General features: G+C 32.9%; 1 long non-coding RNA gene and 1 pseudogene across 1 annotated transcript; one reads left to right on the top strand and one right to left on the bottom strand.

Annotated features, from left to right (window-relative positions):
• Nucleotides 1-40,569: 40,569 nt before the first annotated feature.
• LOC146957397 (agamous-like MADS-box protein AGL80 pseudogene) lies at nt 40,570-41,277 on the top strand (annotated as a pseudogene).
• An 8,782-nt stretch (nt 41,278-50,059) lies between these two features.
• Nucleotides 50,060-51,629, bottom strand: LOC146957396 (uncharacterized). The gene is made up of 3 exons (XR_015023133.1): nt 51,305-51,629; nt 50,386-50,813; nt 50,060-50,285 (listed from the first exon to the last, which is right to left on the bottom strand). It is a non-coding gene; the product is annotated as an uncharacterized LOC146957396 (long non-coding RNA).
• Between the last annotated feature and the right edge of the window lie 20,460 nt (nt 51,630-72,089).

Below are 72,089 nucleotides of genomic sequence, written 5' to 3'. Positions count from 1 at the left end.
ACCTTTCAGGTAAAAATGATAGAAGTTTTTCAAAATTTTCAAATATTATTAATGGGGCTCAGAGCCTTTAAATACTATCACATATACTCCCCCTTTTTTCATTAACAAAAAGAATTAAACAAAAAGAAGAGATGAGAAAAACATAGAATAAAGGTTCAGAGCAATATATAAGCACAAAATATAACATATAAACCATCTTAAAAAAAATTAGAGCATAAAAACCAATCATGATTATCAGAGCAAAAAAAAAACTAAATAACAATATACACAGAGTCAGAAGCAAAAGATAATCAGACGCAAAAACTATAACAGAAGCAAAAGATAACACAATATATATCAGAAGCATAAAGAACACAATCAAGCTATAGGTGTGCAACTAAGGGTTTGGCTTGTTTTGGTTCTCTAAGATCTTCTTTAGTATCTCTTGTGTTTCTGCAAGTTTCCGGTCCGTCTCTGACTTGTATTTCTCTTCTCTGATTCTTGCTTTTTCCATTTCAGCTTCGAACTTTATCAGCTTTAATTTCTGCTCTTGAAGCTCTCTTTCCAGTTCCTTGTTCCTTTCTTCTAACACCTTGTTCTTTTGAACTAGAGCCAGATCAGGTGCAGCATTGCTCAGGTTAACCTTGGAAAGGAATGTCAGATCCAGATCCTTGGGATGAATAAAGTTGGGAAGAAAATCTGTAGGATCTCTTCCTCTGATGCTCAAAGGATTCTTCACCCAGGTACCAAGGACCTCTATGTCTTCCAGATTTTCCTCAATTCCATTCAGCCAGTTCTCCAGCTTCTACTTGGCTTGCTCTTGAGCTTCAATGCAGGAATTATGCAGAGCTGAGATGACATTAACCACTCGTTCCTTCAGTCTCCTCCACTGCTTCTGATAACTTACCTTATGACCCAAGTCATTTCTTCCTTCTATCAGCTTGATCAATTCAGAAGCAATGTCCTCACACACATCTTTCAATACATGAGGGTCTAGGAATATTGTGGGTGGTGAAGGTTGTCTAGAGGGTTTTGGTGAGGCTGTGGGGACAATGGCTAGGTTTGATAATGATTGGCCATTTGTAGGTAAGGGGTTGCTGGTTGGTGATTGGACAGAATCAGCGTCTATAACCATATCAGAGGCATGATCATCTTGATCATCCTCAGAGTCTAAATTCATATCATTGGTTATAGAGACACCATCATAGCGGGTTAACTTGACAGTTTGAGCAGGTAAAAGAATGGTAAAAGATTGGGTTGGCTCAGGAACAGGTTGTTCAGGAGCAACTGGTTCAGGTTCAGGTGTGATATGTTCAAGAACAGTAGTTTCAGGAACAGTGTGTTTAGGAACTGTTTGAAGGGTTTGAGTTGAGCTTGTTGAAGGGGCCATTTGTGGTTCAGTTGCTTGGTTTGGTGGTTGTTGTTGTGGTGAAGAAATCTTTTGTGGTTCAGGTGCATGGTGTTGGGGGCTTTCTGAAATAACTTTTTCAGAAGCAACTGCTTCAGAAGCTATTTCAGAGGTTGTTTGTGAGGTTACACCAGATAGTTCACCTTTACAGTGACTTTCTAAGATGTCTAAAACTGAGGTGTCTTCAGGGGGGATAGATGATGAAGGACAAGATGTGGTGAAGACTTGAGATACCTGAGAAATCTTGACTGAGTCATCAACAGCTTCTGAAGTAGACTCCGAAGCTGCAGATTCTGAAGCATCAGCTTTCTTCTTAGCCATTTCTGCTGTTTTGTCAGCAATACTTTTAACTTCTGTCATCTTCTCCAAGAAGAAATCCTCAATCTTATCTTGTCCAGCTTCCTTGAGCTTTGCATCCCTATCCAGTTTGTATTGAGCTTCCTTTTTCTTCTGATCTGCTAACATCTGATTAGCTTGCTCTTTAGCATTTTTCTCCATATCAGGAGTCACTTCAACCATTGGAGTGAAAATAGGTGCAGCAACCTTTTTCTTCTTCTTCTTAGGCTCATTCTTTTCTTCTTCTATCTTGTCAAGAACATGTTCCAGATGTTCCTTGGTGATAATTTGTTCTCCTTTACTTCTTCTTTTCTTGGGAATAGAAGTAGCAACAACTTTCTTCTTCTTGGGTTTAACATCAGCAGCATCAGACTCAGCTTGAGTTATGACCCTTTTTCCTTTGGCTTTAACAAGAGCAACTTCATCCTGAGAGATAGCACCTGATTCTTTGTCATAAGCAGCTACAAGTACTGCTAGGACTTCAGGATCATTTTCCTTAATGATGGAAGGAAAATCCATTATTACATCTAATTCTGCTGCTGAAATTTTCATAACCTTCTCATCTTGAGGAACTTTCCCGATGAACTTCATAAAATATAAGGACCTGCTACTGATAGTCTTCTCAGCAGTAGAAACCTCAAAGCATTTATCAGAAGCCTTCTTTAATCTTCTCAGAATCTCCAGCACTTTACCTTGGTGGAAGATCTCATACAACAATCTCCCACATGGTACTTGCTTCCTGTCTTTGTTGATGCCTTCAATGATTGCCTTGCATAAATGATGCATATGATGTATTTTGGAAGATTAATCTTATCAAAGATAACCATGAAGTAAATTGCCAGTTTATGGTCGTTGTTAGGTTGGTCAGTCCCTCCTCCTCTCTGGAAAAAGCAGTCTGTGCAGAACTTCACCAGCATCCTGTGATTAATCTCCATATCTGAAGTTTTAGCATCTGAGTTTCCTTCTAGCAGCAAGTTGGTGTAGCTTTCCAGTAGAATATCATTAGATTTGACATCCCACTTAAATCTGCCTTCAGGAGCCACCCTGCAAGCTTTAGCAATGACTTCTTCTGTGATGGTTACTGGAATACCCATCACAGCTGTAACGCCCTCCTTTTTATTTAATTATTTTAATTAGTTTTAGAATATATTTATATATTTATATGATGTATATGAGGGATATATGATTTGTTGAGATTAAATGTCTTTTTATAATTTAGTTAATATATTTTGTTGAGTGATATTTTGTTATGTTATATGTTGGTATTTACTAGCATAATATATTTGTTAATTGTTATAAATATATATTTGTTATTTGGTGTATTATTATATATTTAGTAGAGAAATATTATTTATTAGAATATGAGGATTATTAGTGTGAGTGGATTTGGGGGTTAGAATAGAAAGAAGAACAAGTTGTTGGACCTAAATAGATTTGTGAAGAATATTTTAGTATTATAAATAGAGAAGCTTAGGTTGGAAAGAGTTTACCTTAAACAACTTTTTGGAAAAGAGGAGAACAAGAAAGAAGAGAAGAGAAGAGAAAAGTCAAGAGAAGAGGAGAATACTTAGGAAAGAAGAACGCTGCTACTGATTCAGGAATTAATCTAAGGTGAGGGTGAGACTATCTTGCATTAATATTAAGTTGTTAAATCATTAGATTACATCTAACAAGTTGGGGAAAGTTTGTGAGAATTTGAGAATTAGGGTTTTGAGAGAGATTTGATGATTTTAGATGATGAAAACTTGTTGAATTGATGTAGAAATTGTGTACAGACCTTAGATAATCCATAGGATGATTATTGAAAGTATTTTTGAGGTTAGCTCCATGAGATTATGTGAAACTTGAAGAAAATCTGCATTCTGCCCGAATTTTGATATTAAAACTGGTATTGATCGGTGTGGAATTGGTCTTAGGTGTAAACACGAAAGTTGTAGGTATGGATGTTATCTTTCTAATGTTGTTGGTCTCACGTCAAAACAATTTATAGAACTTGAGTTATGGTCAAATTACTGCACGTAGGTCACAGTAAATTTTTATGGACTTTCAGCACAACTTTTCCGAATTTAAAATGAAAACTGGTATTGATCGGTACAGAATTGGTCTTAGAAGTAAACATGAAAGTTTTAGATAATTTTGTTAGCTTTCTAGTGGCTTTGGTTTGACGTAAAAATGATGTTTGGTCTTTGAGTTATGATGAAAATACTGCAGGGAGGTCTTAGCAAAATTGTACGGTGACACCATTCTTTGTTTCATGTTTTTGCGTTTTGTTCATATGTTTCTGTTTTGAATTGATCTTTGTTGTAAACATGAAAGTTGTTGATATTTGTGATATCTTTCCAGTAGCTTTGGTTTGACATGAAAATATGTTGTGAATAATTTATTATGTTTTTACAAAGATACATAGTGAATTATTGTCAATGTTTAAATACGATGTTATATGAAGTTGTTTATGATTGATGAATATGATGTTTTAAGATGTTGTTTATTATCATTTGATATTGTTATATTATGATATGCATGAATTATTTATGTGATCCATATGTTGTCAAGATGCTAAGATGTTAAGATGTTAAGACGTTAAGATGATAAAAGTTGTTAAGTCGTCGAGTCGTTATGAAGTCATCAAATTGTTAAGATATTATGTTGTCAAGATGTCAAGATGTTAGGATGCCATAAATGTTCATGAAGTTGTCTAAGTTGTACGAAAGTTATGTCGTTGCATTAGAGTTGTGTCGTTGCATAGTCAGAGATGGAGGCTTAATGTCCGACAGGTCCTTTATGACCTTAGAGATGGGGGCTCAATGCCCGACTGGTCCTTTATGACCTTAGAGATGAGGGCTTAATGCCCGACAGGTCCTTTATGACCTTAGAGAAGAGGGCTTAATGCCCTGGTGGTACCACATGCATAATGAAGATGTCTAAAATGATTTAAGATGATTTGAGAAGTAGAAGTTGCATAGTCGAGTCGAAGTTGTTAAGATGTTGAGATGTCAAGTTGTCAAGTTATTAAGATGTCAAGTTGATAAGTTATTAATGAAGTGCTATGATGAATGAAGACGAATGATTTATGATAAGATGTTACGTGAGTTATAATTATGTTGATATATGAAGTTGATTACGAATTTGATTATGAAGTTGTTTTCGGTAATGCTATGTTTTGATAATAATACTTATGTGAAATTACATGATGATGCTTATGATTATTTAGGTGTTGATGCTTATAAATAATGTTTGATGAAATGTGGTGACGTTTGTGATTAATATTGATGCTATGTGATGATTGTTGGAGACTATTATTTGATGTTATATGATGATGTTAAGATTAGTAATTGATAATATATGAAGATGTTTATGATTAGTATTAAGATAGTTTTACGTCCAATATAAGAAGATTAATGACACTAATTAAGGAAGTTTAAGTTGTTAGATATGATTAATGAATTATAAGATGTTTAAGTTGTTGAATGCACTTTATATGATTTATATGCTTAATATTATTGTTTGAGAAATCTCACCCCTCTGCTTGAAAATGTTGCTCTTCGTACGGGTAACTTGCAGGTAATCAAGATTAGAGGCGTCGTGAGTGGACTCCTCACATGTGTGTCTAGGTGCTCTGATACGTAACGGGATGAGACTTGACTTTACTTCTATTCCTTACGTATTGTTTATGAACTTTTATGAATAAATATTGAACTAAGACTTATGAGATTTTCTGATGAGGCCTGCGTGTCAAAGACTATTTTTATTGTTGAACTAATTTCCGCTGCGAAGTTTTGAATTACTTATGTTAAATGATTTTGAAGAATAAATTGTTATTTATTCAGTTTATGAATTTTAAAGAAGTGTAGCATTCTGTTTAAAGTTGAATTACTCTGATTTTTAATTATGAAATTTTTACGTTGGGAAAACGGGGTGTTACAACCGCTGACCTGATTTCTAAACCACTAGCCGGTTTAAATTCCTTTTCCTTACCCATCTTTTCCTTTAGACTGGGTTTCTTAGACACTGCTTGTCTTTCTTCTTCCTTTGCCTCCTTCCCGTTGTAGACTTCAGCCCTTACCCAGAAGTCTTTGACAAGATTCTTGTACGTCGGCCCATTCAGAATTTTAAAGTAGTTAGATAGCTTCTGAGTTTCTACCAAAGCTTCCATGTCCACCTTGTACTTTTTGAGAGAAACGAAATCCACTGGTGATTCCTTTTGAACAATCAGTGATTTTAGAGGAATGGACATTGTTCTTGGCTTGCTTACGGAGCCAGATCCTGATGCGCCTTGGTGTTGCATGCTGGAAGTAGATTCGGGAACACTTTGTTGTTTCGAGCTTGAGGATGCCATTGATGATGATGAAGAAGATTTAGGGTTCTAGGATTTTTGAGAATTGCGCTTACTTCGCAAGAGGTTTGAAAGATGAAGTGTTTGTTGTGAAGTGAGTAGTTTGTGAATTGTCAAAGTGTTAAGAGTAAAAACGATTGCAATTCAAAAGAGACAAACAAACATAGCATTAATGACATTGGGAGCGCGTGAAAGTACTTTCAAAGCTATTAAATCATCATTGCCCTTTTAAGTTATACACCAATACAGATAAGCCACGTCAGAAGTTCTCAGAGTAACTGCCAAGTTAGTGGGCCGGTGTTACTACAAAAAGTAACTTCCAGCGTTTCCACTAACTCTACTATTCAGAAGCACAAAATACAGCTTCTGGACTTCAGATGCTGACGTCATCGTCAGAAGCACATTTTCCTCAAAACCTCAATAAAGAGCTTCTGATGGACCATGGCTTTTGAACTGACTTCAGAACCTAAAATCCTATTCAGGAGCAAGCAAGCTTTTAATCAGACACAAAGTGCATGTTCAAATTTTTCTTTATAAAATCAAATCTTTCAACAGTTAAAGGCTTAGTAAATATATCAGCCCATTGATTCTCAGTATCAATGAATTGTATATCTAAAATTCCTTTTTGAACATAGTCTCTGATGAAATGGTGTTTGATTTCAATATGCTTAGCTCTTGAATGCAAAATTGGATTTTTAGACAAACAAATAGAAGCAGTATTATCACAATAAATGAGAATACTATTAGCAATAATCTGATAGTCTTCCAACTGATGTTTGATCCAAAGTAGTTGTGTACAACAACTTGCAGCTGAAATGTATTCTGCCTCTGGTGTAGACATAGCAATAGTTATTTGTCTTTTGCTAGCCCAGGATATAAGATTGTCACCCAGAAATTGACAATTGCCACTGGTTGACTTTCTTTCAATCCTATCACCAGCATAATCAGCATCACAGAATCCAATTAGCTTATAATCTAAGGATTTCCTATAAAGGAGTCCAAGATTAGTTGTTCCCTTCAAATACCTGAAGATTCTCTTGACAGCAGTCATATGAGATTCTCTAGGATCTGACTGGAATCTTGCACACAAGCATACACTGAATAAAATATTTGGCCTAGATGCAGTGAGGTATAACAAAGAACCAATCATACCTCTGTACAGCTTCTGATCTACTTTAGCTCCTTCATCTTCTTTACTTAAGGTGCACGTAGGATGCATTGGAGTGTTCATCACTTTACAATCTTCAAGCTTGAACTTCTTCAGAAGCTCCTTTGTATACTTTGATTGATGAACATAGACTCCATTTTTACATTGATTGATTTGAATGCCTAGGAAGAACTTCAGCTCTCCCATCATGCTCATTTCAAATTCATCCTGCATTAACTTAGAGAATTCCTTGTAAAGAGATGCATTAGTAGAACCAAATATTATATCATCAACATATATTTGCACAACAAGAATATCTTTCCCAAGGGTCCTTCTGAAGAGTGTTGTGTCAACCTGTCCTCTTTTAAAATCATTTTTGATTAAGAAATTACTTAGTCCATCATACCAAGCTCTGGGAGCTTGTTTCAAGCCATATAGTGACTTCTTCAGTTTAAAAACATGACCAGGATACTTAATATCCTCAAAACAAGGAGGTTGTTTGACAGCTTCTGTTGTCTTTAGATGAATTTCGATCCATGAAATAACTCTTGAATCCTTGAATTTTGCAAATCCAGTTGATCTTCAGCTTCTGGTGAAAAACAGCTTCTGATGAGGCAGCTTCTGATGATGTAGCTTCTGATGACGTGACACTTCAAGACTTCTAGTCTTCAGGAGCACTAGTCTTCAGGAGCACTTTTCCTTCAGGAGCGCTTTAGTCTTCAGGAGCACTTTGCCTTCAGGAGCATCTAAGCTTCAATTTCGTTGATTTCTTTTGCTCTTTATTTGCTCATTCAGAACCTTTGTATGATATAAATTTTTAACTATGGTCCTGTACACTTGAACAAATATTAGCTAGTCCAATTTACAATTTTTAATACCTTGTTATCATCAAAACTCTTTAAGGTTCATTGTCAAACACATTTTGTTCCAACATAATTAAATATCATCACTCCCCCTCAAACTAGAATGTATAAGTCAAATGCACCCAAGTTTGTCATATCTATAACTTGTTTTAGGACCTCATAGGGGTTTTGTAAAATTAAATCATCTACCTACTTATCATTTGAATTGATAAAGTTTGTGAAGATATCATCTGATTCAATCTTCTCTTTGAAATAGTGACAATCTATATTAATATGTGTTTTATCTTGGTTTTTCGGGTGTCAAACATTGATTAAGTTTGAACCTTTTTGACCTTTGATATCTCATTTTTTCTTGGGAAGGGAAAAAAATAAGAAAAACCCTTGAGAATCGAGGTCCGGGAGTTGCTTTCGCTACAGGAAGGTGTTAGGCACCCATAACGACTATAGTATCCTATAGGAACCGTCTTTTCTTTCTACGCGCGCGCTTTATTTTTAAATGCTATTTAAAAAATGATGTTTATACCTAAGAGTTTGCTAAGTGAAGAGTTGGAGGGAGAAGAAGATGTTTGAATTTTGTTTTATTGGAGTTGAAGGAATATTGGTTCCTTGCCTACGTACCCTTTTAAGGGATCAAATCCACCGTAGTTCTCTTCCAAAAAATGTTTTTGTTTTTATTGATTGATTTTAAGTTTGAAAATGAAATTTTGAAGAATAAGAGAGAGAGGCCTCAAGGGCATAAGACTTGGAAAAAATGTGCAGTTGATGAAGTAGTTTTGCATCAAAAACAAGATAAGTATTTGTATCGTCTCCACAGGGATTAGTGCGACATCACGGACAATCTAACATCAATTATCATTCCAAGTATTAAGAGTACTTGTTTGTTTGAATTGATATGTAACTAGCTAAACTAATTGCAAAAAGTAAAAGTTGAGATAAATAAGGATTGAAACTTGTTAGGAGTAGCGTTCCTTAACCAAGCGTCACACGTAACCTACTGATCCATACGAATTCTAGCTTTATAAACAACATTATCACAATCAATTCTAAACTATCCTTCGTGTCCAAAGTGATATAATTAACTCTAAGGTATCGTTTAAACATTCGTGTCTGTTGGAACATGTGTGGAAATTGAGTAAAAAGACTAAACACAAATTCCCATGTTGGGTAGAACTAGTGTTGTGTGAATTGAAAAAAATGGAAGTCCCACATCGGATGGAACACACACATTAGTAGTGTTTATATAGTGGGGGTGTACCTCTAATTAATGGGGGTACATAAGCACTAGAGAAAAAATATATATTGATATATATTTTATTATTTGGAAATGATAAATTAAATAATTAATTTAATCATTATTAGAAAGTGTTTTCCTAGTCCCCAAGTTTTGCTAAAATATTTTGGTACATAATATAATATATTTTTGTACTAAATTTAATATATTTTAGTACTCAATTAAGTTATTTTCGTACTAGATCTAATATGTGAATTACTTAATCGCAAAGTAATATGTTACTTGTTCCCAAAGTTTCTCATATTACTTGTTCCCAAAGTTTCTCACTTATTAGTTGTGAATTTTCTCTATAAATAGAGAGCTCACACAGTGCATTCCACACACCAAAGAGTTTCATTGAGTTGTCGGGAACTCTTTCTCTCTTCTCCCTTTTTTGACTTGTGTTGACGAGTCTTTCATCTCTTCTCCCTCCTTCGACTTGTTTAACAAGTCCTTCTCCTTTTTCTACTCCTTTCTGTCCCTTCGGAATTAAGAGTGTTCTTAAGACCATAGTCCCTCTTTGGTTTAATGTCTCTTCGAAATTAAGAATGGTCTTAAGTTCATAGTCCCTTCGATAATATATGTCCCTTCGGAATAAAGAGTACTTTTAAGATCATAGTCCCTATTTGGAATAAACAATGTCCCGTCAGAATCAAGAATGATCTTAACGGTATATAAAAATTATTCAATAATTTTATTTGAGGAGAAATGGTGGTAACACCATATTTGAGTGGTCATAGTACCATATTGATAGTTTGGAGAACTTAAAGGTTAGAATGGTGGAAACACCATATTTGAGTGGTCTTAGCACCATAATAGAATGGTAATGATACCATATTAAAGTGGTTTCAGTATTAAAGAGTGGTCTTAGTACCATATTTGACGGTGTAATTCTCGAACGATTTTTCTACAGTGCAGTAGTTAATCGAACAGTTGTAGCTGGGCTTGTTTTATCCTGGAGGCGGCGTGGTTGATAGTCTACCTTGCACAATTTTGGGTAGTGCCACGAAACGTCTTAAAGAGAGCGACCTGGTCGTGACTCAACCTAGTAACAACTTCGGTAGATAATAGAATTTGGAAATCCAAATACAATAGTTTGAAAATCCAAAAACCAACAATTTTAAGACGTTTCGATCTACTATGTTTACCGAAGAAGTTACTTATTAAGGTTAAGTTGTCCCTAAATATATTAAGGATAAATCAAGCTATTGAAATACATCTTTTGACTGAAACGATGAAGTGATTGTTGTTTTAAATAACAACACTAAAAATTCAAATACGTTGAATTTGTTTGAAATATGGTTTCGAAATCAGAGCCATATAGTGAAACAATAATTTGTTACAAAACAAATTATTTGTTACAGAACCAAACAAGTTTATTTTGTTACAAAACAAAAGAAACGAGCCAAAAAAAAAATGTTTGGAGCTGAAAATAAAAAAATGCGAGCTGTCACGTAACAAGCGATGTGAGCTGAAAAGAAAATGTTTGGTTCCGTTTGTTACTAAACAGTAACAAGAATTGATAAAGTTTTTTTTTATTGGCTGGTACTTACGTGAGTTATTGTTTAAAACAATAACAAGAATTGCCATAAACTTTATGGCATATTGGGTATATAGACATGTTGCATGTTCTAAAAATAAGAAGAATCTGAATTTCAGATTTCTACTAAATAAGATTGAGTTGACTCAGACTTAAAGAGAGACTTGTGCATCATGCATTCTTGTGGGAAAAGGTTGTACCTTTGATGATATGTTCAAAATTAAACTCTCCTTCTATTTTATTAGTTGTGTGATTTTAATATTTGACATATCAAAATTTATTGTGTGAACAAGCGTTTAATTTTAAACTTGAGTAACTTGGACTTAATTCCAACGTTATATGATTAGACAATTTTATTTATTGCAGTCAAGAAATATGAACCAAAAGTTCATATAAATCAGAATTTAGAGAATATGAATCTCTAAACATAATAAATTATGATATATGTGAATTTGATGACACATAAATTAGAAATGATAAAATGATGTTTTTATCATATTTATTGATGACTGTGAACTTTGGAAAAATAAAATTGATATGCTTGAATGTTCAATTTTTTATAACGAAAATTGAAATTTATAGAGTACCCAAGTCTAAGAACAAAAATTCTAATTAAGAAATTTTTTAAGAAAAGACAATCCAACTTGTCTTATTTTTGAACTTGGGATTGTCTGGACTATATTTAGATCCTGGACCCCAAGAGAGTTGAACTCACTAGTAGAGTCTATGAATATGTATTCATCGGGTATGCGATAAATAACGAAACATATAGGTTTTATGACCTAAATGTTAAAGTGATCATAGAATTTAAAAGATGTCGAATTCTATGTAAATATTTACCCCTTTAACTAAAGAATAGTGGGGGCACTAGTGAGGGCTCTAATGGGAGCACGACACTAGTGGGGGCAAAATAAATTCCCTTCTAAAAATTAAGAACTAGTGGGGGCACTATATCTAATCACATTCATGTAATTAGAAATAGTTATGAAAACATCATACGAGATGTTATAGAACCTCAAGGAGGTAAGAAAGCTAAAATTGCTAAAGAGTATGAACTTGGTTTATACATTGGAAGAAGATTCATTAAGCCTTAAAGAAGTTATATCCTCATTGGATGCTGAATTATGGCAAAAACAATAAACGATGAAATGAATTTTCTAGAGTCTAACAAAACATGACACTTGGTTGACTTGTCTCATAGTTGCAAAACCAATCGGTTGTATTTGGATTTTGAAAAAAGGAACTAAAACCTGATGGTACGGTTGATGAATACAAGGCTCTCCTTGTAGTCAAAGGTTTTAGACAAAGAGAAAAATATAGACTTCTTCGACATTCATTCACCAGTCACGAAAATCATATCCATAAGAGTACTAGTCCCTTTAGCCGCCGTTCATAACTCGATAGTGCTCCAAATGGATGTGAAAGTTGCCTCTTTTTATGGTGAACTAGAAGAAGAAATCTATATGGAACAACCTGAAAAATTTTGTGATTCATGGACAAGAAAACAAGGTATGTAAGTTAGATAATTCTTTGTATGGTCTAAAATAAACTCCTGAGGAATGGCATGAAAGTGACAAATAATATTTGCACGATCATATGTCTCTATGAAGACGACTTGCTCATATTTGGTTTAAAGATTCATGTTATGAATTATGTGAAATCATTGTTTATCAATAACATTGATAAGAAAGACCTAGACAAAGTTGAAGTAATTCTTGGTTTCAAGATTACTAGATCAGAAAAGAGAACTTTTTTGATAAATCTCACAAAGTTGAGAAGATCTTAAGAAAATGTTATTATTTGAGTGTAAACTTGCAAGCATATATTATGATCCAAGTGTAAGAACACTTGAGATGAAGTTAAACAAATAGAATATGTGAGCATCATTGACAGTACTTAGGTATGTCATTGAATGTATTAGACCGACATTGCTGGTGTCGTGAAACTCGTGTGCAAGTTTACTAGTAGACGGATGAGAAGCATTGCCATGCTATAGAAAGAGTCATGAGGTGCCTTAAGAAGACTATGAATCTAAGATTACTTCATTAGGAGTAACCTATTGTACTTAAATGTAAAATAGAACATCTTTCAGATGAATATTTAGCGATTAGTGTTTGTATATTGAGCATCACTAGAGGAGTTATTTGTTGAAACAAATGATATTGACTCAGTTCACTATGGAATGAATCTGAGATGAGAACACTAGAGAAAACTAGTGAAGAAGCAAGTTGATAAGATGCTTGCTAATTGAGAACCCTTAGTGGGCAAAACTGTTTCCGGAAGTGTTAATTTATTGTGATAGTCTGCAGCTATTACAAAATTGAGAATCGTTACCATAATGGTGAGAGACGATTATTAAGGCACGAACACATAAAGAATTAGAGAGCTAGCTACTCTCAAAAGGAACAGTTAAAGTATATCGTGCACGTACTGATAAAGAATTAGTTAATCCTTTGACGAAAGGAATTACTAGAAAGAAAGTCCTAAACAAATCCAATAGGATGGGACTAATGCCCAAAGGTCATAAGTGATGGTAACCCAACCTACATGACTGGAGATCCCAAGAAATAGGTTCAATGGGTAATAACAAGTCACAAGTGATTGTACATGCTATGATAAAAGTAAAGAAAGCATGATTCCTGCAGCGATAGAAGGATGAGATAATAGAAACTCTTAATGAGATCTATACTCTATTTGGAGTGGAGTACATAGCTACAGGAGTACTCTTGATAGACTCACCTATATGAATGTGGAACTAAGGGCCGGTTCCTATGGGATTCGGGGCAGAATACCTAGAGCGTTCGTTAAAACCGGGATACACGTGCAAGGCCATAAACGCACGGGCTTTTAGAATACACCTTATGAAAAGGTTTGTGTGTGGGTTCTATGTCTGAGATAGAGTTCAATGCTGTAAGCAACTCTTGTTAAATCAGAATATTATCCGCTATGCAAAGGTTCAAGTTGTAGGCGACACCTTTGTTTACTAGCAAATCTTATGGAGACGTTTTTGACGTTATTTCTGAAACCATTTTTTAAATTCAAGTGGGGGATTGTTGGAACATGTGTGAAAATTGAGTAAAAAGACTAAACACAAATTCCCATGTTGGGTAGAACTAGTGTTGTGTGAATTGACAAAAATGGAAGTCCCACATCGGATGGAACACACACATTAGTAGTGTTTATATAGTGGGGGTGTACCTCTAATTAATGGGGGTACATAAGCACTAGAGAAAAAATATATATTGATATATATTTTATTATTTGGAAATGATAAATTAAATAATTAATTTAATCATTATTAGAAAGTGCTTTCCTAGTCCCCAAGTTTTGCTAAAATATTTTGGTACATAATATAATATATTTTTGTACTAAATTTAATATATTTTAGTACTCAATTAAGTTATTTTTGTACTAGATCTAATATGTGAATTACTTAATCGCAAAGTAATATGTTACTTGTTCCCAAAGTTTCTCATATTACTTGTTCCCAAAGTTTCTCACTTATTAGTTGTGAATTTTCTCTATAAATAGAGAGCTCACACAGTGCATTCCACACACCAAAGAGTTTCATTGAGTTGTCGGGAACTCTTTCTCTCTTCTCCCTTTTTTGACTTGTGTTGACGAGTCTTTCATCTCTTCTCCCTCCTTCGACTTGTTTAACAAGTCCTTCTCCTTTTTCTACTCCTTTCTGTCCCTTCGGAATTAAGAGTGTTCTTAAGACCATAGTCCCTCTTCGGTTTAATGTCTCTTCGAAATTAAGAATGGTCTTAAGTTCATAGTCCCTTCGATAATATATGTCCCTTCGGAATAAAGAGTACTTTTAAGATCATAGTCCCTATTTGGAATAAACAATGTCCCGTCAGAATCAAGAATGATCTTAACGGTATATAAAAATTATTCAATAATTTTATTTGAGGAGAAATGGTGGTAACACCATATTTGAGTGGTCATAGTACCATATTGATAGTTTGGAGAACTTAAAGGTTAGAATGGTGGAAACACCATATTTGAGTGGTCTTAGCACCATAATAGAATGGTAATGATACCATATTAAAGTGGTTTCAGTATTAAAGAGTGGTCTTAGTACCATATTTGACGGTGTAATTCTCGAACGATTTTTCTACAGTGCAGTAGTTAATCGAACAGTTGTAGCTGGGCTTGTTTTATCCTGGAGGCGGCGTGGTTGATAGTCTACCTTGCACAATTTTGGGTAGTGCCACGAAACGTCTTAAAGAGAGCGACCTGGTCGTGACTCAACCTAGTAACAACTTCGGTAGATAATAGAATTTGGAAATCCAAATACAACAGTTTGAAAATCCAAAAACCAACAGTGTCCAAATCCCTTAAACGATAACAAAGTCGATCGAATAACCTAATCGACCGTGTCCAACCTGATTAAATATCCGAAAGCATTTAACTCTTGATTATGGTGATTATCACAAGATTAACAAAGATGTCAAGTAAGTTAACCTAAGATATATTGCTACTCTAGCTCTAGATTCAAGAGTTTGTGTCCAAAGCATCTTGAATCTCATTGAAAGCATTAACACAAGAATAACAACAATATTGAATATAAATTGCTAGAACCATATTTTGCAAAATCAAAAGGATTACATGTTTAGCAAGATCAAGTACCTCTCATCCCAACAAAGAGTATTTAGCTACACATCATCATGGAAGCCTTGCAAGGATGGCTTGAAAAGGATGGATTCATTCTCCTAGTGATGTCTCAACAAAGGAATAAAATCCAACTTCCAAAATCACTCTCACTCTATATGCTCTTGCCCTATTTCTCTCTATGATATTATCTATGAAAGCTTAGAGAAAACTAAGAGAAAACTATGAGATATTCCTAAGACTAATATATTATATCTCTAATGAACTTCTAATATATAATATATCAAGCCCAAAATATCTAAAATAATATCTAACATAATATCTAACATAATATCTAATTAATATCTAACATAATATCTAAATAATATCGTCGCGTCATTTTTCGGAGGTCAAGGCTATTTGATTAGCTTTTTGACTCACTAATTATTTCACGACTAAACATTTAATTTTTAATGAAAAGGGGAAAAAAGTTCAAACACCCCATTTTGAAAAGATTTTAGGTTCGGGGGTTAGTTACATGAAGGGAAGGTGTTAGCACCCTTTATGTCCGTAGTACTCTACGAGAACCTCTTGATTTCATTTAATTAATGTGCTATAAACTTGCTTGCTTTTGAAAAAAAGAATTAAAGTGATAAAGGAAAAAAAGACCTAATTATCTACATTTTATTGATTTGAAAGGACGAGTGTCCTCTGCCTACGTACCCGTGAGGGATCAAAATCACGTAGTTCGTGGTAAAAATTGACGTTTGATTGGTTGAGTGTTTTTTAATGTTTTTGAAAAAGGTTTTGAAATAAAAGCCAAGTGGCAAAATGGAATTGGTTTGTATTTTTTAAATTAAATGAAAATAGACTCGAAGCAGAATTAAATTGATTGATATTTGACTTAAGAAAATAAAATGAAAAGACGGTCACTTGATTTAAGATCAAGGTTTGTTTATGAAAATGTTTTTGTGGTTTTTGACACTATTTACATGTTTGTGTTGTTTTTGAATAATAGCTAACTAAAATATACACTAACGGAGCGAGAAAAGATAAAAGCGTAGGTACTTTGTGGTGACGTTGGATCACCACAAAGACCATTGACCTAAACTACAAAGCATAAGAAGTAAATCATACACCCACGCACACACACATGCATATAAGCTATTACATAAAACCTATTAATACATTCTACGGTCTGCGATAAAAAATAAATAAATAAATTACATTAAGGCCTATTTACATTCTAAGTTCCGTGCAGTAAAAATAAACGATATAAATATGCATGCTGATATAATAAACCTAAAATAATAAAGAAATAAAATGCAAAAGAAAAGGAAAAAAATAAAATAGAAATGCTAGAGAAGTTAAAAATGCATGAAGAAGAAATAAATAAAAAAAATGCAAAGTGGCCACCAGTTCTCTTTATATTGGAATCGCAGCCACGACAACACTACTAGTTTTGTAAAAATCTGGCCACTTTGATTGAGTAGAATCCCCTCCAACAACTCGATGCAGACTGCACATTTAGGAACCGTACTGCAAAACAATGGATTAAACAAACAAACAAATAATAACTAGGCACAAACACGATGAGATACTTGTACCTACAGTAGCCGAAAAGAAAGATTACAATACCAAGAATAAAAGAAACACGAACAGTAGCGCATCAAATTGCTTTCAATGAATTGATGGGATTAAGCAGCAGCAATGAACAAGTAATACGGGACCCAAAAGCAATGATAATTGACAAATAAAAAGGAAAAACAATAAGCTGGAAACTAAAACTACGACAGCAAGCAATTGTTTTGGAATTAAAATAGAGAGCTGTTATAGATGGTAACTTTGATCCAGTACAATTCCATTGCTACAATTTGAAGGTTATACGCATGTAATTGAAACAAAACGGAACAGCTACACACGCATATAATTGAAACAAACGGAACAGCACGAGGTGCAGCAACAACAATGAAAATAAAAGGGACAAAACAAAAGGGAAACAAAAACAAAAAAACTTGGAATTATTAATGGCAACGTGAATTCAAATGGGTAAGTAAAGCCAAACTGAGATTAAATTTCTATGGAAAATAAGGGTTCTTAAACTATCATGTAAATTACGGCTGCTAAAGATTCAAAAGAAATAACAAAATAAAATTGAAACTTCAAAACTAGGGTTATGAAAATTGTGGTAACTACAGTTTTTTGGTTTGCAGGTTCTTTGGAATATTTGTGCGTGTCTCAACTTGTGTGCTGCAGGTTCAACTTATAGTGAAGGATTTGAGGTTAGGGTTTGTTGAGAAGGCAGAAAATTTTGTGGCTTGGGGAGGGGAAAACGTATCTGTTCTTGGCTTGGGAAAAATAAAAACTCTGTGACAGGCTGTTTGTATCTGGACCATTTTTGGACTTAACACTTAATAATAAAATAAAAAAGTAAAAATAAAAAGGGATAAACATGTATATATTTTTTTTGGATTTTATCAAAGAAATAATAAATAAAAGTAAAAGTAGTAAAAAATGAAAAAAAGGATAATTATACAAGACTTAGACAATTGGACTTATCTCATAATAAAAAATAAAAAATAATGATAATAATAATGAAAAGATAACTATGCATATTTTTTTTTGGATTTTTGACTTATCTTGAAAATAGAAGTAATTAATTAAAAACGAATGACTAATTAAAACAAAAATAGACTAATTAGAATTAATTGATTAAAAAATGATGGAAATAAAGACTAAAAAGAAAAAGAGAGAAGAGGGCCCGACTCGGAACCAAAAATGAGTTATTTTAAAATACCTCTCTGCCGACCTTTTTCACTGAAACATCAGAGATCGATCAGGGTCAAGCGACACGTGTCAATGGGATCTTGGGTCAAAAATTGGGGTATGACAGATGCCCCTATTTAAGTTTCTTCGTCTGGAGATTTGAAGATGGAATCTTTGATTCGATCGGAGCGAAGAGACTTAAATACAAAGTACGCCAATTTTGGACCTAAGATGCTATGAATGCTCGTGAAACGCTTTTATGAATGCAGGACGACAAATATGACTTGACTGAGACGAGAAACAAAAACGGGATACCCAAATTCGTTGAAGAATGGGATCCGACTCCGCTAGCGGGAATGTAGTTTCACTGGGGAAAATAATTGTCTACTATCGTGTTGATGATATGAAGACAAATGAAAGGAAACAAAATCTTGAACAGACACTGGGAATTTTGAAATGTATTTGTAAACTGATGGTTTGTAGAAACTGACACTTGAAGTTAAATTTGATTGGTGACATCTCTGAACCAGACACACTAAGGATGATACTTTTGTCATTCCGTCATCCGACAAAACGGGGAACGACACTTGAGAGAACAGAAATTGAGTGGCGTCTCGTCATCCGACATACCAGGAGATGATACTGTTGACATTCCGTCATCCGATAAAACGGGGAATGATGACTTTGACCTTCCGTAATCCGACAAACCGGGGAATGAAACACTCGATATTCCGTGATCCGAAAAAACGGGGAATGATGATTTGATATTCCGTAATCCGTTAAACCGGGGAATGAAACACTTGATATTCCGTAATCCGACAAAACGGGGAATGAAACCGACAAAACAGGGAATGATGATTTGATATTCCGTAATCCGACAAAACGGGGAATGATAATTGATATTCCGTAATCCGACAAAACGGGGAATGGTGATTTGATATTCCGTAATCCGTTAAACCGGGGAATGAAACACTTGATATTCCGTAATCCGACAAAACAGGGAATGATGATTGATATTCCGTAATCCGACAAAACGGGGAATGGTGATTTGATATTCCGTAATCCGTTAAACCGGGGAATGAAACACTTGATATTCCGTAATCCGACAAAACAGGGAATGATGATATGATATTCCGTAATCCGTTAAACCGGGGAATGGTGATTTGATATTCCGTAATCCGTTAAACCGGGGAATGAAACACTTGATATTCCGTAATCCGACAAAACGGGGAATGATGATTTGATATTCCGTAATCCGTTAAACCGGGGAATGGTGATTTTGATATTCCGTAATCCGTTAAACCGGGGAATGGTGATTTGATATTCCGTAATCCGTTAAACCGGGGAATGAAGATTTGATATTCCGTAATCCGTTAAACCGGGGAATGGTTTTGATCTTCCGTAATCCGACAAACCGGGGAAAGACACGTTTGATATTCCGTAATCCGACCATGCGGGGAATGAGATACTTGAGAAGATAAAGATTGAGTGACATCTCGTTTTCTGACAAAGCAGGGGACGTCACTTTTGTGAAAATAAAATGTGACCTCGAACTGTTCATTAGTTGGAACTGATCGTTTGAAACATGATGAAAGGTAAACTCAAGCGGTCCGTTGTTTGGAACTGGCAGCTTGAAACAAGACAAAAAGTAAACTCAAGCGGTCCGTTGTTTAGGACTGGCAGCTTGAAACAATTGAAGACTGAAACGAAAAGATATGACCAAACACTAGGTGACTGATGCAACCATGTATGAATTGATATTGTGTATATGTTGTGTATGAATATGTGAAAGTATTAATGTATGAATGTATAAATGTCTGAACGTAATTTGTATGACTGTACGAACTGTATATGACCGGTGAACTCGATGAGACATGACACGACAGGTAAGACGGGAGGCGGATTGACATCGCAGTACAAACACTCGACAAACTTCCTTGGAGATGATATTATTGTGAACCAATCGAGCCGTTGACGGTGTGAAACCTGGCACAAGGTAGCAACTGGTGAATAGCAACCGATGAATCTTGGGGAGAAAGCCCATTGTTTAACCAAAAGTCTGGAAGAAGTCACCATTTGTAAATCAGCGCGGAGTGCCTTTCCTCTGGCATGCTTCAACAGTCATGTTTTTTTTTTTTTGTATATTTTCTTTTGTTTTGAAAATCCCTAACTTTTGCCTGGACCGCCCTTTCGGGTTTTCAGTCCACCGGGAATATATTCCTTTTTTTGTGCCCCTAATTTTTGCCTGGGCTGCCCTTTCGGGTTTTCAGTCCACCGGGACGCTCTCTATTGCCTAAGCCGCCTTTTCAGGTTTTCAACTTAGCGAGCATTTATTTTTGTATTTCTTTTTGTTTTGTTTTTTTTTTTTGACTGTGAAAGCATCTTGCTTGAAGCAGAGGTCCCCTCCATTGTGTTTAGACATGTTTCTCTTCCGGAATGTAACCGTTCTCGAGGCGGATGCTGATGTACGCTTCGACTACTCACAAGTTCAAAGAGAGTGCGTTTGTTGTTCACACTCTTCAAAAGATGTAAAAAAAGTTTTGTATTTTTTTGAAAATTTTTGCTTCAAGTATTGCCATCAAAAATAGAAGAAATTTTGCAAATAGAATAAATGAGAGTTCCAAATAAATGGGCACAGGCTCAAGTTTGATGAATAGAGTGATGACCTACCAATGGCATGGCTCCACAGATCTTTAAAAAACTTGGAAAATGGTAAATATATTGGAAGGTACATTGAACACAATAACCGTTATTCTCCCTAACAACTTTGAATGCCCCTGTTCCGAGTCTTTGATTTGTAGATGCTTCAAATCGGAGGTTCTTTTGACGACTGGATGCCCCAAGTGGACTGTGCTGACTGATGCAGTTACTTGTCATGATCCTTAACTTTTGCATAGATCGCCCTTTTCGGGTTTTCAATCTATCAGGATAACCATCATTTTTTTTTTGTCTCTAATTTTTGCCTGGACCGCCCTTTCGGGTTTTCAGTCCACCGAGACGCTCATTTTTGCCTAAGTCACTTTTTCAGGTTTGCGACTTATCGAGCTTTTATTTTGACAAAGTATTTCTTGACTGCACCGACATTCATAGGACATGTGAGTTTGTCACCATCCATGATTGTAAGAGTCATTGCTCACAAGTCTTCATAATTAGGCGTCCACTTGCCCCTGGAGTCTGGTTGGAAAGTAGTACAAAGTTGGGCATAAAGTCTCTTTCTTGAATTTCGCGGGGACGAACCTTTTTGTTAGAAGCTTGTTTTAAGCCTCTTTTGATATATTTGTACAAGGTCGTCATGCGTTTATATTCGATCAAGCTTGGACTTTGGCAGAACTCCATGTTGAATAATGAGGGAAGGAGGGGGGGTTGCCCCTGTTGAAGCATAATATCCACGTAAGGTAACGGTAACATCTCATGCCATCTTTGTAAATGACTGCCATCTTCTGGACAATCTTCTTGATATTTTGTTTGCAGCTTCGACGGCTAAGATGCCCCAGTATGTGAGAGATCTCATCGGGAGTCTCTTCATTCCCTTCTTTAGCTTCGGACACAGGGAGCTCAAAGTTGGGAGAGAGTACATGGTTAACGTGTTCAACGGGTTTATTAATGCATGATTTGATTATTGATTTTGACAAGTGTAAGTTATGATTATGCAGATATTTGAGAATGATTATATTTTTTGGTTTTTTGTATTACCATTTTTCAAGAACAAAGCACAAAATAAAAAACAAAGTCGGGATCAAAACGACCTTTTTATTAATGATGAAAATGCTTAAAGCAAAAAGCCCTACACCAGTTCACTTTCGTGTCGGGCAGAACGAAAGGTTTTTTTTTTTTGAAAAGCAGCAAACAACAAACCAACGCATTATTTGAACAGATAAGTAGTAGAAGGAACATCAAAAACGACCCAAATGTGGCTTGCAAGTCCGAATTCAATCTTCGAATAGCAATATATTGGCTTCAATCAGCTTCTGGACTTCAATCTTCAAAGAGAAACAGTGCTCAACATCATGACCTTGTGCCCCTTGATGGAAGACACAAAAGAGATCAGGTCTCCACCAAGCCGGCAATTTCTTCGGTACTGGAAGAGGTGCCTTAGTTTGTACGAAGCTCTTTTTAAGCAAATACGAAAGCAACTCCGCGTACTTCATAGGAATCAGATCAAACTGCAGTGCTCTTGGAGCCTGTTGTTGAGGTTGTGGCTGGACAAGTAGCTGACCTTCGGGGGACAAGGTGTTATCTTGGATTAACCTCTGAACTACAGTCTTGAAAGCAAAACATCGCTCGATATCGTGACCTGGTGCCCCTTGGTGAAATGCACAAGAAAGGTCAGCTCTATACCCCATTGGCAATCTTTTCGGCACCGGAGGAGGTGGTCTAGTTTGGATTAGGTCCTCCTTAAGCAGTGTAGGAAACAGCTCCGCGTATTTCACATGGATTGGATCAAACTTCGGTGCCCCCTTAGCCTGGTTTTGAGGAGTAAACTGTTGCAGAGCCTGTTGTCGAGGTTGTTGGGGACATAGTGGCTGAACCTGTGTAACCATCAGTGAAGATACTAAGTTAGTTAACTTCTCTACCTCGGCCCGAAGCGTTGTTACCTCTTCACGAAGCTCGTGGATCTCTTGTTCAAGCTGATCCATTTTTTGTGTTTGCACGAATGCTTGCATTTGCGAGTTGAATTTGAATGAAGACATCGGACCAATTTTGAAATGGGTTGACCTTTGTATGGAAAAGAAAAATTTGTGAGACTCAGAATTGAGACTATGAAATGCAGAATGATGCATGATGCTTTATGCAAAAATAGACACGATTTTTTTTTTTGAAGGACTTGTCAAAGTAATTGTAAACATCATAAGGAACATTGTTTCATTTGATAATTCGAAGATATCACGAACAGTTTCCTTTTTAAAAGTAAAAGCAAAGTTAAGGAAAAAGTCCCTCACAAAGCTAAAGTCTAGTTAAGACTTTTGAAAATGTATTTCTTGGTGTCCCTCTTTATAAGGTTCATACATATGATGTTTACAAGACGACTTATTTAAGTCCTTCGATGTTTTGATGAGAAAAAAGTTTTTATGAATGAATGCATGTATGCATGGTGAGGTTAAGTCCATAATGTTGGAGTCAAGGGTAACAGCGCCATTTGGTAAGTACTATGGTTTTATTTGCACTTGTAACAAGGGTTCTACCAAGTTCCCAGAGTTATCAACCACTTCCGAACACTATCAGGTTACGGAAATACTTCCGTTCCAATAATGTTCGTAAGAAAGGCTCGTCTGAGTGTGGTATCGCGTGTCCACTAAACCAAGATTACTCATGATTAGCCACCGCACCACGTCCTAAAAGGCCAAGAGGGGTTAAAGGTAACTAAAGGTCCTCAACTTTCGACAGTCACTTGAAAATAACATGCCAAACACGAATACTCATGCCAACATAGTATACTTCCAAGATTCCTAAGTTGAGTGGGGTTATCACATGTGTCACAAACCAAAATTCACTCTTGGCAAGGCACTATGATTATACCACCGTCCTATCTTAAATTTCTCTCAAGTCCGGGTGTGGGACTTATCTCACCACTCACGTTAGAAAGGAGAAAGAAGAAGGATGAACAGATATACACGTATTTCCATCTTTTATTTTTGTTTTTTAAGCAAGTTATAGCACAATAGTTAAATAAGACCAAGTTAGGCTCAACCCTCTTAGGGGATTCCCCAGTGAAGTCGCCATTTCTGTCGCGTCATTTTTCGGAGGTCAAGGCTATTTGATTAGCTTTTTGACTCACTAATTATTTCACGACTAAACATTTAATTTTTAATGAAAAGGGGAAAAAAGTTCAAACACCCCATTTTGAAAAGATTTTAGGTTCGGGGGTTAGTTACATGAAGGGAAGGTGTTAGCACCCTTTATGTCCGTAGTACTCTACGAGAACCTCTTGATTTCATTTAATTAATGTGCTATAAACTTGCTTGCTTTTGAAAAAAAGAATTAAAGTGATAAAGGAAAAAAAGACCTAATTATCTACATTTTATTGATTTGAAAGGACGAGTGTCCTCTGCCTACGTACCCGTGAGGGATCAAAATCACGTAGTTCGTGGTAAAAATTGACGTTTGATTGGTTGAGTGTTTTTTAATGTTTTTGAAAAAGGTTTTGAAATAAAAGCCAAGTGGCAAAATGGAATTGGTTTGTATTTTTTAAATTAAATGAAAATAGACTCGAAGCAGAATTAAATTGATTGATATTTGACTTAAGAAAATAAAATGAAAAGACGGTCACTTGATTTAAGATCAAGGTTTGTTTATGAAAATGTTTTTGTGGTTTTTGACACTATTTACATGTTTGTGTTGTTTTTGAATAATAGCTAACTAAAATATACACTAACGGAGCGAGAAAAGATAAAAGCGTAGGTACTTTGTGGTGACGTTGGATCACCACAAAGACCATTGACCTAAACTACAAAGCATAAGAAGTAAATCATACACCCACGCACACACACATGCATATAAGCTATTACATAAAACCTATTAATACATTCTACGGTCTGCGATAAAAAATAAATAAATAAATTACATTAAGGCCTATTTACATTCTAAGTTCCGTGCAGTAAAAATAAACGATATAAATATGCATGCTGATATAATAAACCTAAAATAATAAAGAAATAAAATGCAAAAGAAAAGGAAAAAAATAAAATAGAAATGCTAGAGAAGTTAAAAATGCATGAAGAAGAAATAAATAAAAAAAATGCAAAGTGGCCACCAGTTCTCTTTATATTGGAATCGCAGCCACGACAACACTACTAGTTTTGTAAAAATCTGGCCACTTTGATTGAGTAGAATCCCCTCCAACAACTCGATGCAGACTGCACATTTAGGAACCGTACTGCAAAACAATGGATTAAACAAACAAACAAATAATAACTAGGCACAAACACGATGAGATACTTGTACCTACAGTAGCCGAAAAGAAAGATTACAATACCAAGAATAAAAGAAACACGAACAGTAGCGCATCAAATTGCTTTCAATGAATTGATGGGATTAAGCAGCAGCAATGAACAAGTAATACGGGACCCAAAAGCAATGATAATTGACAAATAAAAAGGAAAAACAATAAGCTGGAAACTAAAACTACGACAGCAAGCAATTGTTTTGGAATTAAAATAGAGAGCTGTTATAGATGGTAACTTTGATCCAGTACAATTCCATTGCTACAATTTGAAGGTTATACGCATGTAATTGAAACAAAACGGAACAGCTACACACGCATATAATTGAAACAAACGGAACAGCACGAGGTGCAGCAACAACAATGAAAATAAAAGGGACAAAACAAAAGGGAAACAAAAACAAAAAAACTTGGAATTATTAATGGCAACGTGAATTCAAATGGGTAAGTAAAGCCAAACTGAGATTAAATTTCTATGGAAAATAAGGGTTCTTAAACTATCATGTAAATTACGGCTGCTAAAGATTCAAAAGAAATAACAAAATAAAATTGAAACTTCAAAACTAGGGTTATGAAAATTGTGGTAACTACAGTTTTTTGGTTTGCAGGTTCTTTGGAATATTTGTGCGTGTCTCAACTTGTGTGCTGCAGGTTCAACTTATAGTGAAGGATTTGAGGTTAGGGTTTGTTGAGAAGGCAGAAAATTTTGTGGCTTGGGGAGGGGAAAACGTATCTGTTCTTGGCTTGGGAAAAATAAAAACTCTGTGACAGGCTGTTTGTATCTGGACCATTTTTGGACTTAACACTTAATAATAAAATAAAAAAGTAAAAATAAAAAGGGATAAACATGTATATATTTTTTTTGGATTTTATCAAAGAAATAATAAATAAAAGTAAAAGTAGTAAAAAATGAAAAAAAGGATAATTATACAAGACTTAGACAATTGGACTTATCTCATAATAAAAAATAAAAAATAATGATAATAATAATGAAAAGATAACTATGCATATTTTTTTTTGGATTTTTGACTTATCTTGAAAATAGAAGTAATTAATTAAAAACGAATGACTAATTAAAACAAAAATAGACTAATTAGAATTAATTGATTAAAAAATGATGGAAATAAAGACTAAAAAGAAAAAGAGAGAAGAGGGCCCGACTCGGAACCAAAAATGAGTTATTTTAAAATACCTCTCTGCCGACCTTTTTCACTGAAACATCAGAGATCGATCAGGGTCAAGCGACACGTGTCAATGGGATCTTGGGTCAAAAATTGGGGTATGACAAATATCTAACAAGAATAGCAAGTGGGCCACTTGAATTGAGCAAACCGCCTAACTCACGCTAATAGCGCCAAAATCGCTAATAGCGAAATTTCTTTAAGCTCCAGATACGCCAATAGCGTATCTCTCTGGACCTTGACACTTCTTTGAACACGCTAATAGCGTAGAACACGCTATTAGCGCCATTTCTTCAAGCTTGCCGGACAGCTTTTACCATTTCGCACTTTTTCATGATAAATTGGTCTTTGATCAGTGTCTTGAGGCTAATTCCTGCACAAAAGGATAGAGTAATGATAAGTAAAGCGTAATAAGGCATTTAACGCTTATTTCTCGGCTTTTCCTTCAATAACTTGCAGAACAAGTAACAAAAAGTGCTTAAAATATAACATGAATTTAACACTTTTATGACACTCATCAGCGGTGAATTAGTTATTTTGCAAAATGAAGTCTAAGTATGATTAAAATTCATTAAGGTTTTTGTTTAAGAAAATAAAGGGAAAATCAATGGGATTTTGATCCCAAAGTTTATTTAGAAAAATATTTGAGTGAAGTTATTCATATTTTTTGGAAAAGAGAATTTTTCTAAGTATCGTGATTCCTAAGCATACATCTAAAGCATACATTCCCTAAACATTCATCTAAAGTAACCATGTGATATGTGTGCATGTGTCGGTGCTTGTGTCGGTGTACATCATTAGAGTCCATTGTCCTTTACATATGCCCTAGTTTACATTCTATGGTCTTGCAAGAATTTAAATTGCATAAAAAGAAATTACAAAGTCCCTAAGTTTTACATGCTAAGTCTTGGCAAAATTTAAGGTGCAAGAAACAAGGAATTAAGAATATAAGATGGAGGATGAAATGCTCATGGATGAATGAAACATGAAATGAAAGGGTTAGTAGCATAAGGTATAATAGAAACAACATACTAAAGGCATAGTAAAGTAAATGTAACTTGAAAGTGAAGTAACAAGCAAAATTACCAAAAGTGATAAAAGAAACTTGGCATTTTAACACAATTCTAAAGCAAGGTTAAAAGCCTAAATCCTCATGATATTAGAGAAGTTTTGAGTGACTTAGTTCAAGGAAAAAAACGTGAGAATTAAGGCCATTAACTATACCAAAGATCATAAAGGTTGCAAGTTTTTTTTTTGCACCTTATTTCACAAGATAGCTTCACATTATTTACCAAAATAAAATTCACAAAAAAAAAAACTATACCAAGACAGCAAGCATACACCACATTCAATAGGCAAACTCACTCCAAAGATTACGTATTCAAGACCACATTTATGCATCAAAATTCAAGAATAAAATCACATCACAATTTTCACAACAACTTAACAAAAAGTGCACAAATTAACAAAACACAAACACATATATCTTTGAAGCAAGTTTCCATAGGTAATGGTATTCCAAAATCTTGCAGAACAAGTAACAAAAAGTGCTTAAAATATAACATGAATTTAACACTTTTATGACACTCATCACTCTCCCCAACTTAACTCTTTGTTTGTCCTCAAACAAAGGATCGAAAATCAAACAAGGATTAGTGCGACATCAAGGATAGATTAACATCAAATATCATTCTAAGTTAAAAGGGGGTGATTGTTTGTTTAATTTACAACAATGGTAACTAAATTGCAAAAGTAAAAAGATGAGATTAATAAGGATTGAAACTTGTTAGGAGTAGCGTTCCTTAACCAAGCGTCACATGTAACCTAATGATCCATACGAATTCTAGCTTTATAAACAACATTATCACAATCAATTCTAAACTATCCTTCGTGTCCAAAGTGATATAATTAACTCTAAGGTATCGTTTAAACATTCGTGTCCAAATCCCTTAAACGATAACAAAGTCGATCGAATAACCTAATCGACCGTGTCCAACCTGATTAAATATCCGAAAGCATTTAACTCTTGATTATGGTGATTATCACAAGATTAACAAAGATGTCAAGTAAGTTAACCTAAGATATATTGCTACTCTAGCTCTAGATTCAAGAGTTTGTGTCCAAAGCATCTTGAATCTCATTGAAAGCATTAACACAAGAATAACAACAATATTGAATATAAATTGCTAGAACCATATTTTGCAAAATCAAAAGGATTACATGTTTAGCAAGATCAAGTACCTCTCATCCCAACAAAGAGTATTTAGCTACACATCATCATGGAAGCCTTGCAAGGATGGCTTGAAAAGGAAGGATTCATTCTCCTAGTGATGTCTCAACAAAGGAATAAAATCCAACTTCCAAAATCACTCTCACTCTATATGCTCTTGCCCTATTTCTCTCTATGATATTATCTATGAAAGCTTAGAGAAAACTAAGAGAAAACTATGAGATATTCCTAAGACTAATATATTATATCTCTAATGAATTTCTAATATATAATATATCAAACCCAAAATATCTAAAATAATATCTAACATAATATCTAACCTAATATCTAATTAATATCTAACATAATATCTAAATAATATCTAACAAGAATAGCAAGTGGGCCACTTGAATTGAGCAAACCGCCTAACTCACGCTAATAGCGCCAAAATCGCTAATAGCGAAATTTATTTAAGCTCCAGATACGCCAATAGCGTATCTCTCTGGACCTTGACACTTCTTTGAACACGCTAATAGCGTAGAACACGCTATTAACGCCATTTCTTCAAGCTTGCTGGACAGCTTTTACCATTTCGCACTTTTTCATGATAAATTGGTCTTTGATCAGTGTCTTGAGGCTAATTCCTGCACAAAAGGATAGAGTAATGATAAGTAAAGCGTAATAAGGCATTTAACGCTTATTTCTCGGCTTTTCCTTCAATAACTTGCAGAACAAGTAACAAAAAGTGCTTAAAATATAACATGAATTTAACACTTTTATGACACTCATCAGCGGTGAATTAGTTATTTTGCAAAATGAAGTCTAAGTATGATTAAAATTCATTAAGGTTTTTGTTTAAGAAAATAAAGGGAAAATCAATGGGATTTTGATCCCAAAGTTTATTTAGAAAAATATTTGAGTGAAGTTATTCATATTTTTTGGAAAAGAGAATTTTTCTAAGTATCGTGATTCCTAAGCATACATCTAAAGCATACATTCCCTAAACATTCATCTAAAGTAACCATGTGATATGTGTGCATGTGTCGGTGCTTGTGTCGGTGTACATCATTAGAGTCCATTGTCCTTTACATATGCCCTAGTTTACATTCTATGGTCTTGCAAGAATTTAAATTGCATAAAAAGAAATTACAAAGTCCCTAAGTTTTACATGCTAAGTCTTGGCAAAATTTAAGGTGCAAGAAACAAGGAATTAAGAATATAAGATGGAGGATGAAATGCTCATGGATGAATGAAACATGAAATGAAAGGGTTAGTAGCATAAGGTATAATAGAAACAACATACTAAAGGCATAGTAAAGTAAATGTAACTTGAAAGTGAAGTAACAAGCAAAATTACCAAAAGTGATAAAAGAAACTTGGCATTTTAACACAATTCTAAAGCAAGGTTAAAAGCCTAAATCCTCATGATATTAGAGAAGTTTTGAGTGACTTAGTTCAAGGAAAAAAACGTGAGAATTAAGGCCATTAACTATACCAAAGATCATAAAGGTTGCAAGTTTTTTTTTTGCACCTTATTTCACAAGATAGCTTCACATTATTTACCAAAATAAAATTCACAAAAAAAAAACTATACCAAGACAGCAAGCATACACCACATTCAATAGGCAAACTCACTCCAAAGATTACGTATTCAAGACCACATTTATGCATCAAAATTCAAGAATAAAATCACATCACAATTTTCACAACAACTTAACAAAAAGTGCACAAATTAACAAAACACAAACACATATATCTTTGAAGCAAGTTTCCATAGGTAATGGTATTCCAAAATCTTGCAGAACAAGTAACAAAAAGTGCTTAAAATATAACATGAATTTAACACTTTTATGACACTCATCACTCTCCCCAACTTAACTCTTTGTTTGTCCTCAAACAAAGGATCGAAAATCAAACAAGGATTAGTGCGACATCAAGGATAGATTAACATCAAATATCATTCTAAGTTAAAAGGGGGTGATTGTTTGTTTAATTTACAACAATGGTAACTAAATTGCAAAAGTAAAAAGATGAGATTAATAAGGATTGAAACTTGTTAGGAGTAGCGTTCCTTAACCAAGCGTCACATGTAACCTAATGATCCATACGAATTCTAGCTTTATAAACAACATTATCACAATCAATTCTAAACTATCCTTCGTGTCCAAAGTGATATAATTAACTCTAAGGTATCGTTTAAACATTCGTGTCCAAATCCCTTAAACGATAACAAAGTCGATCGAATAACCTAATCGACCGTGTCCAACCTGATTAAATATCCGAAAGCATTTAACTCTTGATTATGGTGATTATCACAAGATTAACAAAGATGTCAAGTAAGTTAACCTAAGATATATTGCTACTCTAGCTCTAGATTCAAGAGTTTGTGTCCAAAGCATCTTGAATCTCATTGAAAGCATTAACACAAGAATAACAACAATATTGAATATAAATTGCTAGAACCATATTTTGCAAAATCAAAAGGATTACATGTTTAGCAAGATCAAGTACCTCTCATCCCAACAAAGAGTATTTAGCTACACATCATCATGGAAGCCTTGCAAGGATGGCTTGAAAAGGAAGGATTCATTCTCCTAGTGATGTCTCAACAAAGGAATAAAATCCAACTTCCAAAATCACTCTCACTCTATATGCTCTTGCCCTATTTCTCTCTATGATATTATCTATGAAAGCTTAGAGAAAACTAAGAGGAAACTATGAGATATTCCTAAGACTAATATATTATATCTCTAATGAATTTCTAATTTATAATATATCAAACCCAAAATATCTAAAATAATATCTAACATAATATCTAACCTAATATCTAATTAATATCTAACATAATATCTAAATAATATCTAACAAGAATAGCAAGTGGGCCACTTGAATTGAGCAAACCGCCTAACTCACGCTAATAGCGCCAAAATCGCTAATAGCGAAATTTCTTTAAGCTCCAGATACGCCAATAGCGTATCTCTCTGGACCTTGACACTTCTTTGAACACGCTAATAGCGTAGAACACGCTATTAGCCATTTCTTCAAGCTTGCTGGACAGCTTTTACCATTTCGCACTTTTTCATGATAAATTGGTCTTTGATCAGTGTCTTGAGGCTAATTCCTGCACAAAAGGATAGAGTAATGATAAGTAAAGCGTAATAAGGCATTTAACGCTTATTTCTCGGCTTTTCCTTCAATAACTTGCAGAACAAGTAACAAAAAGTGCTTAAAATATAACATGAATTTAACACTTTTATGACACTCATCAGCGGTGAATTAGTTATTTTGCAAAATGAAGTCTAAGTATGATTAAAATTCATTAAGGTTTTTGTTTAAGAAAATAAAGGGAAAATCAATGGGATTTTGATCCCAAAGTTTATTTAGAAAAATATTTGAGTGAAGTTATTCATATTTTTTGGAAAAGAGAATTTTTCTAAGTATCGTGATTCCTAAGCATACATCTAAAGCATACATTCCCTAAACATTCATCTAAAGTAACCATGTGATATGTGTGCATGTGTCAGTGCTTGTGTCGGTGTACATCATTAGAGTCCATTGTCCTTTACATATGCCCTAGTTTACATTCTATGGTCTTGCAAGAATTTAAATTGCATAAAAAGAAATTACAAAGTCCCTAAGTTTTACATGCTAAGTCTTGGCAAAATTTAAGGTGCAAGAAACAAGGAATTAAGAATATAAGATGGAGGATGAAATGCTCATGGATGAATGAAACATGAAATGAAAGGGTTAGTAGCATAAGGTATAATAGAAACAACATACTAAAGGCATAGTAAAGTAAATGTAACTTGAAAGTGAAGTAACAAGCAAAATTACCAAAAGTGATAAAAGAAACTTGGCATTTTAACACAATTCTAAAGCAAGGTTAAAAGCCTAAATCCTCATGATATTAGAGAAGTTTTGAGTGACTTAGTTCAAGGAAAAAAACGTGAGAATTAAGGCCATTAACTATACCAAAGATCATAAAGGTTGCAAGTTTTTTTTTTGCACCTTATTTCACAAGATAGCTTCACATTATTTACCAAAATAAAATTCACAAAAAAAAAACTATACCAAGACAGCAAGCATACACCACATTCAATAGGCAAACTCACTCCAAAGATTACGTATTCAAGACCACATTTATGCATCAAAATTCAAGAATAAAATCACATCACAATTTTCACAACAACTTAACAAAAAGTGCACAAATTAACAAAACACAAACACATATATCTTTGAAGCAAGTTTCCATAGGTAATGGTATTCCAAAATCTTGCAGAACAAGTAACAAAAAGTGCTTAAAATATAACATGAATTTAACACTTTTATGACACTCATCACTCTCCCCAACTTAACTCTTTGTTTGTCCTCAAACAAAGGATCGAAAATCAAACAAGGATTAGTGCGACATCAAGGATAGATTAACATCAAATATCATTCTAAGTTAAAAGGGGGTGATTGTTTGTTTAATTTACAACAATGGTAACTAAATTGCAAAAGTAAAAAGATGAGATTAATAAGGATTGAAACTTGTTAGGAGTAGCGTTCCTTAACCAAGCGTCACATGTAACCTAATGATCCATACGAATTCTAGCTTTATAAACAACATTATCACAATCAATTCTAAACTATCCTTCGTGTCCAAAGTGATATAATTAACTCTAAGGTATCGTTTAAACATTCGTGTCCAAATCCCTTAAACGATAACAAAGTCGATCGAATAACCTAATCGACCGTGTCCAACCTGATTAAATATCCGAAAGCATTTAACTCTTGATTATGGTGATTATCACAAGATTAACAAAGATGTCAAGTAAGTTAACCTAAGATATATTGCTACTCTAGCTCTAGATTCAAGAGTTTGTGTCCAAAGCATCTTGAATCTCATTGAAAGCATTAACACAAGAATAACAACAATATTGAATATAAATTGCTAGAACCATATTTTGCAAAATCAAAAGGATTACATGTTTAGCAAGATCAAGTACCTCTCATCCCAACAAAGAGTATTTAGCTACACATCATCATGGAAGCCTTGCAAGGATGGCTTGAAAAGGAAGGATTCATTCTCCTAGTGATGTCTCAACAAAGGAATAAAATCCAACTTCCAAAATCACTCTCACTCTATATGCTCTTGCCCTATTTCTCTCTATGATATTATCTATGAAAGCTTAGAGAAAACTAAGAGAAAACTATGAGATATTCCTAAGACTAATATATTATATCTCTAATGAATTTCTAATATATAATATATCAAACCCAAAATATCTAAAATAATATCTAACATAATATCTAACCTAATATCTAATTAATATCTAACATAATATCTAAATAATATCTAACAAGAATAGCAAGTGGGCCACTTGAATTGAGCAAACCGCCTAACTCACGCTAATAGCGCCAAAATCGCTAATAGCGAAATTTCTTTAAGCTCCAGATACGCCAATAGCGTATCTCTCTGGACCTTGACACTTCTTTGAACACGCTAATAGCGTAGAACACGCTATTAGCGTCATTTCTTCAAGCTTGCTGGACAGCTTTTACCATTTCGCACTTTTTCATGATAAATTGGTCTTTGATCAGTGTCTTGAGGCTAATTCCTGCACAAAAGGATAGAGTAATGATAAGTAAAGCGTAATAAGGCATTTAACGCTTATTTCTCGGCTTTTCCTTCAATAACTTGCAGAACAAGTAACAAAAAGTGCTTAAAATATAACATGAATTTAACACTTTTATGACACTCATCAGCGGTGAATTAGTTATTTTGCAAAATGAAGTCTAAGTATGATTAAAATTCATTAAGGTTTTTGTTTAAGAAAATAAAGGGAAAATCAATGGGATTTTGATCCCAAAGTTTATTTAGAAAAATATTTGAGTGAAGTTATTCATATTTTTTGGAAAAGAGAATTTTTCTAAGTATCGTGATTCCTAAGCATACATCTAAAGCATACATTCCCTAAACATTCATCTAAAGTAACCATGTGATATGTGTGCATGTGTCGGTGCTTGTGTCGGTGTACATCATTAGAGTCCATTGTCCTTTACATATGCCCTAGTTTACATTCTATGGTCTTGCAAGAATTTAAATTGCATAAAAAGAAATTACAAAGTCCCTAAGTTTTACATGCTAAGTCTTGGCAAAATTTAAGGTGCAAGAAACAAGGAATTAAGAATATAAGATGGAGGATGAAATGCTCATGGATGAATGAAACATGAAATGAAAGGGTTAGTAGCATAAGGTATAATAGAAACAACATACTAAAGGCATAGTAAAGTAAATGTAACTTGAAAGTGAAGTAACAAGCAAAATTACCAAAAGTGATAAAAGAAACTTGGCATTTTAACACAATTCTAAAGCAAGGTTAAAAGCCTAAATCCTCATGATATTAGAGAAGTTTTGAGTGACTTAGTTCAAGGAAAAAAACGTGAGAATTAAGGCCATTAACTATACCAAAGATCATAAAGGTTGCAAGTTTTTTTTTTGCACCTTATTTCACAAGATAGCTTCACATTATTTACCAAAATAAAATTCACAAAAAAAAAAACTATACCAAGACAGCAAGCATACACCACATTCAATAGGCAAACTCACTCCAAAGATTACGTATTCAAGACCACATTTATGCATCAAAATTCAAGAATAAAATCACATCACAATTTTCACAACAACTTAACAAAAAGTGCACAAATTAACAAAACACAAACACATATATCTTTGAAGCAAGTTTCCATAGGTAATGGTATTCCAAAAATAAGTACCAAATGCCAAAAGTTGATCACAACAACTTCATAAAAACTTTAGAAATTTTTATCAAGATTTGTACAAAAATTAACACATGGAATTGACAAAGAACCAAAAATATTTTTCACACAATTTTAGTCAGGATTTTACATACAAACAGCATCAAGATTCATCAAGAAAACACAAGAAAATATTAGGGAATTTCGTGGAATTTTTCAAGAGTCTTTTTGAGTGAACAGGGGTGTAAAAAGCATTAGGCAGTGTAGAAATAGCAAGAAAATTCAATTAAAACGAGAACTGCAAACAATCAAGGCCCAAGCCCAATCCAAGATGAAAAACGGGTAGGGTTATGGGTATGGATCGGTTTGCACGTGGGTTATGGGTCAAAGAGAACCCAGGTCGGTTGGGTGAGGTATAAAAGGGGTTTTGTTGGTTCAATCCTTCATTTCCTCACACAAACTTCTCTCTAAAAATCACAACAACTCTCTCTCTCTCTCTAAGAAAGAAACAGTTCGCCGGAACTGTGAGGAAGATGACCGGAATATTTCCGGTGCGGTGGTGGCACCACCGTGCCGGAGTTTCAAAACTCCACCAGACTTGAAAATTTTACATGTTTCAAATCCTCTCGTCTTCCTCTATTCAAATCAACAAACAAAATTTTCAAAAACTAAACATCAAAGCCTAGATCTACAAGTTTATTTCGAAATATTTAGAACAAGGATGGACAATCAAACACAACGAAACGGTTTACCTTTGTTAGATCGGAGAAAACCAAAGAAAGATGACGGAAAACTTTAGATCGTTTCCTCCCTTTACTTTTGCTTCGCGAATCTGTTACTTCTTCTTCTTTGCATCAGTTTGGATCTTGCTTGTTTCGGTTGGAGATTCGTCTTTGTTGATCGGAGACTTGTAACTTCAAAAACAGACTGGTTGGTAAGCTGCTTGAACCGGTTTCAAACTCTTCCCCTCTCCGCCGCGATTCTGAATCAGTGTTGTTTGGCGTTTGTGAGTTCTGTTGGATTCATACATTTCTCCTTTGTTCAAGTTCGAATTTCATGATGGTTTGAGTGAAATTGATTCGAAAATGGTGTTACGGAACCTGTGTTGGTTTAATTGTGAGGGTTTTCGTGTTAGTCGATAAAAATTGGTGGAGTTGGTGAGTTTGTGACGAATTTGGGAGGTTATGGAGGTTGTTATGGTGGTTGTGGAGGTTGAGGGCGGTGGTTATAGAGATTTAGAGGTGGATTGTGGTGGTTTTATGGTTGTTGGAGAGAGGTTGAAGATGAAGTTGTGGTGGTTGGAGTTTGTTAGAGATGAAGAATACGGTTAGAGAAGGATGAGAGAAAAGAGAAAATTGATTTTGTGATCTTTTGTGGATTTGTGAGAAAATGATTGAATCCCCTTGACTTTGACCCATGGGACCCATTATATAGAATGCCAAGTAGGATGCTTGCCCAATGATGTGATGCCATGTGGCACTTGGACCCTAACTAACTTTGACCTGCAAAATAACAAACTACAAAGGACCAAAATGCAAATAACAAGGCTTTGAGGACTAAAATGCAATTAAAACTAAAATTGATTAAAAAAGTAAATTGAAGATTAACGTAAAGTGAAACTAAAAATAGAACCAATCAAAGGACTAAAATGAACCAACCACACAAATGAGGTACTTCAAAGTAACCCCTCTCTGTCAAAATTTCATGTGAAATGACCAAAATGCCCCCTAGGGACTAAAATGACTCGAAAATGACTCAAATGCAATTGTAAAATGGTTTTTACCAGGGAATTAAAGCAAGAGTTTATTTAAACAAATCGAAAAGACTCAGAGACAATTTTCCAAAGTTTGAAAGAAATTTTAACATAGGAAATGACCAAAATGCCCCTAGGGGCTAAACTGACTCAAAATGACTTCAAATGTAATTTTTGAAATGGATTTTAACATGGAATTGAAACAAGGACTCATACAAACCAATTGAAAAGATTCAAACAATTTTCAAGGACTAAAATGAGTTTGAATGCAGGAAATGCCTAAAATACCCTTTTTCATGAATTTTGCAAATAATATTGAAATAAAATGCAGAGAAATATGCAATTGATCAGAGACAAATTCAAATGACTTGAAATGCAAGAAAAATCCTTTGGATGGTTTTAACATGCAAGAAAAGAAGAATTGAGTCAGTATTTTTAGGTCCAAAATTAGGGTATAACAATATGTTTCCTCCAACTTGTACACAATACCATAAATGGATCATCTATAAATGGGTGAGCCTGCCCAATCAAGATATGAGTAACCAACTATCTGAGTATATCCTTTATCCTCGTAAATGAGACCTTTTCCTATAGCACATTTGATGTATTTACGAATCCAAATTACATTATTCACGTGTTTTTGGTAAGGGGAATTTAAGAATTGGCTTACCACACTAACCGCAAAGAAAATGTTTGGAAGACTGACTATGATGTGTTTAAGAATCCAAATTACATTATTCATGTTTTTTATTTTATTTTACGAGGGTTATTTTCAAACATCGTCTAAATACCAAGGCTATTTGAGATATTAACAAAAAAATAGTAAAGAGGAATTTATTTAAGTAAGTGATATACCAACGATCATTTTATAAATCTCTGTTTCTTTATTTTATAAAGTCAAATAAGATGTAAGTTATAGGACATGAAATCTTTTACGAATAAGAATAAAAATATATAACATGTACTAAAGGGAAATATTTAAATAAAAATAATACTTATGACTAGATATTTAAAATAGAGGTCCCGTGAACTTAGTTCAATTGGTAGTGACAAATACATAACATATGCAGGGGGCGGGGTTCGAATCCCGGACACCCCACCTCTCCACATTTAAAATGTGTGAGCTCCAGCCACTAGGCTACTTGACAAAAAAAAGATATTTAAAATAGAAGAATAAATTTACGGATGGTAAATCGACATTAAAATTCGATTATTTATTTTTTTTAAGGAAAAATTCGATTAATGTTGATATATGATTAAATCGACATTGTTAAAATATAATTAATCATATATTATTTTACTAGATATTTGTAAAAATCACTACCAAAAAAAAAGATATTTGTAAAAATAATATATGGTTATCGTTTTTTTTTTAAGAAATGATTATTGTTAAAATATGATTAAATAGTATATGATTAAATATCTAGTCAAATTATATAGTCGATTTAAAAGAATAAATTTGTTAATATATGATTAAATCGACATTGTAATCTCAAAAGAACAAATTTTAAATCTTACTTTCCTCAAAAATTTTTTTTTTTAAATCTTATTTGTGTTAATTGTAAAATATCATTAATATCATAATTATTAATAATATTTTTTTTCTTGTCCAATTTGTTAATAATATCTTACTTTTGGGCTGTGATATATGTATATATAATACATTTTTTTTTGAGGAAATGTATAATACATTTTATTTTTATTTTTTGAGAGTAAATAATTCAAAAAACTTATTCACGTAAGTTGATTTTTTTTTTTTTGGTAGTGTGGATTATTTATGTAAGTAGATAGAGCGTGTAAATTATGTATTTGATGTAACAATATCGGTATTGCAACTTGAGTTAGGCCTTTTAAACAATTTTCTTTTTCTTTTTTTGTTTTTTTTTTTGTCATTTTTTTTTGTCAAGTAGTTTAGTGGCTAGAATTCACCTTATAAGGTGAATAAGTGGGTTGTCCGAGGTTCGAACCCCGGCCCCTGCATATAATAATGCATTGTCACCAACTGAGCTATGCTCACGAGACTTTTTTATTTATTTATTTATTTTTTCTATAGGTGGGTTTTTATTTTTGTGAATTATCTATAGGTGGGTTTGCCACTTCACGTACAGACAAAGAGGAAAAACAAAATAGAATATAAGACTTATCTCAATTGTCAATGTCAATACTTGTTCGAACACTTTTAATGGATATGAACCTATGATTTTGCAATTATATGTTTAAGTTTCAGTTGTCTTAAAAAAATGTGTAAGTTTCAGTGGTGTCTACCATTGCATCTAAGAAAAAAAAAAGCAAATATGTACAAAAGCTTTAATTTTTACCTGTTAAAATTAAAACTCAATTGAATCATATAATTTTTTTTAAAGGATAATAAAAATTAATTGAATAATATAATTGGGAATATATTTTTTTTGAAAGGAATATAATTGGGAATATATAATTCTTATTGTATGCAAACAAGATAAGCTTTAATTTTTTTGGTCAACAAAAACTTTAATTTATACCTGTTAAAATTAAAACTCAATTGAATCATATAAAATATTTTTTTTAGAGGAAAATAAAAATTAATTGAATAATATATAATTGGGAATATATATTTTTTTGAAAGGAATATAATTGGGAATATATAATTCTTATTTTATGCAAACAAGATATGCACGAAATTCTCATATGGTAGTATTTTTTTTTTTTATGTATATGTTGTTTGACCACCTTTTTTTATCTTTTTTTCTTTGGATAGAAATTTGACTTTCCTTTCTTAAATCATTGAATTTTAAACCATTCACTAATGTGAATATAGTTTATTCAAAAAATAATGTGAATATAGTCAATTTATTATATACTTCATCCGATCACTATTATAAGTAAGAATTCAATCTCTAAATTCATTAAATAATTGATGTATCTGAACTATATTAGAAACTAAATACATAAATTATTTAATGAATTTGAAAAATAAATATTTATCATAATAATATATTGTATCCCTCCATCAACGTAGTATAGCATATACGAGTATGTGTGAAATTAGATCAACAAAAGATTCGATTTTTGGTGGAACAATTCGTGGTCAAAATATACCTAACAACAATACACTAATGAATATTTTACAATTATCTCAATATAGAATTTTAAACTTTGTCCTGAAATTACAAAGTCAAGTCCCATAAATGACGAATCATAAACAAATAAATTATAATTCATTTGCAGTTTTACAACCCCTTAATATAGAATATTCATATTTGGCATATTATTATATAGAAATGAATCATATTTTACATTTGTTTTATGTCTTAATATTATTTTCTAAAATATTAACAAAGAGATATGATTTGATATATTTGTAGAATTTTTTAACGTTGTCCATGTATAATAATTGAATTATAATAGCAATGCATTAAAGTGCGATAATTTATTACACGCGGTTAATCATAGATATGTTTCCGTTCGGCGTAGGTCTTTATAAAACCCACAAGGTACAAGAGAAATAGTGCAAAAAATATTCTAATACCTCACTTTTTTCTTTGGAGTTGCATTGCAAGCCATGACTAGGAAGAAGGTGAAACTTGCTTTTATCTCTGATGATTCGGCAAGAAAGGCAACCTATAAGAAAAGAAAAAAGGGTATCATCAAAAAGGTGAGCGAACTCACCATTCTATGCGGTATTCCAGCTTGTGCTATAATTTCCAATCCTTTTGATTCTAAAACAGAGGTGTGGCCAGATCTAGAGAAGGCTAAACAGGTGATTGAGAGGTATCAAAATTCATCGGTGAAAGATGAAACAAAGAATGTGAACCAAGAGAGCTTCCTATTGCAGAGGATTACCAAAGCTAGGGAACATCTTCAAAAGCAAAGGCACGACAATCGTGAGAAGGAGTTGAACGTTCTTATGATTGAGTACATGAAAAACAAAAAGCTGCCGGATGGTTTGACCGTTTCGGATTTGAAAGAGTTTGATAAGCTAATTGAGAAAAATATGAAGGAGATTGATAACAAGATTGATGCACTCGGTTGATCAAATTAATGTTGTCTTAAACTTTGGAAACTTTTTGTTGTGTTGTGATTTAGATCAATGTTATTTCAATCGAAAATATAATTGTTGTTTAGAGACTTATCGAAAAAATTGATTGTTGTTTAGAGATGCATTGTCTTTGTTGTTAGATCTGAATAAAACTCATGGATTTTAAATAAAATTGATTATAAGTTTTGTCCTTCTAAGTCCTTGCTTATTATTATTATTATTTTTTTTTTGTAGCTCACAGACCTTGCTTAAATTTTGGACTTCTAAAAAAATAAGAATTCATCGCAACATTCGAATCATAATTAAAACATAAACATGATTCTATTTCTAATTTTATGAGAATTGTAATCAAGTTAAAAGTATATTTCTAATGCTAGTTAAACAACATTTATTTGCAAGATTTTGTTGTGATTGTGTACTGTACAATCATTTAAATGTAGGATAACACAAATCTATGCAAGATGAAATTGAAATACAAGTAATGTTGTGGTGGTTGTTACAATCGGTATGTACAAATTATCAATAGGATGTAGTCTAGATTTAAACCGCAGTACAATGTTAATTCCGGTAAATGGAAGTCCAAAATCGAAATTCATAGTAGGCAAATGATTGAGATAAGGATATCCTCTCAGTCCCATTCCTATACCTAATTGCGGTGGAAGGATTAACAAATTTGTTTCAAAAGGTGGTAGAAATGGAAAATATTGAAATTGGTTCGAAATTTGATGATGAAGCTTTTGGATCGCATGATTAACTCAGCTAATTTTTGGGTTTTAGTTTGTCAAAAATCGCGACACAATTTTGCGTAGCTTGATTGTATGAAAGTGAATCACACGCGATTAGAGAAAATTGTGGCGTGATTTTCTCCGGGTCTGAGTACTATATATAAGCTTTAATCAATCATTTTTAATGTAATCTTGTCAAATCAAATGAGAGAACTTTTAAGGAACTTGTAGGCTAATTAAGGATTGATTGTAGTGACATTCTTGGATTGTGAAATACTTAATAAACACTTTGAGTAGTGAGATCTCATTAGAAAAATGACCAAAAAGTTTTCTCTCTTTTTTCTATGAGGATTCATTGCGGATTGGAGCAACTTGAAAAATAGGTAGAAATTAAGGGTTGTTCTTTATGAGAGGAATCTAATTTCTTATGATATCTTTGTATCACTTATTTTCTTAGTGATTGAAGAGCTACTCTCTCTGGAGATAGAATATATTGGTCCGAACTGGGACACATATGTTGTGTTGATTTTCTTTGTTCTCTTATCTTTGTATTTTAGTTATGCTTGTGGTTTCACTTCACTTATATCTGGATTTGTTGTTGTTGTTGTTACTTGAACCTATTTTAATTTGATTACTATTTTCTTTTGCTCCATACATTAAAGTTTATTGGTATGAGTTATAGTTATGAATTCACAACAGATGATTTCAAAAACTTTAAAGTAAATGAATTTTTGCCTTATAACATCTTACAATTCATAGATGACACTGTTATTCTTTATGGAACATCAAAATAATTTTGAGGAGTTTTGAATTAATTTTCGGGCTAAGAGTGAATTTTTTTAAGTGCAAACTATATGACTTGAATTTAGAGGATATATTTTGTTGAAGCAACATCAAGCTTCCTCTCTTGCCCAGAAATGAAAAAAACAAGCTTCCTCTCTTGTACTGTGCTTTTTCGTCTTTTTCGTCTTCCGGTAGAGTCAATCTAGAGATTCTTGAAAAAGAGTTTATTTTGATGGAAAAGTATACATATTTCTATCGGAGGAGGTGTTGTTAATTAATTAAGGAAAATGATGATCAGTGTCTCGGGACACTCTTTAAACACATTTAATAATAAATTATTACAAAAATCAGTGCATTTAACATATTAAAATTTGTAATATTTGATTGTTTAAAAAAATGATTTCTAAATTTAAAAATTTTAAAAAATGTTATAGATGTCTATTGTTTGTTTTTGTAATTTCGTCTTTTGTTTTGATTTCCCGTCTTTGTGCGGTGTAGTTTTGTTTTCCGTCTTAGTGCATTGTTTATTTGATTCAGGTTGAAAGATTATCTTTGAGCAAGTGCAGATTCAATTAATGATTTTGGTGTTGCAGATTCGGAGACATGAGTATTCCGGAGACTTAAATATAGTCATATTTGTAGGCACAAATACTCTACCATTTTATACTATTAACATAGATGATATGAGTTTGTTCGCATATTCATTCTTTTTATTTTTAGCGACTTTGAATTTATATTGTATAGATGTACTCTATCAATTTGAATGAATGAATATAAAAGGTAAGCGGACAATAAGCCGCGCCACTAAGTTCTTTTGGATGACAAAACTTATCATCGTAAACACAACATTAATGAACCTAGAAGACATAATATTGCTATGCACGACACTTTGAATCATATGTAGAAAGTCAACAACCTCTAGTGCTAGGAAGTCAAAAGGGTCAAGCGCAAATCGTAGAACTCTATTTTTTGATTAAATTATGCTTCTTTGAAAATTCAAACTCTATTCCGGAGAAGGGCTTGAATTCAAGGCAAAAGTTCCCCGCTTAGTTAGGATCAAAATTCAACAAGACTCTCATATACAATAACACTGTGAAAGGTGCTTATCTTCTTCAAAGTGGCAAAGTATTTTATATTTGATTCAGTCAAGATTATGAAGCTGTTGCTCACTTTTTACTGCCACTGATTCTTGAATCAAAGACTATTTCTCATTTTCCTTTACCTTTTGCATTTGTTAGATAGCCTAGGTAAAAGTGGGTCATAACATTGTCTATTTGTTAGCAAGTTTTTTTTTTTTTTGAGTAATATTTGTTAGCAAGTTTATTCTGTAACATTCAGCCAATTGATTTATTATACTTCAGCATTGATTGGCAGCATTTCAGGCTTTAATTTGCCAACTTAATGGAATATACCAAATGTCCATAAGGTAAGTGAAGATGAAAAAAATTCTAAAGGAGATGATATATATATATATAACATCTGGTCAATTGTGATTGTTACAAATATTAATATCAGACCCTAGCCAGCAATTTTATAATTTAAACATGCATGTGTGGAAAATATATTTTACAGGAACAAAAACAGAATTAAGCAACAACAAAATATCTGAATTTATTTATTTATTTAATCATCTTGATAATTAATTATAATACATTGAAGATTTGAAACAAATAGTAAGAGGACTTTTCAAAAAGTTGATTCGTTAGTCTAATGACTGAAAGCTAAAAATAATCGGTTATGAAACCATCAAAAGGAATTCTTTGAAAAAGTAGAATCTTTCACAAATATAGATGGTTGTAATTCCATCCTGGAAATTTGTAACACACAAGAGTGCAATACTGAATTCACTTTTATTCTTCTTTATGGTATCTGAATCCAAGAAGAAAAAAAAGACAAGACAGAACTCCAAAAATTACTGGTATTAGTACGTGGATACCTCATGTTTTGAAATTCTATGATGTTTACTTGTCTTTGTTCACTTTGGAGGGTACATGGAACGTGGTATTATGTTGTGAAGATGGATGTATGATGATTAATGAAGTGATGGAAGATAGTTAAAAGGGAGCTTAAACACCATTGATATAAAGGCATAAAGGTGGGTTTAATGCAGAATGTTTAAGCTAAGGCTACTCTATTTTATTTCTCATTCATTCATTTATGTTCTTTGTAAAAGACTATATATACTTGCAATCTTTTTGATTTTATGTAAAAGACCATAATTGAATAGTCATTGACTATTCCGTATGTCACAAGTCACAACAATATATGTTCATGTACAGCCTAATGTATAGTTAGTTAATATTAATACAATATGACCATAAGTAACGCCAACCAAAATTGATTCCAAAGATGACCATAAGTAACGCCAACCAAAATTGATTCCAAAGATATTGTCAAAAAATAAAAAAAATTGATTCCAAAGTTAATTTTGAAAAAATAAATAAATTTTAGGACCGATAGTTGTCAATGTAAAACGTTTTACATTGTCAAGCGTTATCAATACTCTGACAACAATGATTGATTGACAATGTAAAAATTTACACTGACTGTATATATAAATTAAATTATTCAAAAATACTTGACTTAAATGCACTTCGATCTCCCTATTTTGCTAAAACTGAAGTTTTGAGAGGTGCACGAAATACTCTTTTTTCAACACTCTTTTATTGAGTAAAATCGTTGTGGACCTCACACTTTGAAATCAATCCTACATAAACCAATGAGATTCATGTGAATTCTAGTAATATAGCGAGAATTTGAGAGTGTTTCATAGAATTTGTTTGAAGTTTTAGCTAGTCTCCCATTTCAAAAACTGGAATTTTGGTCCCATTTTCCAAAAATTTTAGAATTTTGCACCCCATTCAAATTTCAGAGGTTTTTTTTTTGTCAACTTGGTATCATCATAAGGACGCGTCAATCAGGAGGGAAGCTATGCCCGCTTACCCCAATAATATATATTTAATTATCACAAATGAATTTATTTGTCAAAAACTAGTAATAAAGGAAAGCCAAAAGATATCAACTTGTTTGATAGATATGTGTTTCATCTTATTTTTCCGCTTTCAATCTCTTAACAACTAGAAAAAGAGTTTTGTTAACAATAAAAATTTGTCAAGATAACACATAAAAGATATTTTTATTTTTTAAAATTTGGCCCTCTCATGAAAAATAATTAGTTATGGAGTGTCATCTATCACTATTTATAAATATAATGATAATGCCATGTCATTAATCGTGAAGCTGTGAAACACTGAGACTAAAAAACTAATTTTAGAAACAAGGAACTAAAGCTTTAATTTAGACAATAGAGGTGGACCAAATTAGGGGTGTTCAAAACCGAACCAACCCAATAGAAAAACCGCAAACCAAACCAATCCAAACCGAAACCGCAAAAAACCGTACTTGGTTCGGATGAATTCGGATGACTTTTGCACTGAACCGCGCGGTTCGGTTTGGTTTGCGGTTTGCATCTCAGCAACCAAACCAAACCAAACCAAACCGCAAGAATAATGAATATTACTTAAATATGTACTAGCCCAATTACATAGCTCAAGAATAATCTCTTTTGATTCGATTTTTCCATCGTTGCACCATCAGGTTCGATTATAATTCCTTTCCATCTCTTTCAATTCATTTCCAGTGATGAATTTGTTTTCTTTACTTCCCAATAATTTGTTTCATGCTTATGTTTCTTCTTAATTTTACCTATTTTGATATAAGTTTTACCTAATATTTTATCATATAAACATCAAAATAAAATGTCCTATGTTTATTTTGTAACAAGTTGGCAATATTAGAGTTAATGTAATATTTTTTTATCTCGCTATAAACCGCACAAACCGAACCAATCCAAACCGCATTGGTTTGGTTTGGTTTGGTTTGGTTTGGATGACTTTTTAAAAATCAACCGAACCAAACCAAACTGCATGCTTTTTTATCTCGCGGTTTGGATGGCTTTTTTGCTCAAAACCGAACCAAACCGCACCGCGAACACCCTTAGACCAAATATGCATTGAAGATAAATAAATAAAGGGTCATGCTAACCGGTGTCTCTGGGGCACTGGTTAAGCATACCAAAAAAGGAAATTATTACCATAAAAGGAAACTGTTTTTGAATTTTTTTAAAGTAATTACACAATTTCAATGCATTAACTACTATATAATTTATTTTTTAGTATGCTTAACCCGTTCCTCGGGGGCACCGGTTAGCATTTCCCATAAATAAAAAGTAAAACTCCTATTTCAAAATTTTCACTAGCAGTTGTATTTGTTTCATGTGCATTGCAGCATAACACAGCGTAATATTCGGCCTCTTACGAAAACAACGTTATGCATAGTTCACACATAGAAGGGCAACCTGACAATTATTTCTATCTTTAATTAATATTGTTAATTATACTTTCACAAGCCATACAAAGGGATCTAGTCACATAATTCATAAATGTTCAAACCATATGTAATTTAATAAGTTATTGAACTCAATTGGTCAATAAACCTTGAGTTTGCATAAAAACTTCACCTAACTAAATTTTGTCCATTTATTTACTTTGAATCATACGTACATATTTTACAGACATATACAAAACTTGGTAACCAAAGAAAGTGCCAAGGCCATTGCACTATATTGAAAGCATATAGAAGGGAAGAGCAAAGTGCAATTATATATAAGTCGACAATGCAACATACTTGCTGATGATCAATATTTGCTGATGAAACAATTGATATTAACTTAATAAATGATAATCTAGAGAAATAAACAATGAAATATATACATATGGTACGTAATCAATAGTATTATGCATTCTAGACCGCTGGATCAACTTCATAGCGTTCGGATTCTGAAACTCGATTCTTGTATTTGCGGATGAAATCTTCAGCTCTCATGTTAATGTTAGGCTCAGCAACACCCCAGTTACCTTTGTCTTCATCACTAGGCCATGTCTTGCATCCGCAATCATCATAGTATCCTGCTCTAGACTTATTCTTTGATTTGAAGATTTTGAAAATTGAGAAGAAACCTGAAGAAGACTTAGTCTTACCACCTCCCATGATGATTAATGCTGCTGCTAGATAAGTGATTTGCTAGAAGTGATTGTCTTGGTTTTTAAATGACAATGTAATATCTCTTATTTATACTACATAAGTGATTAACAGTGTGAAATTAAGAATCTGATAAAGCAGTGGTAAAGACCAACCTAAATGGTTCAAATCATGCTGAGTTGGCAGGGTTGTAACAACTTTCTCAAGGAACATTTTCTGTGGTCCGATAGTTTCGTACATGAGAAAATTCTACTAATTAAATTCACTGATTATTTTTTTTTTTTTGAAAGAAAAATTCACTGATTATTATTGGTTATGCTTTTGTACTTTTCTTCTCTTCTCAAGATTCACGTTAGTTATATTATTGGCACTTTTCCACTTCTAATTCAACTACTTAAACTATATGTGCACAATAACAGTTTTGCACATAGTTTACAATTATATTAGAATTAAGAGAGAATAATTAATAGTTTTGCACATAAGAGCCAAATACTTGGACCAAATTAATGAAAAGGTTGTGGGATATTGGTCATCTTAAACATGACCTAAGCTAGATATCTTGTCCGTTCTTTATTGTATATTTTGGTTACTTCATATAGTTTTTTTCTTGCTAAATGATGCTTATAGCATTCATAGTAATATGTTGGAGAACTCTTGGTCACTATGATTTCTATATGAATTTCTATTTTTTTTTCATTTCCAGTAAACCAATTAGTCATACCTTAAATTCAATAGGATTCAAGAATCATTCTTAGAAACCCCAAAGAACTAAGATATATATATATATATATATATATATATATATATATATATATATATATATATATATATATATATATGGGGCTGTTAACTTTCACCCACCTAAAAACACTAAGGTGCAAGTTAACAAGCTGCACCTACTTGTACTTTACTAAAACACCCTTTTGTCTCTATTAAACTTTATTTTAATTAAAAGGACATTTTTGTAAATAGCATAAATAATATTTGTTTATAATAGAAAAACATGGGTGTTTTGGTAAATAACTAGTAGGTGCAGCTTGTCAACTTGTACTATACTAAAACACCCTTTTGTCTCTATTAAACTTTATTTTAATTAAAATGACATTTTTGTAAATAGCATAAATAATATTTGTTTATAATAGAAAAACATGGGTGTTTTGGTAAATAACTAGTAGGTGCAGCTTGTTAACTTGCACCTACTTGTACTTTACTTAAACACCCTTTTGTCTCTATTAAACTTTATTTTAATTAAAAGGACATTTTTGTAAATAGTATAAATAATATTTGTTTATAATAGAAAAACATGGATGTTTTGGTAAATAACTAGTAGGTGCAGCTTGTTAACTTGCACCTTAGTGTTTTTAGGTGTGCAAGTTAACAGCCCTATATATATATATATACATATATATATATATATATATATATATATATATATATATATATATATATATATTATCAGTGATGCTATATATCACGATGGAAAATTTCATGAGGTGACGTGTCTGATTTGTACATATAGCAACAAAGTTTAACTTCCGCATGGCATGGAAAACAGGTTGAGTCAAATGTTTGACTAACCAATGAAAAGCTTTCGCTATGTTCTCGGGACAAATTCCCTCCCGAGATTTATCATTTTCCAATTTTTATTAGGAGATATTTATAGAATTTGATTCATAGTAATATGTTGGAGAATGTAGGTGTTGTGTGCGTGTTAAAATCTAATGTTGAAGAAAATCAAGAGAAATTTGGTTTCTGGCACTCTGGTCGATTCTGCCCAAATCGTTAGGGGAAATGAAAGAAATTGGGGATTGTCATTGGTGAGCAATTTGAAATAATTTCTTGGCTACTTTTGTAAGTCTCTTGTTCATGGAAGAAGATCGGGAAAATGGTAGAAATTAGGATTTGTCATTGGAAAACTTTTGAAGCTAATTTTTTGTAAATTTTGTAAAAACTCATTGATAGTGGATTAGAGAACATCTCTTTTTGAACTATGTAACCAAATCTTAATATGTTTGTTGTTGTACTATCTTTATCTCTTTTTTCTTGCCTTGATTGTAAATTTGCTTTACACTTCGTTGCTTGTATTGTTTGATTGTTGGTTGCCTTTGATATTTTCTCCACATATCTAAGTTATTGGTGTGATTTGAGTTCAAATTCACAACAATTGCCTTTGATATTCCAAGAGCTGTCATTCACCTAACTCTTATGAGTTATATTAGTAACTATGAAACACGGACACTCCTCGGATTAGGCATGTCCGACACTGACACCGACACTTGTAATTACACTGAATTATGTGATTTTTTCAAATTATTAGCTGTGTCGGCGTGTCAGTGTCCGTGTCGTGTCCGTATCCGTGCATCATAGATTAGTAATTGTTACTAATTTGTTGCCTTAAAATTAACAATGAATTTTAAAAATCACTCAAATGTAGGAGGAGTATCCAAGTGTCGCGTCAATATATTATTGGAAGAATCAAACCATTGGTGTTGCTCTTAAATTTTTTCAAAAGTACAACTAGCTTGAAAAAGGAATCAATCAAACAAAAGTCACGAAGTCAATGAAGCGCCTTTGGTAAACCAGGTAATTTAACAGAAGAAGATTTCCTCTCAATACTTGCAACTTGGCTCGGTTCTTTATATTGGATGAAAAATTACCTGCATGTCAACATTGTTAGTTTAAATTTGCGAACTGCATCATGTGATGTTGCAACATGGTTATTCTTTAAGTCGAGTTTGATGTGCAAGAGACTAATACCTCAAGTCAGATAAGACTACAATGGGAAGCAGTGGCGGAGCCAGACAAAAATGTTTGGGGTGGCCGCCATCCCGCCAACAAAATAAACTAAAATATATAAATTATATCGCATACAACACATTTAAGTTGTAATAAACCAAAAACCAATCATTCAAAATTTAAAATACATAATATATAAAGTCGTTCATTACATATCTAAAGATACACTTTACGCTTTCCAAGTGACTTTAAAAAATGTAACTAATTAAATCGTTTCACAACTTCTTAACAGCTTAATAAGAGAACTCTCGAATACTGCCAATAGATTACCATCACATTCAACTAGAAAGTTGTTGAAGTACTTGTTGAATTGAGCTTGAGGCCCCTTAATCACTTTCCAATTTATTTTTTCTCTTGTTGCTTCTGTAACTCCTAGATTTCCTTTTATGCTAAGGCAATTAAATAATTCATTATGAAAAACAGGACTTATATTGTAGACAGGAAACAAAACAAAAATTAGGTAAAGTTCTATACTTCTATTTCTTTCAATTTTTAATGATCAAGTAAAGATAGAAACAAAACAACACTAATTATTAACAAAATATTATCAGAGTGTCACAGTAGCCTAGCACATCTAATTACATCAAAAATTAGGTAAAGTTCTGTACTTCTATTTCTTCTAGGCGCACAACACAATCTCACTACAATGAATCATTCAAACATTTTCCTTCACCAGCAGCTTACAAAGCATTTAGTCTGTTAAGTGTCAAAGGTTTAAACTCTAAAACAAAGAATACCAGACATCTCCATACAGCAAACAAGACATGTAATAATCTAGGTTTAACAACAACAGATGGAAAACTCATACAATTAACTAAAGAACATGTAATCATCAAAAAAGAATCAGATTTGAAGGAAATTACATTCAATTTCATATTACCTTACAATTTACAACAATTAGGGTTTGTGGAGAGAGATAGAGATAGCTTTCTAAACTGAAGAATCAACACAGAAAATGGAGGAGGATGCGGCAGTGATGGATGAATAAGGAGATGAGTGGTCGCGGCGGTGGTGGTGTGGTAGATGGAGAGCGGTGCGGTGGTCTGGTCTGGGTCTATGGGAGAAGAAAAAGAAATCGCGTTTCTGATGAAAGAGAAAGGGAAAGAGGAAAAGAAGTAGAATTGGAAATATTCATATTACTGAAGGGTATAATAGTAATTTCCCATAAAAGATGGGGTGGCAGTGGCTCCCCCTTGCCACCCCCAGTTCCGCCTCTGATGGGAAGTAAATATATTTCTCAAGGGTTTTTAACGTTGCTACATTCCAATGGCTAAATTCAAATTCAAGACCTTTTGTTAGGCTGAAAGAGGCCATAAAAAATATATAATGTAAATCCTAATTGAAAAAGTTGAAAGACATATAAACCATCTCATCCAAAAGCTTTTAAGTTGTTGAAGCAATCTTTACAACTACATCAAAATACAATTATAATATTTTTCAAGGGTTCATGGGTTGACTTCTATTGATTACTCCTTCTAGTCACTTTTATAAGCAACTATTCCCTTTTTAGATTCATTAAATAACTGATAGATCGAGACTGTATTATAGTCCAAATTCACCAGTTATTCAATGAATCTGGAAAAACAATATTTTTTTCTTTCTAAATATGATAAGAGGGAGTATATTATTGTGCAAGTGCAAGTGCAAGTACAAAGAGTTGATATTGAATTCAAGGGTTGTTAACATCGTTAAGTTTCATCCAGGAGCAAAGTGCCTTTATAATGATAGTCAGAGTGTGATACATCTCACAAAGAATTGGCATTTCATTCAAGAACAAATCACATTGATCTTCGTTACCATTTTGTCACATCTCTGCTTTGAGGATGAGGTGCTAACATTGAAGAAGATTGAAAGAAGTAGGAACTTAGCAGACATGTTGACAAAAGTGGTAACCATCGACAAACTGAAGTTGTCCTCAACTTTGGTTGTCCTGCAAGAGTAACAGACCAAAGAAGATCGTTGCATGATCAACATATGATGACCGATTGAAATCAGTCGTCAAGTAGGAGATTGTTAGTCAAGTTTCAATTTACTTAACCATTAAATAAACTTAGCTACCAAATTACTTAATTACCAATTAAATAAAGCTTGGCCAAGAAGCAAAGAGATGTTGCTTACCCATGAAGTTACATGGGCAAGAAGAATATAAATTGGTCATGAAGAAAGTTACTTGGTGACGAAGTTACTTTAGCCGCCAAGGAAAATAAATTAGTCACCAAGTTTCTTGGCCATCAAGAAATATGCTCATGAAGCAAGTGTTCAAAATCACCTGTAAATAGAGGTGGTGTAAGAAGGCTAAGAATCATTCCAACTTTGAAAGAAAAAATATTACAACCTTGAGAAAGATTTTAAGAGAGCTAGAGAGATTTCTAGTTAGTGGAATTCTTGGGTGTAATTGGGTAGTAAGAGAATGCGAGTGGTTGCAAACACTTGTGTAAATTTCCCTTTTCAATAGAAATGTCTGCAGCTGTCTGGAGATTGCGAGTGTTTGTAAAGACTTGTGTGTTATTATTCCGTAATTATCATTTTTCAGTAATCTTACTACGGGGGAATTCGGCGCAGATTCCTAACATATGACTCAAAAGATTTCATGTTTCAACCGTTACCTTGTTCGAAAAAGGGATAAGAAAGACTATGCATAATGACTTAAACGGTTAAGCCCCTTTAACCCATTGATTCTCATAATTGATGTTCTTTAGCAAAAAAAGAAATAATTACTATAGAAGCATTGTATCTGTATACTTTGCACTTTTCTCTACATTGGAAATAAAATTAATACTAACTAATCAACACAAACTTGGAATTGGAATTTGCAAAGGTGAAACTTGAAAGATTATTTACATTTCACATTACTTATTGTGGTTCACAAATGATAATCAATAACTATTTACAACAGAGAGGTACGTACAAACAAATTAAAAATGGATGGATAAACAGAAAGGATTGTTCGTATCCTACTGCTCAGGTTGAGCTTGCCAGTGAATTTCAGATTCAGAAATACGTTTCTTGTATTGAGCAATGAATGCTGTAGCTCTCATGTCAATGACAGGATCAGCTACACCCCAACTGCCTCTGTCTTCATCACTTGGCCACACTTTGTTATCATATGCACCATTATCATAATAATACCCTCCACCTCTTTGCTTGTTACTGCTAGATTTGAAAATGTTGAAAACTGACCTGAATGATGATTTAGAAGACTTCCTTTGATTGTTTCCTCCCATTTTACAAGAGAGAAACGACTCGTGAGTGAGAATATTAATTATAGTTGGTGACTAGAAAGTAGTCTTAATTGGAAGGAAGTATGGTGTGTTGTGCTTCAACTTAGAAGCAGGGGAGTCTCAATTTATAGTACTAATTATTACTAAACACCCTTTTGTTAAACTAAGACAAAAGGAATCTGATTCAAACCACTAGGGTGAGTCCAATATTCATGGTTTAAACAAGCTCACATGGAACTGTAAATTATGATTCAACTTTTGGACAATGGCATATCAAAATATCAATTAAAACTATAACCTTGATTGAAAAATATCAATCAAGTTAGTCCTTCCATCAAAATATTTTCTTAGCAGACATCCATCAAAACCAATAAAAACATATATATTGTCTTAAATAGTATTTTGCTGGATCAAAACATTAATAACATCTTCAAAATTGTGGTGCAAAATTTGAGAACATGTCTAAGTTGATTGATATTTTTCAATTTAAGGGTCTATATTTATATCTCGTAAATTTGAGGACTAAATTGATAGTTTACAACCATCTATAAAATTGTTGCTTACTCTTCATTAGTCCATTTTTCATTTTCTTATACTTTTTGCACTTATAGGATAGCGTTAGTAACATTCAGCCAGTTGATTATTTATTCTTGATCAGCATTTATTCACACCCTGCCAGCAGTTCTGGCTTTACTTTGGCAATTTATTAAAGGAATATACCAAATGTCCAAAAGGTAATGAAGTTGAAAAAAAATCTGAAGTAGATGATATATAGAATTCACTTAACAAAAAAATATTGATAGAGGGAAACTGGCTAAAGATTTCAAACAAGTCCATGTGGGAAATACTATTTTATACATGAACAAATGTGCATTCTGTTGAAAGCAGTAAAGGTACTCTTTTTTTCTCAAATAATCTTATTTAAACATCTTGTAATTAATTATAATACTTTGAAGATTTTATACAAAATAAATTCTCTGAATTGACATCTGAGAAATGACAATACTAAAAGTACTTTTAAAAAATAATCGGTTATGAACCCATCAAAAGGAACTCTTCAAAATTACTTGAGAAAAAGTAGAATCTTACACAAATATAGATGGTTGTTATTCCATTTCAAAATCTGTAATACAAGAGTATGGTATCAATGTTGAGTAGTGAGTAACTCACTGATTGAACTTTTGATTCCAAAATAAAAATAAAAATTGAAGACAAGAAAAAACTCTAAAAATTGCTGGTCAGTCTATGATGTTTCAAAACTCTGATGTTTACCTGTCCTTGTTTACTTTGGAGGGTACATGGAACGTGTTATGTTGTGCTGCGAAGATGGATGTATGATGATTAATGAGGTGATGGAAGATAGTTAAAAGAGAGCTTAAACACCACCGATATAAAGGTATGAAGTTGGGTTTAATGCAGAATGTTAACGCTAAGGCTACTCTATTTTATTTCTCACTCATCCAATGATGTTCTTTGTAAAAGACTATATATACCAGCAATCTTTCTGATTTTATGCATGTTCCATGATCCATCATCGACCATAATTGAATGAGTGTATTAATATCATTTAGTCATTGACTATTCCTTCTGTCACAAGTCACCATATAATGCCAATAATGTGCGAGGTTTTAAATATCGGTCGCGGTCAAGGTTGCGGTCGCGTATAGGATTTCACGATTTCTGCTATTACGGATGTTGTGTTAAGAATTGCGGTTGTCACGGTGTGAATTAATCACAACATTGCACAACTCTTAAATAATAATAGTAACGTAAATAACTTAAACTAGAGATAGATTTTGAGTTCTAAATTAGATAAGGAGATAACATTATGTAATTTATGATCAAATATGTACTAAAAATATGATTTTCATCTATCTCAATTGAAAAAACATTTGGATTCTGTGTCTATTGTCATGAATGGCCTTTTTTGCACTTTGTACAAACGGTAACGTCGGCTACCCATACCTTTTTGTCGTAGCCTTTTTCTCAGTAACGAACCATTTTTAAAAACCTTATGTGCCTACTTTTTGCACTTTGTACAAACGGTAACGTCGGCTACCCATACCTTTTTGTCGTAGCATTTTTCTCAGTAACGAACCATTTTTAAAAACCTTATGTGCCTACGTCTTCGAGTACTTCAATTTCCTTGTATTATCAGTGAAAAATTAGGGTTTATAGTCTACAACTTGTATTTAAATACTACGGTTCAGATTACAACATTACCCTTAAATGGTACCCGCTTGAGCCAAGGCCAAAGCCAGGTTTCACGGCCTCTGCCCGTTCAACCCTGCCCACTTTCAATGTACCTATGAGTCATAGTCGACACAATGATTAATTATGGAGTTTGGCCAATTGTACCTACATCTCCAATGTCGAAGTGATTGTTGTGGCTTTTCTATTATGAATGTTTAGAATTACAGACTACAAATTGTGATTCAATACTACAATCCATATTACAAGTTTACTCTGAAATGTAGTGCATGGCGTCGCCCCCCATCCCTCCTAGTTGTAACCCATTGTAAAAATAAGCTTCCCTCATTTTGTCACGCTTGAGCATCTAGCCACTTATCAACGAATATGAGTCATACTGAACTTAAATCATGAGCTCCAATAGTAAGCTTTCTTTTTTTACTTTCATGTTTGTTTACAAATTTTTGTACTTTCATGTTGTGTAAATTCAATAAGAGATCTTTCCAATTTCATGTGTGTCTGTTGGATTTTCAGGTGGAAGATATCAAAATGATTTCACCTCCTTTTAAACACAAATTTATAAGAGATATTCTTGAATGAACTCTTACCTAAGAGATTATTCTTACATCCAACCAATAAAAATATGACACATGTTATTAACTTTAAAAAAAATTTGATTTTAATTAAGGAAATGGAAACAATAAATGGTGGTGGGTGTTTTTTTACTTTCATGTTTGTTTACAAATTTTTGTACTTTCATGTTGTGTAAATTCAATAAGAGATCTTTCCAATTTCATGTGTGTCTGTTGGATTTTCAGGTGGAAGATATCAAAATGATTTCACCTCCTTTTAAACACAAATTTATAAGAGATATTCTTGAATGAACTCTTACCTAAGAGATTATTCTTACATCCAACCAATAAAAATATGACACATGTTATTAACTTTAAAAAAAATTTGATTTTAATTAAGGAAATGGAAACAATAAATGGTGGTGGGTGGTTTTTGTTGGTTAAAGAAAGTGGAAAAGGAGAGAGAAATATTAAAAATAATGAGAAAAAATTATGATATTAATTATTTTTATTATTTCAATGAGATGTTTGATTTTAATTGGTTGGGTGTAAGAATGATCTCTTAGGTAAGAGTTCATGTAAGAATTTCTCAATTTATAATAAAGTTACATACGTTTATTTATTACAATAAGAACGGCAGAGCTCATGTTCTTGAACTAGCAACTTTATTTCATGCTTATCGCAATACTTTTGATGTATTCATGCTTATCGCAATACTTTTGATGTAATTCCTAAATGTATTGCCTTTATTATTATGAATGAAACTTCATAAGCTTGTATCAAAAAAATAATTATTACAATAAGATAATTTATTTTGCATCCAGACATATTTTGACTAACAGTTATAAAAAACAGCTTTGCATTGATTTTGATTTATTTATAGAAAATTGAATTACAAACTTGTTTTTCGAGTAATAACATTCAAACATAAATAATAACTTCATTTCACATTCAAATTTAACCAACTCAATTTTATTGAATCAAATTTTATTCAAAATTACACTTTTCAAATGCTCGCCAAAACACACTCAACGTCATCATGATCAATCTCGAGATATATAAATTTTCTTTCCTTCACCTTCTATGAAGGTATAATAGTAAATTATTTTTATCTTCTCTTTGTTTTCTCTTCTTCAACCAAATAAATATTCAAACCAAACAAGACAATTTTGATAATAAGACTTACTTGCTTAAAGGTTCAAATATGTAATTTAACCTAGTTATTAAGTTCGGTGTTTCAATTCATGCCAAACTATTGACTAAATGTACTCGAGTTAATCCCTAGTCATCAAGGGTTTTTCACCTATGAAAAAGAAAATCGTATGTAGTTTAACTGAACTTGTAGAAAAACAAACTCAAGATAAGAGAAATTCGAACAAATTATATATTGGATCAGTTACTTCATCCAATTAAACATTGTCCATTAATTTACATTTAAATTTCAATCATATATTACATATACATAGATATATTACAGACATAAGGTAAAAATTAGAAGCATGATTTGTGTAATGGTAACCATAAAAACATGCTGAAGGCCATTGAAATATATTGAAAGCATATGTTATATTACATTTTTTCTTTTTAACAGTCATATATTATATTACATAAAGGAAGAACAAAGAGCAACTATATATAAGTCGACAATGCAAAATACACTTGGTTGAGGAGTATTATTAGTTTTTTTTTTTTTGGTGGTGAGGAGTATTATTAGTTTGAACATATGAACTTATTGTAGAAGCAATTAATATTTACGTAATAAATAATATAATCTAGAGAATTAGATCAACAATGAAATATATGCACATGGTGATTGATAACATATATAATCCTTATTTATTCTAGGCAGCTGGATCAACTTGATAGCGTTCGGATTCTAAGATGCGATTCTTGTATTTGCGGATGAAATCTTCAGCTCTCCGGTTAATATTGGGCTCAGCAACACCCCAGTTACCTTTGTCTTCATCGCTAGGCCATGTCTTGTGCCCGCAATCATCATAGTACCCTGCTCTATACTTATTCTTAGATGTGAAGCAACTGAAAATTGAGAAGAAACCTGAAGAAGACTTGTTCTGCCTATTACCACCTCCCATGATGATTAATGGCTAAGTTTTTTGCTAGAAGTGATTGTCTTGTTTTTCAAATGACAGGGAAATATCTCTTATTTATATACAATGATAGTAACCGAGGAGGCTTGAATTGCATAGTGTGAAATCAAGAATCTGATAAAGCAGTGGTAAAGACCAATGTAAATGGTTCAAATCATGCTGACTTGGCAGGGTTGTAACAACTTTGTCAAGGTACATTTTCTGTGGTCCGATAGTTTCGTACATGAGAGAAATTCTACCAAAAACATTGACTGATTATTATTGGTTCTGATTTTGTACTTTTCTTCTCTTCTCAAGATTCATGTTAGTTATATTATTGGGACTTCTTCACTTCTAATTCACAAGAACCTAAATGTGCACGATTATAGTTTAGCACATGTTTTAGAATTAGATTAGAATTGTGCAAGATAATAGTTAATGTTACATAAAACTTTAAAGGGTTAATTATGTTTCTAGTCCCTATAAAATAGCGACCTTGTAAGTTTAGTCCATACTTAATTTTAATAGCATTTTTAGTCCCTAATTTTGTTTTTCTGCACTGAGTATTAGTCCCTACTCAATTCAAATTTGTTTAATTTATACTTAAACTCATAAATTTTTGAACAATTTTTTGCAGACATGTTTAGAACATTACTAAAAGTTCGTCCGCAAAAAATTATCGCAAAATTTGATTTCTACATCCAGATTTTATTACTTTTTATCTTTAACTTTTGTCGTTTTAAAAAATTCATATTTAATTCATTTCATGTCAGAAAATTCTAAATTTTAGTAAACGAACCTTTCATAGTGTTCTAATCTTGTCTCAAAAAAATCGTTCAAAAATTTAACAGTTTAAGGATAATTAATCAAACTTTGTTTTAGCAGGGACTAAAATTATAAGTAAATTTTTTTATAAGGACTAAAAAGCTATTAAAATTAAGTAGGGACTAAACTTACAAGGTCGCTATTTTATAGGGACTAGAAACATAATTAACCCAACTTTAAAAACAACAATTAAATAAAAACAAAAAATTTCTACAAATGCGATAAGAAAAAACGAGCAGGTGTTGAAAAACTAGATTCAAAATATTTATAAATCTTAAAAAATTGAGAAAAAAAAGTATTTGCAACACTACTCCTTTCATAACTATAAGGTTGACAAGATAGAAGAGTGTTGAAAAACTGGTTCTAGATGGAAATGAATTTATGTTCAATAGGTGGGAATGATTACATCCATGTTAACTAAACTCTGAAGTCCATGACCAATTGTACGAATCAACGGCAGTTTCGCGCCACTGGCTTTTCAGCTAACTCTTCTTTGTCTAGTTTTTATAATAAGACTTGGGAGTTTTGTCTTCTTTATCAGATTGTTTTTTCAAAATTTTAAATGTATTAATTATTACGGTTAAATGTATTTGATCTCTCCACATACATCAAATTTCATTTTTGGTTCCTATAAGAATTTCCTTCGAACGTTGCTCCCTCTAAATTTTACAATTCCAATTTTAGTCATTCCTCTTTGATCTTCCTTAATTTATCTGAAACTTCAAATTAAAGATTAAGTTGTTATATTAAAGATCAAATAGTTAAGTTATCAAGTTAATGATATTTTAAGATCTTGACAATGACAGGTTTAAAAAAATCACTTAAAACATGCAACATGAACTTTTGCAAAAAAAATAGGGAGTAAAATTGGTAACAAAATTTAAATAAACCAAAGTTTGAAGAAGTTTTTTAGAGAGACTAAATGAGTCATGTTTTACCCTAATTATTTTTATCATATTACTCTTATAGTTATTTACATTTTTATGTTCATAAATCCTTTAGTACATTGAAGTTTGGTTGAATATTCGTACGCGTAAGAAAAACTCATTCAAAGTTTGGCTTGATTTAAAATAATTTAATATAATAATGTGACATTACATTTAATAATTGAATTATGGGTACATATTCAACCAAATTTTAGAGATTCAACTTTTATGTAACTAACAATACTTTGATCGAAAGATAAATTAAGGACAGAGCCGGTAAAAGAAGAAACATGTAAAAATATGGTATTGAAACTCATTATATCAACAAGAAAACATGCAAAACATACGTATTGTGCCTTAAAGAAACAACAGACCCGCTTCATGAGAGGAATATTAGTAGTACTAATGACTAGTCATTTGTTGTTGCCTTCAAATTAATGAGGAATTTTAAAAATCACTAAGGAAATCATGCATTATTATTTGAAGAATCAAACATTGGTGTTACTCTGAGAAAGTTTTCAAAAGCACAACTTGTTTGAAAAGGGGATCAATTAAACAAGTTGCTCAAGTTCTTTAGTAAACCAAGTACTTTAGCAAAGAAAATTTTCATGGTGATTTTTACTGTTCTTTCCACCAGAAGTAAAAGTAACGTTCTCATGTGATTTTCTTTAACAAAATGGTATAGAAAATAAAAAAAATTACCAAACTAATAGACACATTTAAAAAAAAAAAATCCAATGGGGTAATTTGTAGACTTGTAGCTTCCATGATCAACTTACTATTTTTCTTTACTCAAAATCAGAGCTGTCAAAACGGGCCGGGCCTTACGGGCCGGCCCGAAAGCCCGAATTAAATGCAGGGCCTGGGCCGAAAATTTGGAGCCCGAAAAAGCCCGGAGCCCGGTAGGGCTAGCCCGGTAGGGCTAGCCCGGTCGGGCCTCGGGCGGCCCGCAAGCCCGCCAAAAAATACAATTTTTTTTTGTCTTTACATCTCTCACATAATGATCGGCGGATGTGAACGACTCAATTCATTGTAAAATAAACCATCCATCTAAAAGATGTTGTATTATAGGGATAAATTCCATTATTTCCTATTATTTGTATAGAGTGTAGATGGATATATTTCCCATCACTTGTACAACTGTTTTCATATAATTGGTTACTAGGACTGGTTATTTTTACTTAACTTGAGGATACCAATTGATAGAATTTATCAACGTTAGTCTGTAATAACAAATTATAAATTAGAAGGATGAAAAATGAAACTGAGTATGGAAGCAGAAAGACACATTATAAGCAATTTATTGCTTTAAAACATGCACATATACAATGTGCTCACTCTGCAAAGTCATAGCAGAAATACAAGTTATTAACTTACCTTGCTTTGAAGGGACTTCTTTCATCATTTTCCAATCATAAGAACCTGATCCAGTTTGATACAAAAAGAGAGGGAAAAAAATTAGTTCCAAAGTTTGACATAACCATTTTTATGAAGAGGCAAGATACAGTGAACTCCATGTTAATTGCGTCCAAGTGATTGACTCGATATTTCATTTTCAACTTATTTTAATAAAATTATTTTTTGATTTTTGAAAGGAAAAAAAAAAGATACGGGCCAGGGCCGGCCCGTTAGCCCGGGAGCCCGTGCAGGGCCGGGCTCGGGCCCCAATTTTCCAGCCCATATTCAAACCGGGCTTTTTAGCCCGGCCCTAAAAAACCCGTTGCCCGACCGGGCTGGGCCGCCCGTTTTGACAGCTCTACTCAAAATAGTTGACGGAAGCCACGACTTAGCTTTTTGATTTTTTAAGGGAAATTGACGACATCGAGTGACGCGCAAAATATTTCACTAGCCGTCATATTTCCGTAGATAAAAGTTAAGATTAATTTTGAGAATATATTTTCTTCTTTTACCTATGACTATTATCAGTTGTAGTAATCACTATGAATTGTGTGTTCAAAATTGAGTTTTACCTTTAGTTAGTGGTTGTAGGTAGAAGTTTTTAGCAGCCACAATGTTCATAATCGCAATAGTAGTGGTCTTGACTGCAACCATAATTCGCGTTTTAGTAATTATTCTCTTTATTGTAGTTCCATAGCAAAAAATAATTAACTCACTAATGGAATCTGAATACTTTGCACTGTTCACTAAATTAGATTATGTTGTTGGAAGCAAAAGACATGAAGAGAGAATACACATGAAAGATTATTCATATTAACATTACTAATTGTGGTTCACAAATGATAATCAATAACTATTACAACAGAGAGGTACGTACAAACAAATTAAAATGGATGGATAAACAGAAAAGATAGTTCCTATATCCTACTGATCAGGTTGAGCTTGCCAGTGAATTTCAGATTCAGAAATTCGTTTCTTGTATTGAGCAATGAATGATGTAGCTCTCATGTCAATAACAGGATCAGCTACACCCCAACTGCCTCTGTCTTCATCACTTGGCCACACTTTGTTATCATATGAAGCATTATCATAATAATACCCTCCTCCTCCTCTTTGCTTGTTACTGCTAGATTTGAATATGTTGAAAACAGACCTGAATGATGATGATTTAGATGACTTCCTTTGACTGTTTCCTCCCATTTTACTACTGAGGTAGAGGGTGGTGACTCTTTGGTTGGTGAGAGTGAGAATATTTATTAGCCTTAGTGACTAGAAAGTAGTCTTAATTGGAAGGAAGTGTGTTTTGTTGTGCTTCAACTTGGATGCTAGGGGGTCTCAATTTATATAGTACTAATTATTACTAAACACCCTTTTTGTTAAACTAAGACAAAAGGAATCTGATTCAAACCACTAGGGTGAGTCCAATATTTATGGTTTAAACAAGCTCACATGGAACTGTAAATTATGATTCAACTTTTGCAAAAGGTACATATTTTATGTGGCCTGATTGTTTCTTTGCTTGACTTGATTGGTCATGTGATTGGTGTTGGTTGTGTTTTTCTTTCAACGATGCATGTTTATTGGGGTGAGTAGTGACACTCGTTATAAATTTCTATTGGGTTTTATCTATATTCTATGTGGAATTCAAGGTTTTTCCCCGATACACACCACGTCACACCCAGCATATTGAGTTTGTTATGTGGATATAAATAGTGGGTGGCCTTAATTGGATAGGCGCTATTACTATATTTGATTTTTATATTGGAGCAATTCAATCTTATAAGGTAAGAAGTGTCTTATAAACAAATTTTAGACCCTGTCTCAATTATTCAGGGATTTGGGTTCTATGTTCATGTTGTCAGTACTGTATTCTTTTGTGTTTATTATTTTTGTACGGAACATTTTAATGTTTCAGAATGAGTTTGTGTGCATTTTAAAGTAGACAGATACCTAGCAGATTTGCTTTTTAACTAATTTTTAGTTTAGGCAATCAAATTCTTCTTCTTTCTTTGTTCAGTACTTTACAAATAAAGTTTCGGAAACTGTTAACTTTTTTTACTATATTTGTAATCGACTAAATATGCATTTTAGTCATTAAATTTAAGGTCGGTTACTTTAGCCACTCAAATTTACGAAGTAGCAATTTAGTCCTTTAAATTGACAAATATCATTCAATTTGGTCCCTCCATCGAAAACCAATAAAAGACATATATATTGACTTCAATAGTCTTTTAGTTCCCCGCTTAGGATCACAGTTCAAGATTCTCCAAAGCAATACTGTGAAAGGTGCTTATATCTACTTCATAGTGGCAAAATATTTTATATTTGATTGAGTCAAGAATATGAAACTGTTGTTACTTACTTTTTACTACTCTTATGAGCCCTTACTGCTGATTTGATTGGTTTTAACATTGGCCAGCTACCTTTCACCTATTTGGGAGTCCCTATTTTTAAAGGGAAACCAAAATCCATCCACTTTCAACCTATCTCTGACAAGATCAAATTGAAGCTGGGAGCCTGGAAAGCATCTCTCCTATCAATTTCTGGTAGAGTCCAACTGGTAAAATCAGTGATTCAGGGAATGACCACTCATAGCATAACAGTCTACTCTTGGCCTGTATCTTTGTTAAGGGACATTGAGAGATGCATCAAAAACTTCATTTGGAGTGGTGATATCAGTCATAGGAAGCTTGTGACAGTGGCTTGGAAGAAGCTTTGCAGGCCCTATGATGAAGGAGGTTTAGGGTTGAGATCTCTAATCAAGATTAATGAGGCTGCCAACTTAAAGCTTTGCTGGGACTTATTCAACTCAGATGAGATGTGGGCCATCATTCTCAGGAGTAGAGTCTTCAGAGACAGGAGGCATGTTACTCATCATATTTTTTCCTCTATCTGGAGTAGTGTTAAGAATGAATACTCTACAATTCTTGATAATTCAAGCTTCCTCATAGGCAATGGTGAAGATACTTACTTCTGGACTGACAGATGGTGTGGTCCCCCTCTTTGTGACTTCCTTCATATTCCTGTTAACCTTCATAACTCCCTTACCTCCAGAGTATCTGATTACTTGTTTGAGTCCCACTGGATTATTCCCTGGCAACTTCAGATGCATTACCCTACTCTTAGACAAACTGTTGAGAAAATTGTGATCCCTTTTGAACCAAAACCAGATAAACTCATGTGTAACAATACCCAATCTGGTGACATATCTCTCAAGGATGCGTATCAACAAAAAAACAGTCATGCTCAAAAACTTCATTGGGCCAAAACCATATGGAGCATTGACATCCCCCCATCCAGATCTCTGGTAGCCTGGAGAATCATGCATGATAAAATGCCTACAGATGAAAAGCTAAAAGATAGAGGCTGCAACTTACCATCTATTTGTAACCTTTGTTTAAACCAAGAAGAAACTACTTTCCATTTGTTTTTTGAATGTCCTTATGCTTTGAAGATTTGGAACTGGCTGGCTAGCACGCTGAATTTTAATCTGCATTTCAACAGCATTGAAGAAATTTGGCAGGTTTGTGATAGAAGATGGAATCCTCAGTGCAAAACAGTGATCAAAGCAGCTATTATCAATGTTTTATCTACTATTTGGTTTGCTAGAAACTCTGCTAGATTCAAGGATAAGACAGTTTATTGGAGGTCTGCCATTTCTTTAATTTCTTCTAATGTAACTTTGTCTGGTAACAGCTCTAAGGCTTTCTCTAATTCTTCAATGACTGATTTTGCTATCATCAAAAAGTTTAGAGTCAATGTTCATCCTCCTAGAGCCCCTCAGATCAAGGAAGTCCTATGGCAGCCTCCCATCAGCCATTGGATAAAAGGGAACACAGATGGCTCATCCTCATCATCTGCTTCTGCAAGTGGTATAATCTTTAGAGATGCTAATGGTGATTGTTTGCTTTGCATATCAGAGAATCTTGGTCTGGTTTCTGCATTCCATGCGGAGTTGTTGGGTGCAATGAGGGCAATTGAAATAGCTTTTCATAGAAGCTGGATGAACTTTTGGTTAGAATCAGATTCCATGCTTGTAGTGAATGCTTTCTCTAACAGCAGCATTGTTCCCTGGCACTTAAGCAACAGATGGTTCAATTGTATGAAAATGTTATCTAGTATGAATTTTGTAATATCCCATATTTTTAGAGAAGGAAATCAATGTGCAGATTCCCTTGCAAACTTTGGCTTAACAATTCAAGGATTGTTTTCTTGGGAATCTGCTCCATCCTTTATTTCTGATTTTTTGATCCAAAACAAGTTAGGAATGCCTAACTACAGGTTTATGTCCTTCTGAGGGTTTGGCTTAGTCCCCCCTCCTTGTATATGTTTTTTGGTTTATAATATATTTGGTTGCAGTGCTTTACTGCAACTTTTGGTTAAAAAAAAAAAAAATACTGCCACTGATTCTTGAATCAAAGACAATTTCTCATTTTCCTTTACCTTTTGCAATTATAGGATAGCGTTGGTAAAAGAGGGTCATGACAACCATTGTCTATTTGTTTGCAAGCTGATTCTGTAACATTCAGCCAATTGATTTATTATTCTTCAGCATTGACTGCCAGCAGTTCTAGCTTTACTTTGACACTTTAAGAGAATATACCAAATGGCCAAAAGATAAGTGAAAATTAAAAAAATTATCTACAAAAAACAATTGGTTGAAGAATTAAAACAAAACCATGTTGAAAATAATATTTTACAGAAACAATTGTCTATTCTATTGAAAGTAAGTGCTCTTTTTTTCCTATGAAACAAGAACAGAATTATGCAACAACAAAATATCTCAAATAATCTTATTTAATCATCTTGTAATTAATTAGTATAATACTTTGAAGATCTGATGCATGATAAATTCTCTGTATTGAAATCTGACAAAGGACAAGAAAGCAATAGTAAGAGTACATTTAAAAAAGGTGATTCTTGAGACTAAAGACTGAAAGCTAAAAATAATCGGTTATGAAACCGTCAAAAGGAATTCTTTGAAAAAGTAGAATCTTTCACAAATATAGATGGTTGTAATTTCAATCCTGAGAATCTGTAGCACAAGAGGATGTACTATACTGATTTCACTTTTGTATTGTTTTTGGAATCTGAATCCAAAAAAAAAAAAATACGAAGACAAGACAAAACTCCAAAAAGTACTGGTTATAGTACATGGATACCTTATGTTTTTAGATTCTATGATGTTTACTTGTCTTTGTTCGCTTTGGAGGATACATGTAACGTGTTATTATGTTGTGAGAATGGATGCATGATGATTAATGAGGTGATGGAAGAATGACATAGAGAGAGCTTAAACACCACCGATATAAAGGTATAAAGTTGGGTTTAATGCAGAATGTTTAAGCTAAGGCTACTCTATTTTAATTCTCACTCATCCAATAATGTTCTTTGTAAAAGACTATATATACCAATAATCTTTCTGATTTTGTGTATTTTCCATGATCCATCAGCCACCATAATTGAATGAATGAATTAATATCATTCAGTCATTGACTATTCCTTCTGTCACAAGTCACAACAGTATGTTTTATATACAGCCATTAAATAGTTAATATTAATACAATATGGTTTTCAAGACTCAAGATTCTCATGTTTGGTGGAATATTACCTGAACATATGTTTATAAGTGTGGGTGATAAACGGTGAACAAATCCCCGTCTTACAAGCTAATTTTGTGTTGGATTAGGCAAGACCTAATTATCAGAGCCTCATCCAATCAGGGTCACACCCCAATATTCATGTTAAGCCCAACCCAATTTCTAAAATGATATCTCTACATATATTCAAGATCCGTTAGACCACATGTTATCAAGCCACGCGCTAAATATCTAGTCTAGAACGTGAGGGGTGTGGGTATATTAAGAGTACCAAATTGAAATATTACCGGGAACATGTGTATAACTAGTGCGTAGTCCTCACCTTACAAACAGTTCAGCCCAAAGTGTGAAGTTGTAAAGAACACAATGATTGTTCACAAAGTATTACCAATTGTGCTCACACTTCATATCCTTCTAATTGTAACCAACCATACAAATAGGCCATGTATTCATTACGCTTTTAACTCCATTCACCCTGCTAGGTTTGATCGGCTGTCAAATCACAAATCCGCGAAAACGCGTCATACTCAAACAAAATTATTTAATGTGTACTTCTTACTCAATAAGATGATTTATATTTTTTAAAATTAACATAAATAGAGGAAACAAAATTGAAGTTTCGGACTGAATTTAGGATATTAGTCATTTAGAAAAAATTAAACAAATTCCTGTTTCATGTGCATGACTTCATAAGATTTGGGTAAACAACTAGACACTTGTATAACGTTATAAAATAATTTGATCTAAATTGACAAAGCTGAAATATATTTTTAAGTTTCTTGATTAAAAATAATAAGTATTTTGGGCATCTATATGATATGCTTATAAGATAGCATCTGTACATTCATCTCCACTCTGTTATTCTATTACAGTTACTCCAATTTCTGAATATTTTGGGTTTGTGGAGTTCTCTCCATTGGCATTTCCAAGCTTGAATTACCAAAAATAGGAAGACGAAACTGGTAGATACTATATGGAAGGAATAAAGGTAGTATAAAAAAAAATTAAAGGGACTTTTGTAAAATTTAAACATACGAAATAAACAAAACATGCTTCTTCAGGAAACAAACACAATTCCCTATTTGTTGAAACATGTATGATTCCACAAGCTGGCTAACACTTAAACAATGTTTGGTTGGAGAACAAGTTATAGACCAGTCAAAACTCTTAAGTAAAACATAAAGTCATGAAGCTTTTTGAAATACATATATTATTTAAACCCCCTTGACCATTTGGTTCATGCATCATAGCTGGACAGTAAATCTAGATGCGTAAATACTTTGGCTTACCTAAAAATATGAGTTAAATAAATTTTTGGTCCCTCTAAATATATCAATTTAAATTATAATTCTTTTAAATTTTTCTTCAAACATTGATCTTTCAAATATTTTCAATCACCAATATTTATACTTGTTTGTAAGTCAGATCATATGCATCTTTCATATTTTTTAATGAGTTTTTGTAGGTATGTTTAGAATATTTTAAGAACCTTTTAAAAAAAATTAGAATAATTTGACAAAAGATTGATTAAATATGATTTTTTTTAGCATCAAAACATTAAAATTCATATTTAATTCATCCAATATTGTTAAAAAATTCTAAACTATTGCAAGAGAGATTTCTATAATTTCCTAAGCATGAAAGCAAAGCATAATTATTTTTTTTGAAGAAAAACATGAATTGACAAAAAAAACAGGAACAAAAAATGTTGACCGAAAGAATTTGGAGGATCATTGTTTGAAGAAAATAATTTAGAAGGACTAACAACGAAACTTGATAGATTTATAGAGAAAAAAAACCCCATTTATCCCAAAATATATTTACTACTTCCTCAATCTCAAATTATAAGATGTTTGGGGCATTTCACACGTATTAAAAAATGTAATTAATTTTGTATAGAAAAGAGATATTATGAGTTGTTTTACAAAATTGTCCTTAATAAATGATACGGGAAAGATAAATTAAAGAATTGATAGAATGAAGAGTAATAAATTGCTAAGAGTATAATTTGGGATAAATTGTTTTTCCAATACAACTTATAATTTGGGACGGATGGAGTTTTAGATAACTTTTAATCTTGGTCACTCATATATTTGTAGGATCAAAATTTACTCGAATTACCCTCACTCACATATAAGAAGACAAAAAATGTTTGATGTACCCCATCTTTTTCATTCACATGTAACACATGTTTAATCACGTACAAAAATATGATTAGTTCAGTTGAATTTATGATTAATTTAATTCAAGTTAAAAATTATTGTTAATTCATTTAGTTGAATCAACCTCAATTTTGGTCGTGAATTGACCAAACATGTTTATAAACGTAGTTGCCCTTACCTTACAAACGAAATTTTTAAATGACTCAACTACGCCCCCAAATTTTAATAATAAGACAAAAACTCTTCCGGAATACATCATTTCAGGTGAAAGTGATAAAAAAATTTAGTTTGGAGTTATAAGTTGAAAAATTTATAATTTTTTTTAAGAAGTTGAATTAGCTCCATGAGGAAGAGCACACTTCTAAATTCCAAGTTAATACCATTATACCAACCCAAATTGATTGAAAATTTTATAGAAAATTTTATAAAAAAATTGGAACAATAACATCCAAATATGTAATTACCTCATTTTACATTCAATTTTAACCAACTTAATTTTATAAAAGAAATTACCTTTTCAAATGTTCACCGAAATAGACACAAAATCATCATTATTAATCAATAATTATACAATTGTCTTTCCTTCAACTTTTATAAAGGTATAAAAGTTTTTTTTTATAGCCGCTCTTCTAACCTAGCCGTCAGGGTGGAAATGGTTTAGGTTGGACCGGGTTTTGTAAGGTTTAAGTCTGACGTACTTCAAAAATTATAGGTCTGAGCCTTCAAACCGTTATAAGCTCATTTTCAATGTCTGGCCTGACCTTTTTAAAGGCTTGCTGAAGCCTGTTTAAAAGTCTATTTTACACTAAGGTCTAGCAACACCTATAAGCCTACTACTAAATAAGCTACAACTTATGAAGACCTTAAAGCACACAAATAGGTCTGCTATTAAATAACGAAATCTTACGAAGGTCTAATCACACCAATATACCTGCTACTAAATAACCAATCATATGAAGGCTTGAGTTTATAAGAAAAAAAACCTTCAACAATATCAATAATGGAAGATATATTATATATAAAAAAGCTTAATAGGTCGGTCTGACGATCTTAATAGGCTTTTTTGTAAGCCTTAGCCTGACCTATTTAAGTAAATAGACTTTATAAAAAGATTGAGTCTGACCTTTTTATTAAACGAGTTGGGCCGAGCTAGACTTTAAATATGCTAGGTCGTAGGCTCCTGCCGGGCGCTCTGACATGTTCCCACCCCTACTAGCCGTCTCTCTCAGCCTTCCTCTACTTCTCTTTTTTTCTTTGAGTTGTGCAACAAATGCCCTAAATACATTGTTTAAGGAACTCATAATTAAAAAATTTGCCTCGAAAATACAAGTAAGACACATAGAAAATGTAATAATTACACAATTTTTTATGCAAATTATACCTCTTTTGATTGTTTAAACAATACACACTTGCTAGCATTTTCCTTTTTCTTTCTTTCTATCCACAGGAGAGCGTGGTTTTTGGGCCATTCTTTTGGTTCAGAATAGTCCCTTTTGCATTATTTATCTCAAACTTTATCTAAATTACCGAGACAAAATCTTCTCTGTTTAATTACTTGTTTACTAAAGAACTTGAGCAATTGATCACCTTTTCAAACAAGTTGTACTTTTGATTTTTTTCTCAAAGTAACACCAATGTTTGATTCTTCAAATACTAATGCATTACTTCCTTTGCTATATCAATATATGGACACGACACTTGTGTGCATCTCCTACATATTTTAGTGATTTTTCAAATTCCTCATTAATCTTAAGGAAACAACAAATGACTAGTCATTACTGCTAATATTCCCCTCAAAGAGTTAAGTGAATGACAGCCCTAGGAATCCAGCAGAGAACAGACATCCATGAAGTGGATTTGTGGTTTCTTTTAAGGCACAATACGTATGTTTTGCATGTTTTCTTGTTAATATGTTTTTAATAAGTTTCAATACCATATTTTAAAAATGTTTCTTATTCAGCTTCACCTTTACTCTTTTCATGCTACAGAGTCTGTCCTTAAATATATGATCACTGGACTAAATAGCAAATTAATTTATCAATGATAAATAGTTATCATATTAACTAATAATATTTGAGGTATTATCAATGATATTTCATGAAAAGAAGTCACTCGAAACATGCAACATGAACTTTTGTAAAATTGGTAATAAAATTTAAAGGGACTACCCTTGAAGAAAGTTTTTAGAGGGACTAAAAAAATGTTGATATATTTAGTGCTAAATAGTGCATTGTGATTGGTTGCTCTTTATTCTTGAAGAATTCTTGTTTTTTTTTTCTAGAGATATAGCATTGCTCTAGCATGTATGGTTCTGTTATGATACATTGTGATTTTTTATGATTAATGTTTATAGTTTCCTTCATTAACATTGAGATCTAGACCCTTGAGATTTTTAATTAGTAAATATTGATCGTCTAGGCTAGGTGGCAATTTCAGATTGGAGATTTTATGCAATCCCCTACGTTTTCTGTTCTTGCAGTGTTCCTTCTATTGATCATGAATTCATTCTCATCTATAACTAGTTTTTCAACACTATTGTGAATCTTATTTCACAATCTTTTAAGATTTAAAAAAATGTTTATGTATTATGTTTTTCAACACCCGCTCCTTTTTTATTATCGCATTTGTAGAAAAATTTTGTTTTTAAAATTCAATATATAACATTAAGTATTTTCTTGCGTAAT

Source organism: Medicago sativa, chromosome 1 (genome assembly GCF_051527215.1).
Source record: "Medicago sativa cultivar Bolivia chromosome 1, Bolivia_mono, whole genome shotgun sequence".
In the NCBI taxonomy this organism is placed as follows: domain Eukaryota; kingdom Viridiplantae; phylum Streptophyta; class Magnoliopsida; order Fabales; family Fabaceae; genus Medicago; species Medicago sativa.
The sequence above is the reverse complement of the archived record's forward strand: the minus strand, read 5'-3'. Positions and strand labels throughout refer to the sequence as shown.